General features: G+C 46.0%; 1 protein-coding gene across 1 annotated transcript; it reads right to left on the bottom strand.

The window, feature by feature from the left end:
* Positions 1-16,962: 16,962 nt before the first annotated feature.
* On the bottom strand, positions 16,963-49,831 carry ONECUT1 (one cut homeobox 1). Its single transcript, XM_032624160.1, has 2 exons — positions 48,471-49,831; positions 16,963-17,365 (listed from the first exon to the last, which is right to left on the bottom strand). The coding sequence occupies exons 1-2, from the start codon at positions 49,573-49,575 to the stop codon at positions 17,073-17,075; spliced, it is 1,398 nt and encodes a 465-aa protein (XP_032480051.1). The 5' UTR covers positions 49,576-49,831; the 3' UTR covers positions 16,963-17,072.
* Positions 49,832-71,675: the final 21,844 nt, after the last annotated feature.

Raw genomic sequence — 71,675 nt, 5'->3', positions numbered from 1 at the left:
TGTCTGATACTTTCTCATGATTAGATTGAAGAAATATATTTTGGGTGGGGTACTGATGTTGATATGCCTTGTTTATAAATAGTGATGCTAACTTTGATCTCTTGGTTAAGGAGCTGTCAGGTTTCTGTGCTGTAAAGTTACTATTTTCCCCTTTGTAATTAGTAAGCAACTCCTGGGAAGATACTTCGAGGTTTTGCATGTATCCAATTTCTCATCATACTTTTACCTATTGATTTTAGCATTCATCAATTGTTGTTGTCTGCAGCACTTATTACGGTGGGGTGGAGTTTGGCTAGTGGTGATTATCTATTTCAGTCTCTCCTAATTTTTAAAATTGGAATTCTACTGTAGAGAAAGGCTGTCCCTTCCTCTCATTAATTTATTTATTCAGTTATGTATTTATATTAGTATAAACTCATGGATATTTATTTTATTGTATGGGTTATAATCCAGTACTCTCATTATTTATTTTGTAGTTCAGATTGTTCAAGCTGAAGCCTTTGGGAGCTCTTCTGAAGCCTGCTCCTGTGCCCTTCGACATGCCTCATTATTTTAGAAATAACAGAATTATTAAGATATAATTCACATAAAATTTACTCTTTTATAGTGTACAACTCAGTGGTTTTTCGTATATTCACAATATTGTGCAACCATCACCACTGTCTAATTCTAGAACATTCTAATCACCCCCCCAAAGAAACCCCGTACCCATTAGCAGTCACTCCCCATTTCCCCTTTTTCTCAGGCCCTGGCAACCACTAATCCACTTTCTTTTTCTATGGACTTGCCTATTCTGGACATTTTATATAAATAGAATCATACAATATTTGGCCTTTTGTGTCTGACTTCTTTCACTTAGCATAACATTTTTGAAGCCCATCCATGTTGTAGCATGTATCCGTTCTTTTTATAGCTGAATAACGGTTCAATACATGGACATACCACATATTGTTTATCCATCTATCCAGTTAATGAACATAATGAACATTTTTAGCTGTTACGATTAATGCTGCTACGAGCATTTGTGTACAGGTTTTTGTGTGAACATATGTTTTCCGTTGTTCTGGTTATATACCTACTAGTAGAATTGCTGGATCAAATGGTAACTCTAAGACTTACAGTTCGAGGAACTGACAATTCATTTTCTGAAGTGGCTGTACCTTACATCCCCACTGGTAACGCAGGAGGGTTCCAATTTCTCTCATCTTTTGCCAACACTTATTATCTTTTTTAATATAGCCAGTCTAGTAGGCATGAAGTAATATTTCCTTGTGGGTTGGATTTGCATTTTCCTTATGACTAATGATGCTGAGCATCTTTTCCTGTGCTCATCTTCCCTGCCATTTATCATATTTTAATTTACTTAGATCATATTTTTCTTTCAATGATGTGTTGTAGTTTTCAGTGTACAAGTCTTGTACTTTCATCAAATTTATTGCTAAGTATTTTATTCTTTTTGTTGTTAATGTAAATAGAACTCTTTTCTTCACTTCATTTTTGGATTGTTCATTGCCAGTGTATACAAATACAGTTGATTTTTGTATAATGATCTTGTATCCTGCAAGCTTGCTGAATTTACTTATTAGTTCTATTAACTTTTTTGTAGATCCCTTAGGATTTTCTAAATACAAGACCATGTCATCTGTGAACAGAGATAGTTTTACCTCTTCCTTTCCAGTCTAGATGCCTTTTTCTTATTCTTGCCTAATTGCCCTAGCTAGAAACTCCAGTACAATTTTGAATAGAAGTGATGATCCTATACATTCTTGTTTTGTTCTTGATCTTAGGAGGAAAGCATTCAGTCTTTTGCCATTAAGTACAATGTTAGCCGTGAGTTTTTCATAGATGTGTTTTACCAGGTTGAGGAAGTTCCCTTCTACTTCTACTTTGCTGAGAGTTTCCATCATGAGAAGGTGTTGGATTTTGTCAAATGCATTTTCTGCATTCCATTAAGGTGATCATATGGATTTTGTTCCTTACTGTATTAAGAATTGATACTCAGATGTTAAATTAATCTTGCATTTTCAGGAGAAATCCCCCTCAATCATGGTGTATCATCCTTTTTATAGGTTGCTGAATTTGGCTTGCTGGTGTTGCCGTGGAGAGCAAAATCAGGCCTGGTTGAAAATCACTGCTGGAGGAAGGACTAAATTATCTTTCTATTCTTTTTATAGTGAACGTTTATGTAAGGAGGAAATCTAAGAGTATGTAGCCAATGCCTTGGCCTGATGGAAGTAGACTTTATATGAAGAAAAAGACTTCCCAGCCCCTCCTTCCCGTGGGCACAGGTGTATATGGCAGCCATAGATGCTATGGAACTGAGGACAGATGGGGCAATCATTGAGTCAGGCATAGGCTGAGGAGACAATCAAATGTGTGTATCACCCGGGGGCTGGAAATGTTAAATCTCAGATCCCACTTCAGAGGTTGAATCCGAATATTCATTTTAACAGGAACCTCAGGTGATGTGTGTGCACTTGTTGAAGATCGTAGACACAAAAAAGCCCAAAGTGGGACCCATATCTCCTGACTCCTGCCTATTGTGTATTTATGTGTGTGTATTTGTGTGTGTGTGTTGTTTGTGAGTAGCCATTGTGGATTTGATTAAATCCACAAAAGTGTATTAAAAGCCTCCCATGTACCAGTGAGTGAGCTGGTGCTGATGAAAACTCCATTTACAGGGCTTTTTTTTTTTTTTTTTAATTTCACCTGAGTCAGAGTTCACTCAATTTCAATAACCTTTTCCCTGGGGCACTTGTCAAACAGAGTCAAGTACAATTGTTTAACATTGCAGCTGCTTGAGGTAGTGACAGCAGGTGGGGCAAACAAGAAGCTGACTAAAAAACTTAAAAGGAAAAGCTGGGGAATGAGAAGTCCATAAAGGGTTCTGAAAAGCTCTGAAGGATTCCTGGGAATCTGGACATCTATGCACATCGGTGTGGGATAATCTCTTTTACTTAGAGTCAAATTATGAACTGTAATTGCATCCACAAAATACCTTCATAGCAATACCTAGATTAGTGTTTGATTGATAACTGGAGACCAGAAACATAAAACTGACCATTATAGGAGAGAATAGAGCTATAGGGAAGCAAAGTTTTACATACTATTGAACTAAAGTAGGAGGTTTCTTAGAAAATTCCCAACAGGTCAGATAATGATAATTCTCCAAGAAGGGTGTTTGAGGAGAGCTCCAACCCCTTCTGCCCTCTCCAGCGGCTGCTAGGCTGTTGGTTTTCACTGTTCTTATGGAGATTCAGCTGTCTTTCTTAAGTAAACGTTCTTCAGATTGTTGCAATCTGTGAGTTAATTCCTAGGGTTCTGAGAAAGTTAATTTTGACAGTTTTTGCCAGTGTTGTCATTGCTTTTATGAAGGAGTGGCTTTTTGGAGATCCTCACTCTAACATCCCCCTGTCCTAGGGACACAAGCACAGAGGTGTGTCCAGGTGCCCTCTTAGCAAAGAAGCCAGCCAATGCAGGCCAGTGATAACATTCAGAACTCGTAGCGTTTTCGATACCCATGTAACTTCTCCATGGTTGTTACTTTTGTCTTATCAAGTCTGTTTCTCCTCAGGGTAAAATGCTAAGGCCCTGAGGGCCTGGAGTGGGCACAGTGGATTGTGATCAGGATCAGAATGTCACATGCCCTTTTCTGAGTTCATACGTTGAGAACATCATGATATGTCATGTGAGGTTCCTGAGACAGTTAAGAGACATTTCAACGCTGAAATTGTCTTTTGGTCAGTTCACTGTAGAGGGGGCCATGAAATAAATGATTGCAAATGTAAAATCTAAGCAACAGGAAAGAATGGTGATGGTCAGATATTTTGGGAGGAATGATGGTATATGCCCAAGTGAGCAAGCCAGATGTGGTGCCCACCCACCTGGAGAGCGAGTGCGCGTGTGTGTGTGTGTGTGTGTGTGTGTGTGTGTGTGTGTGTGTGTGCTGGAAGAGGGAGTGGACAAATGCAGGCAAATAGATACATGAATAAAAATTAAGAAAAGAGTCATGGAGATAAGGGGCAAGAGGCTGTGCTAGAGAATCAGAGGGAGGGAACCAACTATTTCAGCTAGTTGGTCACGAGGAAAAAATGTTTAAGAGACTTAAAGGATGAGGATCCGGGCTGTGAAGATCAGTGAGCAATTCTGCATGATAAAGGGAGGGACAGCATTGCAGACAAAAGGAATTACCTTCAAAGTCTAAGCAGGCTGGGGCTGGGAGGGAAAGCCTGGGGAAGATGGCATGATGTTTAGTAGGTCAGTAAGGGGCCCACCACACAGGATCTTAAGTGACTGTGTGTCCTGGTTTGCCTGGCATAGGGTTTAGATGATAAATTTTATGGTTACCTTACTTATAGGCTATGGTGAACAACATGAATGTTAAGAATATGAATTTTATCCTAACTACAGTGGAGAGCCATGTGTTTTGGGGAGAACATAAACCTTGATTAGGACAATTGATTGGGCCACAAAATAACAGAAGGTTTTACATAACCAGCTGGACTGTTTCACAGAGTTTATCAAATTCTTGACGGTGAGGTATTGAAGTTCCCAGCAATTATTATATTGATTTCTAATTCTCCCTTCAGATGTGTTAGTATTGGATTAATATATTTAGGTGCTCTGATCCTGAGTGCATGTATATTTATGATTATATCCTCTTAATGAGTTGACCCTTTATCATACGATGACTTTCTTTGTCTCTTGTTACAGCTTTTGAGTTAACGACCTTCTTTGTCTCTTACAGCTTTTGAGCTAAAGTCTATTTTCTCTGATATAAGTGTAGCTCTGCTCTCTTTTGGTTCCAACTTGCGTGGAGATATTTTTTTCCATTTCTTCAATTTGAGCCTATGTGTTTCCTTAAAGCTGGAATGAATCTTTTGTAGGCAGCTTTTTTTTTTTTTTAAATCCGTTCAGCCACTCTGTGCCTTATGATTTGAGAATTTAATCCATTTATATTAGAGTAATTATTGAAAGTAAGGACTTACAAATGCCATCTAATTTTTTCTGGCTATTTTGTAGTTCCCTGTTCCTTTCCTCCTCTTTTTCTCCCTTCCTTTGTTTTTTTAAAATTTACTTAACTTTTTTTTTAATTTTAATTTTTGGTTGTGTTGGGTCTTCATTGCTGCGCACGGACTTTCTCTAGTTGTGGCGAGTAGGGGCTACTCTTCATTCCAGTGTGTGGGCTTCTCGTTGAAGTGGCTTCTCCTGTTGTGTAGCATGGGCTCTAGGCATGTGGGCTTCAGTAGTTGTGGCATGCGGGCTAGAGCACAGGTTTAGTAGTTGTGGCGCATGGGCTTAGCTGCTCCATGGCATGTGGGATCTTCCTGGACCAGGGCTCGAACCCGTGTCCCCTGCATTGGCAGGCAGATTCTTAACCACTGTGCCACTAGGGAAGTCCCTTCCTTCCTTTGTGAATTGATGATTTTCTATAGTGGTATGCTTTGATTCCATTCTCTTTATCTTTTGTGTATCTACTGTTGGTTTTTGCTTTGTGGCTACCATGAGGCTTACATAAAACATTTTATCAACATAATGGTCTATTTTAAGCTGATAACAACTTAACTTTGAGTGCATACAAAAACTCTATCTTTTTACTTCCCCTCTTTTATGTTTCTGATGTCACAATTTACCTCTTTTTATATTGTGTATTCATTAATAAATTATTATAGGTAAGTTATTTCTAATACTTTCATCCTTTAACCTTTATACTAGAGGTAATTGGTTAACCCACCACCATATTATATATTATAGTATTCTGAATTTGAATATATACTTACCTTTATTGGTGTGTTGTATATTTTCATATGTTTTCGCATTACTAAATAGCATCCTTTCATTTCAGCTTGAAGAATGCCTTTCAGCATTTCTTATAAAGCAGGTCTAGTGGTAATGAACTCCCTTAGTTTTTGTTTGTCCGGAAAAGTCTTTATTGCTGCTTCATTTATGAAGGATGACTTGGCTGGATAGTGTATTCCTGATTGATATATTTTTTTCTTTCAGCAGTTTGAATATATCATTCTATTCTCTCCTGACCTGTAAGGTTTCTGTGGAGAAATCCGCTGATAGCCTTCTGGTGGTTCCCTTGTAAGTTACAAGCTTTTCTCTTGCTATTTTAAGATGCTCTATTTGTCTTTGATTTTTGACAGTTTTATTATAATTTGTCCTAGAGAAGAGCTCTTTGAGTTTGTTTGGGGACTTATGAGCTCCATGAACTTGGGATGTCTAAATCTCTCCCCAGGTTTGTTAAGTTTTTAGCCATTTTTTCCTTAATAAGCTGGGGGTGCCCATGGCCAGTTGGAGGGGATCTATCTGTCTGCAAGACATCCCCAGTAGATCATGGGTGAGCTTCTTGATGGAGTCTGTTGATGTAGTTAGTAGGGTCTGCATCATTTTAATGCCCACTGAGAGTCCTATCTGCCACTCTTCCTGCCACTTCCTACCCCAGTTGTGAGCTCACAATTCTGTACTCTGGATGGAGTGAGAGAGAAATGGACCTCTTTGGCAGCATCCTGCACAGCTGGGGAAAATGGGTGCTCACTCACATACTCTCATTTTCCCCTGTGGAAGAAATCACAGGCCAAGAAGGTATCTCTTGGCCCTGAGCTTTGCTGCTTTGGGTGATGCACTAAAGTCAAACTGTTCCTCTTACCTTCCCCAATGCATCCAATCTCATTTATTTTTGCTCTAATGTTGTGCTGGAACTTCTCTGCTGGACTCCTGGACTTCAGCAAAAGCTCTCTTGTCCATGGGTAACTGCCTAAGACAGTGTTCTCCAGGGCCTCCTAGACCACAGCCAAGAGGGTGTGCAGCCAGCTCACAGTCCATTGAGGGTCCGCGGCTGCAACTGAAGTCTGTATGTCTATTACCCAATGCACAGGTGGGCGAGACTCCACCCAGGTTCCTTGGTGTATGGTGCTGGATCCCACAGCTCCCACAAAGGCACTTTTTTCCATGGATGGATGCCAGATTGTTATTGTTGAAGAGGGGATATGAGTGAGGAACTTCTTATTTGGGTATCTTGCTGATGTCACTCCCCAGGTGTTGGTTTCAAAATCTGTTTTCTTAGGCTGCTGGTTAAAAAAAGATGCCATATCCTATGACCAAAATTCTTGCTGTCTTGGAAAGATGGCTTTTTTTCTCTTTACAGGCTCCGAACGCGCAGGCTCAGTGGCCATGGCTCACGGGCCCAGCCACTCCGTGGCATGTGGGATCTTCCCAGACCGGGGCACGAACCCGTGTTCCCTACATCGGCAGGCGGACTCTCAACCACTGCGCCACCTGGGAATCCCCTCTTTTTTTTTTGAGAGGTGGCTTTTGAGACCTAATCCCTTCCCCCGACTCCAAATCAAAAAACCTTAAAGAAGACACCAAAGGCAAAAATACTCCCGCTTAACATTTTCTAAGGAACTGGCTGATGTAATAAACACTGTGGTCCTGACCACAGCAACTTGACTAAAATTCAAGTGGAGCAAAGTGAATGACCTGGTAGTGGAAACTTCTTGTGGTTCTGTTGCTGAACCAAGTTTGGTTTGCCTGATGGGCTGAGATGCCAAAGTTTGCAGCAAAGAGAGGGTTTTACTCACAAGACAGCCAAGCTAGGAGACCGGAAAGCAAATTTCAGACCCACTTCCCTGAATGCAGGGGGCCTGTGGTATTTATGGGATAAAGAATAAAGAAGCAGGGCGGTCTGAGGCTTGGGTAGCATGGGAAGAGGCGATTGGAAAAAGGTGTGGGAATTGTGGTTCTGCATAGGCGTTAACTAAACTACAGGGCTCGGCACCTTCATGAATGGAGGCGCTTGGCATGATCTGAAGGTGGAGTTTTCGGCTCTCTGATGTCAAAAGGTCACTGAGTGGATGTCCTTGCATACCCGGTTGGAGGGTCAGTGGCCCTATCCAGTCTTCACCAGCTCAGCTTGAGCTAGACACAGCTGGAAAACAACTCAGGCAAACATCTTACTGTTTAGGCTACCGGCCCCTAGAGGACACGAAAGTCTTTTGTAGCAACAATTGAAATGACCTTGATTAGTGAAGGCAGGTGAAACGATTTGACTAAAGATTACCCACGGTTTCAGTAACATGTCAGAGGGTTGGAGGTTGGGTAAAGTTTAAACACCTGAGAAAAGAACAAGGCACCTTCTCTCCCATCACCTCCTTCATGCCTGTGAACCCATTTACAGAGTGTATCATACTCTTCACAAGTGTAACCACTGGAAGTGAGGACCCTGCCCAGGAGGGGAGAAATAGGAAAAACTGCTTTGGAAGGAATTGAAATAAATTAAATAAATTAAAATTTATAAATATTTGTTTGCCATCTGCAAGCAGTATGTACACAGACTATTTTCAGCGCTTCAGTGAAACAGAAGAGAAATACTGACCCCATCTGGAGTGTTCCATGTTTCTTCTGGCTTCCCTCCCCTGGGCTTTATTTATAACCCTTCTTCAGGGACTTTTAATCCCCCTAGGTCCTCCCTGTGGCGCTTCCTAAATCTACCCAAATTAACTCCATTCTCTTATGGACTCTACAGCTGAAGCCTTTAGGGAATGGTGTTTGAGATGCCTACAGAAGTCTCCCCGTCCTTTGTAAGGCTCAAAGTCACCTGCCCTTCAAAAACTTCCACCCAACAGATAATTCTTTTTTCCTTTCTAGTGTCCTGGTACATAGACATTAAGATGGAGACCTCTTCAGGGTCAACCCACTGGACCACTTGAGAGGGGCCACATTCACATTTCATTCTACAGCTTTCCCCACCTACCTTTGGAGAATGTGATGGAATTACTGGGATTATGTCAATCAAGTAGCCCTGCTCTTATATTTAAAAAATGAAAAAACCTGACTTAGAAAGTAGTGTTTTTCTTAAATTGGAAAAAATCTGCATTTTAAGATATTTACCAAAAATAATACAAATAGCTAAGATTTATTGAAGATCTGTCATATGCCAGACACTGTGCTAACCTTAACTCACTTCAAATTTCTAATTCTCACAGCAACCCTGTAATATAGATATTTATCCCCATTTTACAGATGAGGAGACTGAGATTTAGGGATGTTAAATAATTAAATTATTTGCCCAAAGTCACATAGCTAGTAATCAGTATAGCAGGAATTCCAAACCCAGTTTCTCCTTTCCCTGAGCCAGGCCTCTTACTCAGTCAGTATATACTCTATTAAAATACAAGAGGGTCCTAATTTCTCAGCCCTTTCCTAGCTCCACACACATACAACACACACATGCACAACTTATTTTATTGGACAGGATTTTAAAGGCCATCCTCTCTAATAATAATTTTCATTTCTTCCGAGGGTCAATCAGGTTAATATAAATGGCTAACATCTATAAATAGAACGTCCCGCTTCCATTTAAAAACGTCCTCCAGCTCCACTAGAGAACACCTCTTTCTGTTTTTCCCCCTTAATTAATCTTTCTTTAAATCATGGCACTGGCTTGAGTTCTCAAGCCTGTTGTCCTCTTAACTTCACCCTTCCTCCAAAGAAAACCCACAAGCCACTCACTTAGGATTGCAGAGAGAATAAAAACAAAAGAAGGCAAGAATTGTCTAAATTTAAAGTGCTGGAAAATCCAACATTTTATTTACTACATTTTGGTGACTACATAAATGCTGAAACATTTTAACACTGAAAAGCATGATGGCATCATCACTTGCTTTTTTTTCTTTTTTTCTTTTTTGCTTAGCAAACACAGCTGATGATATTGCACGGCATAAAGTGAGAACAGTAGCGAAGCTTAAAACAAATGAAAGAAACCTTAATGCGGTACAGGAGATACTCATAAACCAGAATAACGCCTAATTCATTACACTTTTTGTTGCTACACACAAAAATACAGAAGAAGCATTGGACAGAGAGAAAGAGAGACAAAATATCAGCAAACAACCATAACTGGGTACAATAATCATTTAGTCTGAAATGTAGATGCAACGTAGAAACTACCACTGCTTTCTAATTGACAAAGAAAATGACAGCAACATTTGTCTGTTATCAAAAATCTTCTAAGCCCCTCATGGTTAGGTTTTAAAATTATTATTTAATTATGTATTTACCTTTTTTTTTCTTTTTTTCATTGCTAAGGAAGAACTCCCTCTGCTCTTGGAAGATTTTCTACTCTACTGATCTTTTTTTTAATTTAATTTTTTTTTTTTTTTTTTTTTTTACCTGATGATTGTCTTAGGCACCCTCCTTACATAATAAACCATCAAGCTAACTTGAACAGGGAAACTGAGTCACACTCAAACAATAGCTAAGGTCAAAGGTACTGAAAATAGAAGAGGGGGAAAGGACAGGTCTAAGTGAGTGACAGATGGGCTGACTTCAGAAGGGACAGGAAACACAGGGAGATATGAAGACAACTACCGAAGCAAGTGGAAGACAATGTTTTAAAGTTTATTTTGTTAAAAAATACTTGTCATTTGGTTTAGACGGCAAATGTAAAATGAACCCACAATGATTATGTAATAAATGCAGAACATACCACGAAAAAATCGAGACTCACACAGAAACAGAAAATACGACCTTGTGAATATAACTCTGTTCAGCGTTTCATTGCTGATGGTAAAAGTCTACTCCCTCAACCATTTTCCTGGGCTTTCTATAATTCACTGCACAGCATTTGTATTAAAAACAAGTAATTAGTCAATGCTTACCAACAGAGCACTGAATGATCCTGCAACTCAGAGCAGATTTATTGCCCTATTAAAATACATAACGAGTATAAAAATGTTTCTAAGAAAATGTAACATTTGACCCAAAGTCTAAACCCTCCCTTTCCTTCCCCACCCCAAACACCTCTGCAAAAGAAAATAAGGTAAAATTCTTTCATTGGGAGAAAAAGTATTTACATCTATGGATTTATGCCATGTAGTTGAAGCAACTTATTTTAGCAAAACAAAACGAAATAGTGGGCACCGGGTGTTCTGAGGATGCCCTAGTCAGCTGAGAATTCTTCATGTGTGCTGATCTGAAGCAGGGCCAAGTATCTGAACAGCCTCAATTAAGGGGGCCTGGGGCAGGGACCATCTTTAGTGTGGACAAGAAAACTAGTGGGAAGATGAAGAGTGAGAACTGAAATAAGTCTGAAGTTCATTCACCCCTGGGACTCTGACATTTGAGAATTCTTCTAATTCTGGTTGTGGGGAGGTGGTTTGGGGTGAGAAGGGAGTAATTGTGGGTAGTAGATTCCAAGAAAAAAACGTGGGGAGGAATACGTAGCTTTGAAACATCTTTCTTAAACTTGATTGCTAATTGGGGCTCAGCAATCGTGTTTTGCTTCTTCCGTGGGGTGGCTAGACAGGCAGGGGCCAGGTCAGCTGCCCCTTATGCTTGACTTTCTCTGTATGGTATGGAACTGTGATACTCTCTTAGCTCTGTGAAAGGAACTGTGTCTCCATGCCCTGTCCCCTGCCTTGAAGCAGTTCAGAAACTTGGTGCAACTTAAGAGGATTTCCAGATTCAAGTTAGCTTGTCTCTTTGGGTTTTTACACTTTTTACTTCTCACACCCGGGGGAATGGTTAAAAAAAAAAAAAAATAGCAAAGTTTCTCACAAATGCCGGTGCTTTGAAACATTAAACAAGTCTTAAATTCTTTGGAATTTCAGGTCTAACCTGCAAAGTAATCTTTTCTTAAAAAAAAAAAAACCTTAATAAATTAAAGGAAGAACAAGAATAATGCCTTTCTTCTCTCTAAGTGACAAAAAAAAAAGACTACCTCGAAACATCCATTTTGGCATGTACAAATTTTTGAGGGGGGAGCCTGGCAGTGTTCACAACACACATTGAAGTGCCTGCTAAGAAAAGCTAAAGATACACCCTGCAGTTAAGAGAAGCTCTTGCCTTCAGCTTATCTTAGCATCGAGAGAACAAAAAGATTGTAACGTAAAGCTTTGGCCATTTCCATTCTACTATATACATTTTAAAAACAACACAGTCATAAATTAATGCAGTGATTAAATAAGCTCATATAAAGTGTAATTTAAATTAAAAAAAATCACAGCACATTATAGAGAAAAATAGGAACCAGTTTCACAAAAAAGAGATTATACATACTTTTTTTACCCTGTGGAAACAAATTTACTACGAAACACAAAACTTCATAAGTAACCATCAAAATGAAAATCGTTTCTTATTCCATTCTTGCATTTTTACACAACCCTTAACCCACCTGGGGAACATTTCCAGAAATTAAGTCTTCCTTGAGCAACAGAGCAGTTCTTCTGAGAAAATAAACCCCAAACCGAAGTGGGGGGCGGGGGACATCCCCAACATACAAACTACAAAATAAATAAGAATTATAAAGTTTTTTAAAAAGTAACCTTAACAGTTATCAAACTAGTGAGTTCTGCCTTATCACATAGACTCTCTATACAACATAACCCTAAAACTTTCTTACTATGAGGTATTTGGAGGAATTGGTAAAAGTGATGCACGGCCTGCCTGGCGAAGGGGCTCGGTGAAGTGGGGGGAACTCTGAGAGGGAGCAAGGAGGAGGAGCTTTGGTCTATCAGCAAGAAATTGGGGGGAAAAATGTCATCCTTTGGTATCAAAGAAAGTTTCATTGCATGGTTGCACGGAAAAAGCACCACGGTGAATAATTATTCCTTTTTTTTTTTTTTTCATTAGTGGCCTTTCTAAGAGGCTGAGGTATTCAAAGAGTATAAGGTGAGAGAGGTCAACAGCGGTTTAACACTTTGGTTCAAGCAAGGCACTCGTCCTAGGAGTTTACAAAGGTTGCAACATGTTTGCCTAGAGATTTACAAGTAGAGCTACCAGTAATAAGAGTAGTATCTCCTAACGTTGTTGTTATCATTATCGTATTATTATTATTAAGAATGAAGACAAGATTACACACTGAGTGAAGAGTGAGGCGGGGAGAAGAGGCGGGGGAGGAGAAGGGGCGGAGTTCCCTCTGCAGACCAAGGCCGTGCATGAAAATATCTTTGGTATTCTTTGGTATCATCAATGTGATTAAAATCACCAATGGAAATCGAGTGAGGTAGCGTCTTTGGTTCACACTATAAATAGTAGATCTTTACACTTTTTTTTTTTTTTTTAATACACATGGAAGTAGCTATTTCTTACCTTCTGCTTCTTTGTCCTTACTATTCAGGAAATAGTTACCAAATGTACTGTAAAGCTAACCACACCACAAGAATAATCCAGAAGGCCAGTCGCATCTCAAAACGGCCTCTGGTGTTTGAACGCACCCTAAACAACTAGATAGGAAAGGGAGAAGTGCTTTCTCTTTGTTTGCTAAATGCATAGTTTTCATCCTTTATGTACAAAGAAGGGAGAACCTTTCTTAGGGACAATGCCTTTATAGCTCATGTGAAAATGTCCTAGGACTCTTTGGTATAGCAAAGTTTGCATTTAACCTGCAAAGACCGGTCGTTCACCTGGGGTAGCAATGGGAGTGGCATGAATCCAAAAACAGCACAGAGATTTTACTTTTTTTCCTGGAAAATTATGCTTTTGAGGGGCAGAGTGAGTGACATGTTCAGTTAGAACTTCTAAATTTCCCCACACATTTTCTTTGGGTTTGGGGGTCTGTTCCAGCTTCACCCAGGAACTGGAATACTCAGTGTCTGACACGCAGAATCCTTTTACCTGAACATTTACTGATGTCTGGGCTTTTGGAATGTCCAGACATCACACCTCCCACTCTTTCTCTTGGCCCCCTTTCAGGGAAGCTTCCGGTCATGAGAGCACCTGAATGATTTATGGCCCAAACCAGTCTAACTTCCATTCTACCAAAAAAAACCAAAATGTGTTATTTGGAGTGCAGTTTTGGAATAAACAGGCATACAAAGAAAAGAGTGAGATATCTTTTTAGGTGAATTTTGCTAAAGGATTGAGAAACGATGCATGAACAAATGGCACGGGATCTGCTCTGTAGAGTGTGGTAGGTGAAGAAACCTGAGTCATAAATTAACGCTAGACTAAACAAGAATAGAAGCATTTTCTATGTGCCAAGTCAGAAGCAGTAAAGAGTCACTCATACATGATGTAATACATGTATTGCTTGTGAGAAGCTGAGCTTGTCCACTAGGATTTCTAAAAAGCAGAGGTTGTGGGTATGCTTAAACAGTCAAGTAAAAAAAACTGCTTTTCAGGCTCTGATTTGTGCATCTGTTTATGAGAAAATATATCTCTAGGCCCTGAAATTGCATAATGGGTGCAAATCCAATGCTGGTGTGAAAATTATCTTTGGTGTTAGCAAATAGGATCACTGGTTATTTTTCAAAAAGAAAAAAAAACATTATGGGGACTTCCCTGGTGGTCCAGTGGTTAGGACTCCATGCTTCCACTGCAGGGGGCACGGGTTTGATCCCTGGTTGGGGAACTAAGATCCTGAATTCTGGGAGGCGCAGCCAAAAAAGAAAAACATTATGGTGGGAATATTAAAAATGTAGCAATATTCTTTGAGACTGTGTCTACACAGTACCAAAATAATTGGTTGAAAATGTAAATCACAGATTAATCTGAGGGGGTTATATAGGAAAAACAAAGCAAAAGACATGGTTGTCTGAATTCAACTTTTGTTTTTCCTGGGGTATTGAATTTGGTAAGATTGTGTGTAGACACAACTTGAATTTCCCTGCATTTAAAATGCTCATGTTTTAAATAAATAAGGCTTTCCTCCCTCCTACATGATAAATACATTATACAGCTGTACCCTGGCCCCTTCCTTTCCTGGAGAGAGAGAAAAAGTTCATCAGTTTTTTTCTTTTTCATTTATGTCATTGACAAGATTACATTTTTAGCGAATCTCGAAGGGTGGCCATTTAAATGATCTCTTTTAATAGCTGAACTATAATTGTGCCATATTTAGAAGGGAAAATTTAAAGATGGAATTTGGGGCGAGATTAAAAATAATACTAAGACAAAATGTGTCAAGGCAAATGCACTATTTCATCAAAGGAGAAGCATGTCTTGGTTTCCTTTTCTCATCCCACGGCAGACATGAAGGAGACACAGATGGCTTGTGGGTTTAGCCTCATCTCTCCAGGTGCCTGCTGCTTCTAGACCTGGACAAGATGCTGAGATTTGATCCGAAGGAGTTAGGTTTTGTGTCAAAATAGTTTAATTTTTTCTTTAGCATTTTAACAAATCTCAATAAACAGCTTACTGTTGAGATAATATTTAATTTTATATTTCTAGTTAGGTGTGGTGATTAAGAGTACCCAATTCTTTACCTATTAGTACAAAAGGCATCTACTTACGTGAGTTACAATTCAACTGAATCCAGAGAGAAGTTTCCTGGGAATCAAGCAATTCACTTGGGTACTACCAGAGCAACTGTACTACTATTATTTTTTTTTTGCCTTGATTTCTATAGCCCTGGTTAAGTGATTTGGAAAAATAGAAATTTAAACTTTTGTATTTGTAAGTTCAGGTCTAGTTTTTAATCTGTCCCTTTTAGAGAGTGGAATCTATGTTACAAAATTTCCAGCTTAATGTAGTAGCAAGAAAGAAGGTAGTATTCTTTAGAGGCTATGCTTAGTGAAATAAATAGCTTAATACCTATGGAACCCAAGGTCTTGTCTTCCACTAGAACTCTTGCTTTTTCTATGCAGTTCCACCATTTCTCTGTTGCACTTGCTATTTTTATTGGTGTCCAAGTCACAAAATGTCTGGGGTTGGCCATAAAATCAGTTGATTATATTTTCAGGATATAATGAACTGCATAGTTCATTTTAATAATAATGTTGGTCTGCTTATTTTGTGTGTTTGTAAAGTATTTTAAACAGGTATTTGGTGTCAAATGCATAAAGCAAACTTAAGTCGAATTAACCTAGTATGGGGTCCTTTATTCAGTGGCCTTTTACTAAAGAGCATTACTTTGAACGAATTTTCTAATTTAGTTACCTGTCCTGTTAAACTTAGTTTTCTAAGTTTACAAATCAGTCCTACTTCAGAAGAATCCCTAGGTTTCCTCAGCTATGAACAGACCATGGAATCATGTCTATATGTTTACTTAAGTGACATTTATGGATCCCGAAAGGGAGGGTGCCATCTGGATGTATATGTATACTGCATTGACCTCTCTGTTCTGATATTGCTTCCCTGAAGCTACATTCTTTCTTGCCAGTTCTGCAAAGTAATATTTCAAATGCTTCAAGAGTCATAAATAATAGTCATGATTCTACGTGGTATGTGTATTACAGCTAGATCAGTTCATACGTATAACTTTACATAGTATCTTGTGTAAAAATAGCTTTGGTTATTAAAATCATTGCAATAAAATACCTGCACTAAAATATTGTGTTCTTTGGTACCTAGGTGATTTTCTTTTTTAATGGATGGACTCTTGTTTCATTTCTTAAAAAATATCTGAACAGTCCTTAACAAACAAAGAGAATGCACTGGTTTAGGTGTCATTCAAATTTCTTTGCTGAGTTTGAATCTGCATTTAGGTCGCGCGCCCGCAGGTTCAAATGCTAGGCTAGACGAGCAAAACCACACTCCTAAGCCAATGAACTCAGACAACCCCACACTATGTTGGTTGCACTCCTACAGCACAACCCTTCCTGAAGACCAGCCCTGCCTAAGTCCCTAACCACTGGTGGTGGTGGAGGTGGTGGTGGTGGTGATGGTGGTGGTGGTGGAGGTGGTGGTGGTGTGTGTGTGTATGTGTGTATATTCAAGCACATACCCACACACAGTACTGAGACACCATACACCTTCGTGGCGCAGCGGAGTGGATGAGAAAGTCTGATCTTAAAGATGTCCACTCAATGGCTCAAAATCACTATGCTCCAAACCACGAAACAGCCAAGCACAGCGAGGATGATCATGGACTAAAGCTGTAAGATCCAGTGGTGTCTTCCCGCTAGTAATTTTTCTTGCCAAGTCATCACCTGGCTGAAGTGTGTGTCTCCAAACAAAGTCCGAATGCAGGTGAGCTAAGTCTTTGGTTTCTTTGGACTATAAATAACACTTTTTTTTTCTTCAAATATTTCTAAGTATAAACCTGCTATCTTGAGGTCCTGGTCTTTAAAAAATTTTTTTTTTCTTTTAAAGCTTTTCCACCGAGGTTTCAGTTCGTGGTTATTCCTTCATGCTTTGGTACAAGTGCTTGATGAAGAAGATGAGTTGCCCGAATTGGAGCTGCCCTCGTCCTGCCACTTGTCCAGACTCCTCCTCCTTGCGTTCATGAAGAAGTTGCTGACGGTGCTCAGCTCCAACCCCAGCTGCTGGGAAATGGTGATTTGCAATTCTTTGGATGGACGCTTATTTTCCTTGAATATTGCGTGTAGAGTTCGACGCTGGACATCTGTGAAGACCAGCCTGGGCTTTTTGGGTGTGTTGCCTCTATCTTTCCCGTGTTCTTGCTCTTTCCTTTTGCATGCTGCAAAGAAGCACAGAGGGTGTTAGAAGAGACTGCCTGGGAGAATCGAGAGTAGAAAGGCACAGCCCATAAAATCTGTTAGGCACTCCTCATGGCCAAGTTCTGTCTGCTGACCTCTGACTTTAGCACCATCGTGGGCTGCGAGGGAAGTGTACCAAAAGCATGGAGAGTGAGAAGAAGGTGGAGTTCTGTGAGTCCTGGGCATGGGTCCTGGCTTTGATGAGTATCTGTATTTTGTTGGTGGTAAATCAATTAACCAACACCTGGGCCTCGATTTCTCATCTGCAGAATGTTGGGTTTTAGACAAATGAACTTATTGTTCGAATTTTTATATCACTATCTGTAAAGTAGATATAAGAACATCTACCTTGCTGGGTGTGCTAAGCATATATGAAATAATATGTTAAAGATAATGTTAACTGAAGTGCTTTACAAATGCAAAGTTTTATCACCTAGACGTGGTTGTAGCCCTCAAAGGATTTACGGTCTGCTGCTAGTGAAATACTAAGAGCTTACGTGAGGGTGTAAAAACCAAATAAAAAGGAATTGCATTTGCTCCCTTTCTGATTTTTTGTGTTTCCTAAGAAACTGTATGTGAGAAAACTCTGTACAGAGTGTCCTACTATGCCCATCAAACAGTCTTCCACTGATCCTTCAGTGGAACCAGGACTTGGGGAGCTGTGGTGAAACCCACTTCCTCGACACTGGGGCCAAACCTGTGACATTAGCCTCGTTCACCTTTGGGGTCTCCGTGTGCCTCTCTTTTGTTCTTCACGGGAGTCTTACTCTTGGAGTCCCCCTCTTCCCTCACCCATTCCCTACACACGCCTTTTGGTCCTGTATCATGAAGCTGCCTCTAGGCTGCTAGAGCTATTCTGGTGCATCATTTCAATGTGGTCCTCACGTCCGCAGGGTTTGGTGCTGGATCAGGGTCTCCTCACCTCAGATGCTGTACTCCTCTTTCTCGCCTAATGTAGATCACTAGCTTCCACCTGCCAAAGGGGCACTGAATTGCTAATGACTCCCTCCCGCTCCCCGTCCCCAATCTCCACCATCAATGGATCCCTGCAAGCCATCCCCAAATAACCATGCAACTCAAGTAAGAACAGTGCTCCGGTTAGCTCCTACGCCCTAACTCCAATCAGCTTCCTGTCCTGCAGCTCCCCTGTGTAGGGGTTCTGGAGCAGCCGTGGCTACCGTCACACCTGGTTGGCTACACTCTGATGTGCGCTCCAACCACAGCGAAAGGCAAACAGGGCAGGGCGTCTTCCTGGCGGAGGTAGGGACTGTCGCTCTTTCATGTCGCCTCCAGCTGGCTGCCCTGCCTACTGCTCTCTCCTGCTCCACCTCCCCCCACCCCCACCCCGTCCTTTTGTATCCCAGGTTCTCAATTCCTCCTTAGATGGTTCACCAGCTCTGGCTAGATACAGCCTCTGTACTCTCCCCAGGTAGCCCTGCTCTTCAGCCTGCCCCTACCTTTCATTCCCAGCCGCTCCACATCGTGGAATCCCCTAAGGCCTTAGGTGCCCTTTAGCACAAATTAGCTAGGCAATCGGAGCAGCTAAAAAGCTAAGGGGTAAAGGTTGAAGAAGCCTCCAGTCTTTGGAGTTCAATCTAGGAGTCTCCAGGTTTTGTTTTTTTTTTTTGCGGTACGCGTGCCTCTCATCGCTGCGGCCTCTCCCGCCGCGGAGCACAGGCTCCAGACGCGCAGGCCCAGTGGCCATGGCCCACGGGCCCAGCCGCTTTGCGGCATGTGGGATCCTCCCGGACTGGGGCATGAACCCGCGTCCCCTGAATCGGCAGGCGGACCCTCAACAACTGCGCCACCAGGGAAGCCCTCCAGGTTTTTTTAATCATGTGCTATTTAGTAAAAAATGTTTTAAGTATTACATTCCCTTACATTATTTCTTTATAAATGATATGCATGTGTTACTATACTACTGTATTATTATACAGTAGTATAATTAAAAAGCATACACAAAATATAGAAAATTTTAAAGGGGTAAAATAACATAAATAGATATAGAAATTCTCTTCTACAGGTGCATCAGCTTGCCCAGGCCCCAGAGTGCATTTGTCTAACTCCAGGGACCACAGGTCCAATATATCAGGAAATATAAGAATAAGAATTTCAGAATGGACATGAGGGGAGACCTCAGTCATAAAAGAGAGATTTTTAGGCTAGTCAGGTCTTCTTTTATAACACATTCCATAGATCATTGGCTATGCCCTTTGCCCACCATCATGGAAAGCATCAACATAATGGGAAAGATTTATTAAACACCCAGCTCCCTCAGAGCATTGAGCTATATATACTAAACTAGGTGAGAGTCCCCAAATACAGTCCCTCCCCACCAGGAACCCATAGCCTTCACTGGGCAACTAGATTAAGTCCCTGAAAATAAAAGCTGACTAGGCTGAAGTCAAGCCTAGTTAGTTTGAGTCAGCCCATGTAGACACAGCTTTATATAATACTGATACACATGGCTGGTTGATTCATTCACTTACATTCAAAGATGAATATAACACAAGCCTTTCTGTTAAGGAGGTCAGTCTGTGGTTATGTAAGCAAATAACTGCAAAAGCATGAAAAGAGTATACGGGATATTATCTCTGCTTGAGGATATTAAGGAAGGCATCACACAAGAGGGGTGCTTACACTAGGCCCTAAAGGATGAATAGGAGTTTGCTAGTGAGAAAAGTGGGAAAAACTCATTCCCAGCAGGGGGAACAGCATTCGTGAAGGACTGATAAGTAGTAGTAGATTGGTAGTGGGGCAAGAGTACATGCAAGCACATATATACTTCACAGGTAGACAGAGATCAAATTTGAACTATCTTGTAGGTAAGGTTTTGAGTAAGAGTGTCGTGTGATTAAATTTGGGTTTAGAAAAACCCCTCTGGTGGTGGTGTGGGGGATGAATTGGAAAGCATCAAGATTCAGGACCAGTACTCTGTGTATGCCATTCTGACCCCCTTCAGGACTAAGGCACTCACTCATTCTTGTACCTGCTGGAAGAGGCTGGTGGCTCTCAGCTGAGGTCCATACTGGGAATTGCCCTTGGCCAAAGGTTATGCCACCCTGGGGTGCAGTTGGGGGACTAGCCACACCCAGTGGGGGATGGGGGGAGTAGGGGATGGGAGTATGGATGGTGGAGGCTGAAGAAAGTAGGGATGTGTTGGTTTAAGGCTCCCCCACCCCAAACCCTTGCATCAAGTAGGGACAACTCTGAAGGGTTATCTATTTCCAGAGCACCCTGTAGGATTGGTTGAGGCTATTTTTGCAGCTACATCAAAGTTCAAATCCATCTGCCTGGTCTTACTTCCTCCACTCCCCCTACAGGGGTTAATCTCCATAGCCCTCTTCAATACCCTTCCTGCATGCAAGTCTCAGAGTCTGTTTCTCAGAAAACCTGACCTAAGACAGAAGCCAATTAGAAAATCAGTGTAACGAGGACCCCAAGATAGACAATGGCAGTTGAAGATGGAAAATAGGAAGCAAATTTAAGAGCTTCTTGGAAGGTAGAATCAAGAGGAATCAGTAATAACAACCTGGCTGGGAGGCTGGAGTTCGGAACATCTCCCAGGTTTCTGATTGGATGGTAGTAATAAGGCCATTAGGGAATGCAGATGGAGAAATGAGTTTTATGAGAGCAGTAATCACTTCCATGTGGGACAAATCCATTTGAAATGCGTGTTGGACATCCTATTAAAGATCTCCAGTAGGTGGTTGTCTAGCAGACGGCAGGATATATGGGGCCTGGAGCTCAGGGAAGAGATCTGGGTTAGGAATACAGACTGGGAAGTCATTAGGGACCTAGATGGAAAATTGCACAGAACACATACCTATGGAAAAATAAATAACTGAGCATCGGGTGCAGACTCAACTTATTTATCATTCAAAAGGCAGAACAGGGACTTCCCTGGTGGTCCAGTGGTTAAGACTTGGCTTTCCAATGCAAGGGGCGAAGGTTCGATCCCTGATCGGGGGGCTACGATCCCATATGCCTCACAGCCAAAAAGCCAAAACATAAAACAGAAGCAATATTGTAACAAATTCAACAAGGACTTTAAAAATGGTCCACATCAAAATAAATCTTAAAAAAAAGGCAGAACTAAGGGAAATCACAAAGAGATATCTATTTTCTACATAACTAGGGTATCTGAATGACTTCAATGTGGTCCTTAGCATTTGGCAGGACTGAGTGGGCTGAAGCTACTCCAGAGCCACCCTTTCCCAAATGGCATCAGAGGCATGATATTGCCTCAAATAGGAGTTACTTGAAAAGATGGTTTGCAGGCCAAGTACATTTAGAAAAACCTACTATATAGCCTCTTCCTCAAAATGAGTAATACGTGGGCTTCCCTGGTGGCGCAGTGGTTGATAGTCCGCCTGCCGATGCAGGGTACGCGGGTTCGTGCCCCGGTCCGGGAAGATCCCACATGCCGCGGAGTGGCTGGGCCCGTGAGCCATGGCCGCTGAGCCTGCGCGTCCGGAGCCCGTGCTCCGCAACGGGAGAGGCCACAGCAGTGAGAGGCCCGCGTATTGCAAAAAAAAAAAAAAGAAAAAAGTGTAATATGTGTTTAACAAATATAATTTTGTTTCACAAATTTATTTAATTCCAGAACCTTGTTTGGTAGAGACTGTCTATCAGTGTCTCATATAATACTAATGTTGTGGAAATGCAGTTTGGAAGTTCCTAACCCGAGCTCTCAATGTTAGAACCTGGAAAGTGGGATTCTCCTGGAGCAAGGAGGCTGGCAGACTCATAATGTCTCTCCAGGGCAGGCTGGCATAGTGCCTGGCTATAAGGGGAGTTCAGTACCCATATGGGTGCTGGATGGGGTGTCTGTGATTAAATGTGTGTGGTTTTACCTGGAAAGAACTTTGTGCAGAAGCTGGAGTGGCTTCTGGAAGGAAGGAAGCAGAGATATCTGTAGAATGGAGAGTGGACTAAAGCTTGTTGACAGTCAGTGGGTAACCTCAACAAGGTGCCCAGGAGAAGCAACCCACAGAAATAAAATCATGCTTCTAGAAGCTTGTACAGAATTATAGTTGTGAGACCTGTTAAGAGAATATAAATGAGAGCAATGCTTTGGCATTCCCATGGAATTCATTTCAAGGTAGAGATTACCCATTATAAGGTAGGAAATCAGCAACTGGTCCACACAAGTGTGCAGTGGAGAGAGAGAGAGAGAGTGGGAGCAAAGTCTGACAACAGGAACTACTGCTTAGGGAAGAGCATTGCATGTGTTTTATGGGTAAGTTATACTTTTTTGTGTGGGTGTACAGTTTTCATTAAAGATAGAATAGTTATTATAGAACTGGATTAAAGGGAAGAGGATTCCTGTTGCACGTGTAAGGTAGTACTGAAGAGGAAGAAGACCCGTCATGAGTCACCTCCATGAAGGTGGGCAAGCAGATATGTTTGCAGGATGCAGTGGCAAAGTGTAGTGGGGCTGTCTCAGGTGACTTTGATCTTCTCTGGGAATGAGGTCACCTACAGTCAGTACTATATGGGAGACAGAAGCAGACGTGGAAGATGGTAAAAGGCAGAGAATGATTTTGTGCACCACAAGAATAAAAGATTATAAAGAAATTTTTTTTAAAAAAAGCAATGCATGAGGCTGTGGGCAAAGGACAAGCTTTCATCTCAGGCATGACTGGGGCCTATGCTTTGCCCATAGTTGGCAGGACAGAGCCAAGGGTATTTCAAGAAATATGAATTCTGCAGGATGTTGAAAGGCATTCCATGAATATTGAGTTTCGAGTTTAGGCAGTTTGGGAAATGCTGAGTTAATTAATGATTAAGCAAGCTTCTTTAATGCAGGACTTCTCAGAGCCTTTAATATGCTAATGTGCACTGATACTTTCTAGTGTATGGGGTCTCCCAAACTTATTTGATTAAGCAACTCTTTATTCAGGGAATTTCTCTCAGGAATGGTGTTGCTTAGAACAGTGTCTCTCAAAATGTGGTTGCCAGACCTATGTTGGTCTGTAAACTGTTACTGACCTGCAGCAAGATCAGAAAATTGAGAATAAGCAATTAGAAAGTTTTGTGGCAGCTTGACATTGCTCCAACATTCTGTGATTATTGTTTTACTGATACATTTTTTATTGTATTATCAAAACTATTGGTCCAGAACAGATGGAAATTGGAAACAAACAACTACTCCTTCACTGTTTAAGAAGCCCTGTCTTAGAATACACTTTATAAAACATGATATACAGTAACATCCTAGAATCGGCTGTCAGCCAAGCATTTGTATATCAACTTATATTCATTTTCCTGATTTAACGTCACAAAGGACATTACAACATCTAAACTGCTGATTGAACTATGCAAAAGTCTGCCAAGAATTTTTCTGGGAACAAGCAGGCACATTGCTCTACACCTGAAAACAACACAACGTTGTACATCAACTATAGTTCAATAACAGTTACCAAAAAAAAGATCTGTTGTACCAAATTAAAAAAAATAAGTAGGCACAGACATGTGGGCCTGGGAGACATTTATAAAGCCAGACGGACTTACAATACAACTTCTTAGATGAACCTGGGCTCACAGGACACAAGCTCAAGGCCCAGCTCTGTGGCCACTGATAGATGTGTGATCTTGGGCAAGTCCATCGCCTTCTGGAGCCTTAGTTTACCCAGCTGCAAAACAGAGGACAATGGCCTTCTTTCCTCACAGGATTATAATAAGCGTTAAATAAGATAAGCTATGCTGAAGTGATTGTTAAAACTATAAACGCTTAAGAAGTGTTCTAGATGTTTGCAAATTAATATTCAGATCCTTCCTTTTTTCTTTGGTCAAGATGCAAGTATAAACATTGAATTTACACAGCAGGCTCAGGTCTTTGCTCTGTCTCTAGCCTGTGATATAAACTTGGACACATGACTTGATCTGTTTTTCTGCATCCTTTCAATGAGCAGGCAGTATTCTAAGGCCCCGGCAGGCTTGAAAGCCCTGTGAGTCAATGAATACACCCCTGTAGTGTCTTTCCTGGTTTCCAAAGTCTAACATTATCTCAGTTAAAAAATTTCCAAGGTAACCTTACTCTGTCTTTTAGAATATATAGCCACTATGTTGACTATTCCATTTCACCTTCTCCATCCTTACGGCTTCTCAAAAAGAGCAGGTAATGGCTCTGCGGGGACACCAGCCAGTCCTGCAAATAATCCGGATCCACATTCACCTGAATGAAGGCGATCAAACACAAACTCACATTCCTCACAGTTGCTTCGACCTCATAAGCTTTAGAGATTAAAACAATAACAACAGCAACTACCACAGACCCTGCGAACAGTTATGCATTTGCCCTCCTAGGACTCTGAGCCATTAAACAATAGGTACTCTATATTTTTACTAGTTTCTACTTTTTCATTAAAAATGTAGGAAAATTTGCTTAACTTGCTTCCTGAGGTTCTTGGCATATTTGTCCCAGAGTTGGCTGCTTCACATAGGATGGAATTGTGGATTAGAAGAGGCTGTCTTCTTCGGGGCGGTAGTATATGTTTCAACGTGCCCTTATGGAAGGAACGCCAAGGGTCCAGGTAGAATGAGGGTGTACGTTATATTCCCAGTCTATGAGGGAGGAAGGTTCTGTAAAAACACTGCTCTAGTTGTCAAAAGTTTAGGGTTCTGGCTCTGTCATTAATTAGTTGAATGGCTGGGTTAAACCCCTTAACCAGGCTGGGTCCAGCTTCCTTAACTGTATAATGAAGGGACTTGACTAAATAACTTACAACCCCTTCTAGGTGCAGCTCTATGACTTGACGTATGTAAAGTCAACATGACTCCAGAGGGAAGATGTACAGTTCAGATTTCTATGTCATAAATGGGCACTCGGAGAAGTGTGAGCGTTGAACGGTTCACTCTAGCTGGCCCCTCCCGGGCCCCCTCCCCCCTTTTGTAAGGCCATCCCTGTGCCAACACCTCCTTCTCCCTCCTGGCAGGCAGTGGGGAGAGAAGACTTTTGGGGCGGAACACTTGCAGGTGAGGTAGGAAAGGGAACAAGACCTGTGTGCTTAGTAAACAATACTACCAGGTAAGACCCGAAAATTGAACTTCATAAACTGTAATCACAATTTGTAAAGGTCCTTTAGAAAATTTTCACTGATCTTAGTTATACTGAAGAGGAATATGGAGAAATGTGTGTGTGTGGTGGATGCACAGACAAGTGACCGGGGAGCCACAGTACCTGCTAGAATAAGCTGGGGATGCAGCCAGATGAATGGTAAGCCATGGGTCTGTCACTGTAGAGACATTATTTAATTTTAGCAACAGCTCTGTGAGGCATCGAATCTAATAGGAAATTTGGGAATTTAACCTGAGGAGAGGACAGTTGGGCCTCAGGGTCTGGATGGTGAACCCTAGAGAGGCAGGATGAAAGGCCTGCGCGGGCGGGGCTGAGACAGAGCCAGGCCTGGGTGATTCAAATCACATTTATTTGGTGGTCTGACTCTGAGGGACTGAGGAAGGAGACTGTATGCCTGCAGCTTCCCCAATCACATGTGGCTTCTACCCTGAGAGTCCTTGCACTATGGCCGTGTACTTCCTCCATACAACTGCTCCAGGGTCTGCTGTCCTCATGTGATTGAGGCGAGGTGGGCCAGGGAGCAGTAAGGGAAAGGGCTGGGATTCCAGGGCATGGTGAAACTGCCCTGTCATCTCAAGGGGTCTGCTAGCGACACAGTGTCTTCCCCCTGAAGGCCGGTGCCAGTGCTGAAAACTGCAACCTGCAGGGCCAAGGGCTCTTGAACAGGTAAGCCTGCGATGTCCCAAGTCACTCAGGGGAGGTCCGGCCTGGATTTGGAGGAGGCGGGTCCAGGCAGCTGCTAGGGCCCTCAGCTCCTTTGCTGCTCCAGTGCCTCCAGGGAAGGTAGGGTGCACTGGGAAGGCAAAAAGCACACTCTGAAATTCTACCCAGATTCCTGACCGACTTGGTAGTAACATTCCTGCACACCCTGCTCTGGGGAGCTTGGGGCTTCGGGGACAGAGAAAAAGGATAAAAAAGCAGCGGCGCCAGAATAGGCAAATCCATAGGGACAGAAGGAAGTTGGTGGTTGCCTGTGGCTGAGTATGTAGTGGGGGGAAATGGGTGGGACTGCTAATGGGTATGGGGTTTCTTTTGGGGGAGGTGATAAAAAGGTTCTAAAATTGATTGTGGTGACGGTTGCACAGCTCTGTGAGTATATTAAAAACCACTGACTTATACTCTTTAAATGGGTAAATTGTATGGTATGTAAATTACTTCTTAGTAAAACTATTTAAGAAAGAAGTAGCTGGGCGTGCATACAGGGTGAGCCCTCTGCTCTCACTTCCCACCGAGAGGAAACCTCTTCTGGACTGGGGCAGGGACAAGGGGGGTTGCTGTTCATGTCTACTGAGCCCCCAAACACTGTCTCTTGACAGCTGAAACTGCTTTTCAGAGTAAACTCTACAAGACAATACATGTTCGTGGAGGAACAAGCATGCAAATAAAACAGATTTCAGTAAAACAAGAATGGAGGAACCATGAAAGTGAACGTGGCAGGTTCCCAAGCCCATTTTACAGGCCAGCACCCATCCTGTGGAGATCACAGAGCCAGTGGGTGGGCTGCCACAGCTTCAGGATTAGAGCTCAGACTCCAGGAGTGCTGGGTCATAGTGTTATCTGCTTTGCCTTGAGTTACTGTGCTGTCCTGTGCATATTTTTATAAGCCAGGCCCCCAGTTGTTTTGTCAGCTCTTAAGCAGCAAATTTGGAGAACACAGTATAAAGTACAATTTGAAAAGCTACTCCAGTGAGTTCTAACTGATATGGCCACGGGCAGCCTTTACATGGGAAGGGAACTCCTGCACAGACTATCTGGAAACAGTGATGCCCAGGAGAGGGAGGTGGGGCCGATACAACCTGCTGGACACAAGCTAGCTTTTCTGGTATCTGTGACTTTGTGGGTAGCTCAAGCACCTGTGGAAACTCATCTGGGCATGAGTGTGAAAGACCTAAGAAAAACATGCAAAGAGCAGATGTTCTTAGTCAAGAACGATCACTATAACTCACCCCTGTACCTTGCTTTATGGTACTTAAATCACCTCCATTAAACCTTCCCACGTGATCCCCACAAAACTCAGGTGAGGTAGAAATGGGTATTATGTCTTTTTCTGTAGGCGAAGAAACAATGTCAAAGAGGTCAGGAGACTCGCCTATGGGCACGCAGCTGGCTCATTGGGTGACCTCCAACTCCACTGTGCCCTGGAGGCAGATGTCAGCATGGTGGACACATCGTGAAAACTTTCCCCAGGATGGTTACACGGGCAGGAGTAGCTGGTGAGGGGAGCCCGGGAACCCAGAGCCACAGTGCATGGGGTAGGAGCAGGTAGCCGGCCAGGCGGCAGGCCTGTTGTCAGCCAGAAGGCTCTGGCTGAAAGGATGGCAGTTGGCCCATCCAGGAAATCGGGCTGCATGAAGGGAACTCAGGCCGGGAAGGGCACGGAAGACCCACGCTGGCCTGGGAGGGGGACCAGAGTGAGTCTAGTTTCAGTAGCGGGACAGAGGAGCACTAGACGCTGTCTCTGTGTGGATATCGGCTCTGAGAGGAAGCAAAAGAAAACTAAAAACTTGGCTAAAGCCAAGAGAGGTCTGCTGCATCACATACAGGCTGGAAGAGTCGCCCGAACCTCTCACAACCCCACCCTGTTTGCTTCTGTAACTGAGCTGTCCAGGACAGAGACCTGCCTTCCCTCCCATCTGCTGCCTGGAGTCCTTCTGGAGACAGCATATAACATATCTCCATCAATCTCTCTTCTCTAGGGACAGCTCCACAGCTGTAGCCCAAGAGGCAGGGCTACTGGACTTTATGATCAAAGGAGGGCAGAGGCTGCCTGGGCCTGGGGGGCATGGAAGAGGATCAGCTGAAATGTACAGCTGCTTCCCCTGTGCTAAGCCACACACATGTATCACCTTATGATGTCACTCAACAATTGTGGGAAGCAGGTGCTATTACAGCTGTAGGCTGCTTCCCTGGGCAGCCCCACTGCTCACAGGTGCCCACGATCTGCACTTCTTCTGATCTCCACCCACCTGTCTGCCTAACCTGGCTTTAGACTGAGCATTTATTTAAGAATAAAATCGTGGTGGTGGTTAAAAAAAAAAGTTTACGTTTGTTTACAAATGCACAGCCTGAGGCTCAGAGGTTAAGGGATTGGCCCAAGGTCACCCTAATAGTAAATGGTGGATCTGAGAAAAGTGCCAGGGCAGGGTCCAGTGACAGTGTGGAGGTGATGGCGTGGAGAAGGCGATGGTGTGGAGGAGGCGATGGTGTGGTGGTGGTGATGGTGTGGAGGAGGCGACGGTGTGGAGGTGGTGATGGTGTGGAAGTGATGGTGTGGAGGAGGTGATGGTGTGGTGGTGGTGATGGTGTGGAGGTGATGGTGTGGAGGAGGTGATGATGTGGTGGTGGTGATGGTGTGGAGGTGATGGTGTTGAGGAGGCGATGGTGTGGTGGTGGTGATGGTGTGGAGGTGATGGTGTGGAGGAGGTGATGGTGTGGTGGTGGTGATGGTGTGGAGGTGATGGTGTGGAGGTGGTGATGGTGTAGAGGTGATGGTGTGGAGGAGGCAATGGTGTGGTGGTGGTGATGGTGTGGAGGTGATGGTGTGGAGGTGGTGATGGTGTAGAGGTGATGGTGTGGAGGAGGTGATGGTATGGTGGTGGTGATGGTGTGGAGGTGATGGTGTGGAGGTGATGGTGTTGAGGAGGCGATGGTGTGGTGGTGGTGATGATGTGGAGGTGATGGTGTGGAGGTGGTGATGGTGTAGAGGTGATGGTGTGGAGGAGGCGATGGTGTGGTGGTGGTGATGGTGTGGAGGTGATGGTGTGGAGGAGACGATGGTGTGGTGGTGGTGATGGTGTGGAGGTGATGGTGTGGAGGAGGCGATGGTGTGGTGGTGGTGATGGTGTGGAGGTGATGGTGTGGAGGAGGTGATGGTGTGGAGGTGGTGATGGTGTGGAGGAGCTGGGGCTCAGGTATACCTCAGGCACAGACTGGGAGGACATCAGAGAATCACAACAGCTTTCACTTTCCATGGCTCCTGAAACAGCTCTTTTTGTGTGATTCTAGACTATCTTAGTTCTGCTTTGTCTTCTCTCATTTTTTCAGTGTTCCCTGTGGTACAGGCTGAACATGAAACAGAAAGGTGAACTGAGAATCCTGTTAAATGAATGCATTTTCATACCCCTGTGATACTTGCATCCATCCTCTTGCTGGCCATTCACTGTCACATGCACACATTTTCCTGGGCACAGGCCCAAGCTTTTTGAGACTCACCAGAAGAGACATGACCACCAGACCCTTCCCTCCTCGAAGCTCCTTCCCTGCATTGCAGCTTCAGAAGAACCGGTGGGAAGAAAAGCTGCTGTCTCGCACCTGCTCCTTCAGTCAGTAACAAGAGGTAATGTGGCTCTTTAATGAAAGGTTGGCTCAGGAATTCTGATTTTTAAATTCCTAAACTTCTGTTAATGCCTGATCCATTGGGGTTTATCACATCAGTCTCCTTCATCTTAAAGAGCCCCTCAATAGTTTGGGCTATAATAATAATAATTGGAAATATGTGATATCGATGCCCTAGTTATGATGTTGATTCTGCAAAACAGTCAAAACAAATGGCAGACCTGATGAATTACATGCTTATTATGCATTATTGTCTCATGCAGGCCTATTGTGAATTGTAAGTCTTAGCTTATTGATCCCATTTCTTTAATTAATAGCCATATATAACACTTTATAATATTCACAGCAATTGGAAGTTATAAAATGGAACTCCTTAAAAAATAACCTACAATTTTGACTTTTCGCCAAGTCATCAGACGTTTTTCATAGTTAATTTCAAATTAGTGGTTTTCCTTGTTTGCATTTCTGGAAAGTCATCTGTAGAGTCAATTGTAAATGCTGTTCTCCCAATGACACATGTAGTATACAATTGGCTTCACAAGGGTCTCTAGTAAGCTTGACAGGAAAGCCCTTCTTGGCCGCTCCATTAAGATAGTCAAGGACCTCGACCCTCTGACCCCAATCACCTTTTCCACTTCACTTCCCACAACTGCTCACCCACCATCCACACTGAGCCACACTGTTCAGAAGTCAGTCCTAAATACATTATGAATGTTCACACCTCTACTCCTTTGCTCAAGCTGTTCCCTCACCCAGAATGTCCTTCCTTCTCTTTCTTGTCCCTATGTAATCAAGGCCCAGCTCAAGCATTTCATTTTCTATTAAGGCTTCTCCATCCCCTCTCTCATCTGGGGTGAATTGTGGTCTCCTGTGCCCATAGTGCTCCCCAGATAACTAGCTATTACCTACCCATCTCTCTCACTAGGAATCCGTGAGTTCTGTAAGAGTAGACCATGGATTATTTCTTTGGCATACTCAGCATCCTTGTTGGATAAATAAGTCAGATGTGGCCCCAGAGAACATGGGGAGACATCTGAGACACAGTCCTTTTAAAGTCCCCAGGTGATTCTAACACATAGGCTAGGCTGAGAACCACTATTCTAAATCAGTGCTTCTCAAACTTGAGTGTACAAACTTGAGTCATTTGGACATTTTGTTAAGATGAAGATTCTGATCCAGCAGGTTTGGGCAGAGCCTGAGATTCTGCACATTTAACAAGCTCCCAGTTGCTCACTGCTCAGTTGCTGGTCCAGGATGGCACTCTGAGTAAACAGGGTCTAGAGTCCAGACCAGAAATTGTAAGGCGTGGGTCAAATACATCAACATCACCTGGGAGCATGACGGGGAGGCTTGTTCAAAATGTATATTGCAGAACCCTATCTTATCCCTACTGAATTAGATTCTCTGAGAGAATGGGATTCAGAAACACACATTTTAAACAAGTTTCCCAGGTAATTTAGAATAAAGTTGGAGGAGATTCTGTCATTAACTGATAGAACTTCCTAATGCCAAGGGGCAGAGGGGCGGCTGCTGTGGAGCTGGAGAGCACCCCCTCTGGCAAATGAGGGTACTTCACACCCATGCCTCCCTCTTCCTCCTGATTATCCACCAGGCTGGCAACGGAACAGAAACAAATAACTGGGGGCTTATCTTCTTTTACGTCACACCTCCACACGCATGCTGACAAAAGGACTGTGATTAGTCTGCACTGCACCTGTTTTATGGTTGCTACATTTAGGATCTTTTAAAGTATTATTTTACATAATAACATGTCGGCACAAAGGCACACACACACACACACACACACACACACATATCACAAACCTGTTCTGCATATTTCAGGCTGTGCTTCTCAAACTTTAGTATGCTTTAGAATCATTTAGAGAGCCTGTGAGAAGACAGATTACTGGGCTCTTCCCCTGAGTTTCTGAATCAGCAGGATTTCTAGCAAGTTCCCAAGTGATGTTGGGGCATATGAATGGGGGAAGAATTGAAAATGAATGTTACAGAAAAATTTTCTAGCAGGTTTGTTTATTTTACAGGTATGGCTGAAGCAATTTTGAAATTATTTTAGATGTATTTTAGGATTGAGCAAATGAGTAAGTGTGTGTGTGTGCTGGGGGGTGGATATGTTATTGAGTGCCAGGGTTCTCACTGTAGAGGAAGGGACACACAATTATGGAATGAGGGTAGGCAAGAAGAAATCCTACGGGGATATATTGCAATTAGATGTGGAGGTACTTGTGCGAACTCATGATTTTAAAAATATGTATGTAAGCATGTTTATGTGCACATGTATATTATATATGTATGAGTGCATATGTATATTTGTGGTGTGTGTGTGTGTGTGTGTGTGTGTAAATATACATGCATATTTTTCCTGGATTTTTCTGAGGAGGCCAAAAAACAAAGTCATGCTACTAGCCATGAGCACACCTAGTGACCAGGCCTTCTTAGTCTCTCATACCATTCCCCACCAGAAAAAACCAGGGCTCATCAAGGAAAGGGCAGATTCTAGGGCTGGGACAGGGTAGGTAACAGATAAGCTTGGAACATCTTATTATGATGCCAGAAAGTAAAAGAAAAAAAAAAAATGGAGGAGAAGGAGGAGGAAAAGAACGATGGAAACAAGTCACAAGAACAGAGGAGCCAGATTAAAGGGGCTCCCACTGTCCAATGTGAGACAGCTTGAGCACCAAAATAGGTAAGTACAGAATTGAATTAGAAACCATTGGGAAAAAAGGAATGTGTGAATCTTATCCAATAACAAATGGATAAGTAAATGAGAGAGAAGGGGCTCTTGCTCACAGAAGAAAGCTGAGAGCTGACTGTCAAACAAGGCAGGAATGCCGGAGATGGAAAATCATTTTAAAGCCGTCGTGATAAACAGGTCAGGCAAGAATCAATAGATGCTAAATCTGTGGGGAATTCTGATGAAGAGTAGGATATCTGCATAATCTTAAAGTATCTCCCCACAGACTGCTTATTAGCTGTAAGAGAGAAAGAGAAAAAAATATGTGATTATACAGTGGAGAAATTAGGCAACACTTCGACCAAGTGATCAGAATTAACTCTCCAGTTAAGTGGGAGACAGACAGACTTCATGGGCCTCCAGATGTGATCCCCAGAGAAGGACACACCTCACCCATGCAGCTTTCTGGGCAAGAAAGCACCGCCTCAATCTAATCACGAGGAAACATCAGATAAACATAAAATGAGAAATATCTTTTTTTTTTAAAGTGGGGACTATATTCTTCAAACATTTCGATGTTATAAAAGGTTAAAAAAGGCTGTGGAAATGTTTAAGGTTAAAGAAAAGAAGAGATATGAAACTTAATCCCAGACTGGATCCTCTCCTGGAGAACAATGCTGTGAAGGACATTACTGGGTCAACGGACAAAAGTGAACTGTGGCTACAGAAGGGAAGGTTCATACTCGTGGAAATACATTCTAAAGTATGTAGGGGTGAGGGGCCATGATGTATGTAACGTACTCTGAAACAGTTCATGAAAAAAAACTCTGTGCATTTGAGAGTGAGAGAGAAAGAGAGATTGAGAGAGAGAGAGAGAGAGAGAGAGAGCATGCATGTGTGCACAGATGATAAAGCAAATGGGTCAAAATGTTAACAACTGGTCAACTGGTGGGTAAATGGTTTATGTTCTTATTTTATTTTTGCACCTTTTGAAAAATTTGAAAAAAACTTCCAAATAAAATGTTCTTAAATCATGCTTTTGAATAATATTTAATGACACTGAGATAAGTTTGACTGTAAATTCTTTATGAGCTCAATTTTGTGAAAAATTAAAATTGTATCTTATTTAGGTAATTTAAAAAAGCTAGAAGGAAACAAACCAACACATAAACAGGTATCAACTCTGGGTTATGGGATTATGGATGATTTGATCCTGTCGTATGTTTATAGTGTTTCATATTTTCCAAAGTTATGAGAGAAAAATTATTTTTGAAAGAGGAAAACAAATATTCAGAAAAGTTCTGCGTATGTTGCTGACTGCTGTGCCATTGACTGATAATAGCAAAAACAAAACAAAACCAAAAAGTTGAAATCATTGAAATGTCCAATGAAAGGTTGTTGGAGAGGTTATGTAAATTATGATGCTTCTGAAATATTATATAGTCATAAAATTTATGTTTGCCCAATCAATTTATGGACCAACCTAAGCATCCAAAAATAGGGGATTGGTTAAATTATAGCATAGTTGTAAAACATAAAATGTGCAGAAAGCTTTTTGATCCAGAGCGCTCCAGGAGCAGAGGGAGGGCTTTGACCTCTTTGCTGTCTTGCAAACTGTAAATACCCTATCTATACATATCTGCTAAATGAATAAGTGCTACTGGTGAGGTATTTGGGGGGGGTCAGGAATGGTGGAATTACCAGGGGGTTTTATTGTCTCCAGTTTTCTTTTATGTATTTTCAAATATTCTATCATAAATTTAATAACATGGGATTTTTAATTTAAAAAGTTATAATATAGTATGTATGGATCATCTCATTGAGAAGAGATTGGAAAGATATTCACAAAAAGGGGGTTATCTCTGTTTGGGGGTGTTATGGGTGATCCTTGTCACCTTTTTTCTTGATTAGTAGTAATAATTTTACAAAGAAGTTATTTTTAAAAGACACTGGACCATCATTAAAAAGTCTACAAATAATAAACGCTGGAGAGGGTGTGGAGAAAAGGAAATTTCTTGCACTGTCGGTGGGAATGTAAATTGGTGCAGCCACTATGGAGAACAGATGGAGGTTCCTTAAAAAACTAAAAAAAAAGTTATCATATAATCCTGCAATCCACTCCTAGGCATATATCTGGGGAAAACTCTAATTTGAAAAGATATATGCACCCCTATGTTAATTGCAGCACTATTTACAATAGCCAAGACATGGAAGCAACCTAAATGTCCATTGACAGATGAATGGATAAAGAAAATGTGGTGCAGGGGCTTCCCTGGTGGCGCAGTGGTTGGGAGTCCGCCTGCCAATGCAGGGGACGCGGGTTCGTGCCCCAGTCCGGGAGGATCCCACATGCAGCGCAGCGGCAGGACCCGTGAGCCATGGCCACCGAGCCTGCATGTCCAGAGCCTGTGCTCCGCAACGGGAGAGGCCGCAACAGCGAGAGTCCCGCGTACCACAAAAAAAAAAAAAAAAAAAAAAAATGTGGTGTAGATATACAATGGAATATTACTCAGCCATAAAGAAGAATGAAATAATGCTATTTGCAGTGACATGGATGGACCTAGAGATTATCATATTAAGTGAAGTAAGTTAGACAGAGAAAGACAATATCATGTGATATCGCTTATATGTGGAATCTAAAACATGATACAAATAAACTTATTTACAAAACAGAAATAAACTCACAGACATGGCAAACAAATTCGTGACTACCAAAGGGGATAATGGGGTGGGAGGGGGAGATAAATTAGGAGTTTGGGATTAACAGATACACACTACAAAATATAAGATAGATGAACAGCAAGGAACTGTTGTATGGCATGGGGATCTATATTCAGTGTCTTGTAGTAACCTATAATGGAAAAGAATCTGAAAAAGAATATATATTCTCTCCATCTCTGCTGACAATGGCAGGCAATCCGACCCTCATCATCTATTGCCACCCTCCTAGCTAGTCCCCTGCTGCTGCTACTTCTCCTATCGGCTCACACAATGCTACCTTTCAAAAGCACAAGCCTGACAACTTCACTCTACTAGAGGTCACAACTTTCTTCAGCTCCTGCTGTCACAGACCCAAGTCCCTTGGCTGGCACAGGCATACAAGATCCTATGTACTCTCTTTTCAGTCTTCTTTCCAGGTTCCTCCCTGCTCCCACATAACTGTTTTCCTGCCTATCCCAGCACTCATCAAGGACATTGTAAGTATTTGTTTCCCCACACACATCCTCCCGTGAGCTCCTCCAGGATACCGCACGTTGTGCCTCTTTTGAGCCCCAGTACTTAGCCCAGCGCCCTTCAAATAGGAGGTACTCCATCAGCCTGAGGGCAAATGAAGGAAAATGGACCTTCTGAATGATGTAATATGACCCTCAGTGACTTGAATGGGCACATGAATTTCCTACGGATCTTGTCAAGGTGCAGGTTCAGATTCAGTAGGTCTGGGGTGGAACCTGAGAGTCTGCATTTCCTTATGTTCTGCTGCTGGTCTGGGGACCACACTGAGTAGTAAGGACCCAGAGAACAATAAGAGTTTTTCAGATGGAAGAGAGTATGGATACAATCATTCTTATAGGAATATTGAATTTTTTTAACATCTTCATTGGAGTATAATTGCTTTACAATGGTGTGTTAGTTTCTGCTGTATAACTAGGTGAATCAGCTACACGTATACATATATCCCCATATCTCCTCCCTCTTGCGTCTCCCTCTCACCCTCCCTATCCCACCCCTCTGGGTGGTCACAAAGCACTGAGCTGATCTCCCTGTGCTATGCGGCTGCTTCCCACTAGCTATCTATTTTACATTTGGTAGTGTATATATGTCCATGCCACTGTCTCACTTTGTCACAGCTTACCCTTCCCCCTCCCCGTGTCCTCAAGTCCATTCTCTACATCTGCATCTTTATTCCTGTCCTGCCCCTAGGTTCTTCAGAACCATTTTTTTTTTTTTTTAGATTCTATATATATGTGTTAACATACAGTATTTGTTTTGCTCTTTCTGACTTACTTCACTCTGTATGACAGACTCTAGGTCCGTCCACCTCACTACAAATAACTCAATTTCGTTTCTTTTTATGGCTAAGTAATTAGGAATATTGAATTTTTGAGTGAACTTTTAACATCAAAAGAGATAAAAGAAGTAAAATATTATATAATGATATAATATATATATTATATATCATTAAAAAATAAACGTAAAGCTATGGAACTATAGGTTATTCCAGAAAAAGGGTAAAATAAATAACAAAGGGGCAAAAATATAAGTCATTTGCTCTTAAATTCTCAATATCAATATTCTTTTTTTAATAGAAATATAGTTGATTTACAATGTTGTGTTAGTTCCTGGTGTACAGCAAAGTGATTCAGTTATACATATATATATATATATATATATATTGTTTTTCAGATTCTTTTCTATTATAGGTTATTACAATATATTGAATATAGTTCTCTGTGCTATACAGTAGGTCCTTGTTGTTTATTTTATACATAGTAGTGTTCAATATCAATATTCTAATTATCAACTTGGAGTTATAGTAGAATCACCTGGGAGGCTTTTTAATCAGCATATATTTTCTTGCCACCTCTCTGCCACCAACCTGATTTGAGGTATATGAAACTCTCCGTCCACCCCTCCCCACTACAAAAAACTACAGCCTTGGAGAAAGCTTTTGTTACTGATGGGAAGGCATCGTTTCACTCAGCTGTGCTGGGGAAGAAACAAGCTTCCAGCTATACAATAATTCGGATCCAAGAAATCTTCTGCAAAGGGGTTTTACCCACGGCATCCACACATGCTATTGTTCCCTCTGCCTGAAAACCTCTTTCCCCATTTCTGACCAAGTCCTGTTTTTTTTTTTTTTCCAGAGCTTCAAAACTATTCCTTCATCACACCCTAAACCGTTCCTTCTTGGCACAAAAAAGCAACCAAGCTATTTGTCTCTCTTCCCCACTAGACTATGAGCTCCAAAAGATTTGTTTGTGCTCAGTACATCCCCAGTACTGAGCACAGCACTGTCATAGCTGTACTCAAATGAATAAAGAAAAAACCACTCTTTCCATATCTAATGAAATTTCCTCTTTCTCATCTTATGCCCTGTCCACAGTTGGCCAGATGCAATTCCTAAGAGAGCTGACATTTAGTACAGGGCTAAGAACTGTGTAAATGACAACTGAAATGTCCTGGGGTTTATTTGGTCCAAGTTGTTCAGGTTGGGGAATCAGACAGAAACAATCTTTTTCCTCCCCAAAGTTAAAATTAAATAATATTTACCTGTTACAAAACATGTATATTTAAGATAGGAAGCACAGGAACTAAATGAACACTGATGAAGGCAGCACCTGACAAAAGAACTAGAACATCTGCTGTCTGTGAAGCTATAAGGGTGTTCTCTCCTTTTATCTCTAGCCTTTCCCTACTGGAGGTACCACTCTTAGCAACTTGAGTTTATTATTAACTTGTTTTTTCCACATACCTACGTATCTCTAAACAATAAGTTGTTTAGCATTTCTTGCTTTTAAGCCTTGAAAAAATGGTATTGTTCTGGTGTGATTTTCTATAGCTTGTTCTTCTTTTTTTAAAAAAGAAATTCAACACTGTTCCTAAGACTCAACTATGCTGTTGTGTATAGCTGTGGCTCATTCATTTTCATCACCCCAATATACTCCTGCATTATATGAAGACATCACAGTTTATTCCTGCATTCCTCGTCAGTGGGCATTTGGGATGTTTCTGGTTATTTGTTCTTAGAAGCAACGCGGTTACAGACCATCCTTGTACTCATCTTCAGGAGCACCTGTGAGCTTATCTAGGGTATATACCAAGGGGTAGACTTCGTTCAGCTGTGGGTGCAGGTTTATAAGCCAAATTATCTTTTGAAGCAACGGTGGCAATTTACATCCCCACCAGCAGTGCATGAATTCCCGATGATCCACATCCTTACCAACGCAGGTATTGTAACCTCAAGCTGAAATATTTTTGTGCCAGAAGGCAGTGCTCCTGACTGGAAAGGCTCTTTCCTACTGGCCATCTGATAGGAGAGCCTGATCTGAGACTCTGCCCAAGAGATGGGTGCCAGGGACTTACACCTTGTTGAATCCTGACTTTGGGACAGAGCATTAAATTGAGAAAAGAGACGGTCATGGATACACAGTCATCATAGAAGGCAATCATTCATAGAATGTGCGATCTGGAAGGACCCTAAGGCCAAATCCTTCATTCTACATTTAAGGAGACTGAGACCCAGAAAGGTTAAATGACAAGTTCTCAGAGCTAATTAGTACAAAAACTTGTCTCTGGGGCTCTCATTTCTTAGTCTAGAGTTTTTTTTTTTTAATATGTTTATTTGGTTTAGTAATTTAAGGTAACACAATCTAGTAAATTAAAAATGACTCCGTAAATATTCAAATACCTGCTAATTTATCTTTAAAAGGTAGCTGTTTGACTTCCGTGACTGATGAATTTGATAACTTCAGCTTCTTGTGAAGTAAACAGTAATACTGAATTTCAATGGGATAAATAGGGGAAAGATGCAATCTCCATAGTAATGGTTTTCAATAGGCAAATTTAACAGTATTAAAAGACACTGATCCCCTGGGGAAATTAATTCCCAATTTTTTGACGGATCATCCTCATCCTTGGATCATCCCCCCAGGCAAATGATAGGCATGGGCTTAAGAAGCCATTTTATGAGGAAGGCCAACTTCAAATGCAGTGAAATTTCAATTCATCCTCCTCTTCTGAGTACTCAAAATTAACCTATCGTAGGAGGCTGGGAACTGTTTGCGGTATTATGGCAAAAGAGCCTCAGTAATCCGATGGTATATAATCTCAGATGCCTTTACTTGTGAATGTCGGAAAACTCTGAAAAGAGACCAGTTTGCAGCTGAGGTACTTAGTGCTCTTCAGAGTGTGCATAAGAAGCATGATGTGTACAAAGGAATCTGTCCCCACATACGAAGCAGTAAAAATGCAACTGGGGAGGGGAGGAAGACTGCCTAATAGGAAGGGTGTCTGTGTGAAGGAGAGCGGCTTCGAAAGCCTGCAGTGGGAATCTTCATCCTGGAGCTGTTTCCTACAGGGACCCCTCCCTCCACCTCCCCTGTCCAAATGCCTTGCTCCTCTCTACCCCAAGAATCCATTTACCATTTGAAAATATCTTTGGTTTAACAATGTCGGCAGGCTGGCAATAAAAGCTTTCCAAGAGGCATCCCTCTTTTTTTTTTTTTTTTTGCGGTACACGGGCCTCTCACTGTTGTGGCTTCTCCCGTTGTGGAGCACAGGCTCCGGACGCGCAGGCTCAGCAGCCATGGCTCACGGGCCCAGCCGCTCCGCGGCATAGTGGGATCTTCCCGGACCGGGGCACGAACCCGTGTCCCCTGCATCGGCAGGCGGACTCTCAACCACTGCACCACCAGGGAAGCCCAGCATCCCTCTTTTAATGTCAGGATACGACTCAGGAGCTGCTTATTGCTTTGGGGCGGGGGGCGGGCTTGGAGGGAAAGGACACCAAGTAATTTTGCTAGGAATGCTGACCAAACGGTACCGAGGTACTCCTGGTTCAGGTTTTCCTCCCAGCAGTCATTTTAATCAGCACTTCCCCTATTTAATGAGCTTGTAGTGCCATTACATAATCACCCAGCTCACTGGATTAATGACGAAAAGAGGAACTGATTTTTCCAGTTGCATCATTTGAAGCAAATGTTAACTTTCTTTCTGAGTCCTTAGTTAACCGCATTAGTGTGACAAATATGTCTTTGTCTAGCATAAGTAATTAGAATTTAATCACTTTAACTGCATCTTAATTACCCTAAATGAATTGAAAGGACATTTAATAGTAAAGATTAAATTGCCTTAATGAACGATTTTTGTGACTCCATCAATACTTGAATCGCGTTAGCCACTCCTCTCACGCACTTCACCTGCAGTGAGCAGACGGGTCACTAGGTGGCGCGCTTCGCTCGTTTATTTATTTAATTTCCCCCATTGATCTGTTTTAGAAGACGTCAGGAAAGAAAGCGAAAAGCATAGAGTTTATTATGTTCCTTTGATAACCTCTCTTTGGGACTACGAGGTCATCACCAGATGCAAAATGAAAGCAGCGATTTCAGAAACTGTCGATTCTGCGTACCCTATGGCATATGCAAAGGGAGATGAGAAACGCATGGGTAACTGGAAACTTGCGGTGCTTGAGGGAAATTGTAAGTTGCCCTCTGGATGATTGCCAACATATATACAGAGTTTAAGTCAATTTATTATTTTTTAGTGCAGAGTCCTAAAACATGAGTAACAGGCAAGCTTGGAATAGCAAGACAGGCACTGATGTGAAGCCAAGAAATATAACTGCTGTGCAAGTGCAGATCAGAACACCAATGCCTGAAAGAATGGGAGGTTTGGGCCTTTGGGCCCTCCTCCAGGCTGGCTCCCAATAGACCAGTCCTACCCACAGAAAACATCTAATGAGATGGGTCTTGCCTGTGAATAACTGTTTACGTGAACAAATGGATGGAGAGACTTGGGTTCCGCGTCTAGCTCTGTGACTGCCTCACATTCCCTCTGGCTGCTTCCTCAAAAGAGAGCAATAAAAAGTCTCTCTTATAAGTCTTGAGTAAAAAAGAAATAAGTTTCCACAAGTAACTCTCTTTGAGAGTCCCAGAGGGAAGACACACATTCTCTAATTTCGAGACCTTATTATGCAGAGACTTTCCAGATTGGTGTTTATGACAGTGGATCAGACATTTCCACATTCTGGGTCCACTGACCTAGTGGACTTGCACCCATAATCGAGGCACAGGGTGGAGGGTAAGGGTGTTCTGAGCTTTGAGCTGGGAAAGCTGAGTTCAGGGTCTCAGTGATTTCCAGCTCTGCTACCACAGGTAAGTTATTCAACCTCATTGAACAGAGAAACAGGAAAAATAATGGTAATTTCCCTGTAAACTAGCAGCTCCCAAACTTTGCTGCACATTAAAATCACCTCAGAGCTCTTAAATATCCTAGTGCCCAGGTCATGCCCTATACTACTAATGCCAGGATATTTGAGGTTTTAGCCAGAAATCATTTTTTTTAAAAGATCCCTAAATGATTCCCATGCATAGCAAGATTTGGGAGCCACTGGCACAGACAGTGAGTATTAAATGAGAACATCTATGTGCCTAGCACAGTACCTGACTAATAAAATGTACACAATGGACACAAACTCCTTCCTTATCAGTTGACTTCCTTATCACTTGCCAAGACAAATGTGAGGGTTGTACTTCAAGGTCTGGTTCTGTTCAGCTGTTATCTTATCAAATTGTCTCACCTAAAGGAGAAGAAAATTTCTAGAAGCTAATTTGTTCCAACTTTATGATCATGTAACATGTTTTGGGAGGAACATAATGGGGATGATTCTATAGCAAGACCCTGTGATAAGACATAAATTTATATGTTTTTATCAAAATAATAAGATTGCCCTGTGTGATTGGTCTGGTCATCTAAGCCAATCCTACAATTTCAGAAGAAAATTAAGCTTCATTAGTATTAACATACTTGTATTACAATAAAAGTCTGTGCAAATCTGTTGATAGAAAACAGTAATTTATGATTATGCACTAAATACATTCACATTAGAAATCAGTTTTTTCCTTTTTGCTAAACTCTGTGAGGCTGATACTATTCATGTAAAAATAATGTGGCTTTCTTCTCCCAAAGGTGCTTACCCATCTTATTTAAATACACACAAAATGAAAATAGTATTTAATGAATACTTGTTGAATCCTTTATCCAAGATTATAGGAAATCTATCCTCTAACTACTATGACTTCAATAGGACCCTCCTTCTGTTGCTACTTTAGGTTGGGGACCATTCAATTTTGCCAAGAGTGTGGAAACTGCTGTTTTCAAGGGGACTGAAATGAGACTAGTCACTTCTCATCCAATCCGTCAAGGCTCCTTGGTTGACTTAAAATAGTAAATTGGTGTTTAACTATTCCGATATATGGAATTTACAAAGAACACTGAGCACTCTTACTTGAAGGGCGAGGCTTTTAACTATGGATTTTGAGGAGCAAGACACCTGAGAACCTCCCTTTTAATTACCCACCTTCATTAGACTTGAGGATTTTTTCTTGCAAGGAAATCAAGAATAAATGTTACCGATATACACTGTAAGAACTATTTCTTCTGAGAACTTTGGGTAGCAGCGTCTGTTTGATTAGCTGAATTTGCCATGAATGTGGAAATGATGACATCAAAACAGCTCATGTAACAACCTCCTCAAAGACCTTGTAGATTAGAGATGACTATAGATTTTCCCCAGCACGGATCAAAGGGACTGAATTGAACGTTTTAGCTTAATGATCCAACCCCTGTCACACCCATAGGGACTCGAATTCCGATTGTATAAGCAGGTGTGCCCATGGACTCAGACGCACACAGAAAGCTGCTGGAGAGGGAGGAAAAAGATCAACCACCTGATCGACGAGGATAGGTTTGATCTTTTCCATTACTTGACTGTGCCCGTGTGTACTACTGGTGGGGCCTCACGATTTCTCATAAACTTTGAAATATTAGCTGTTAGTTTTTGTTTCCTCATCACAACTGTTCAAAGCCATCCTAGCCACCCACCAGGGGCAAGAGAAACCCTGGCAACAGGCCTGGCTAGGCCCTGTCCAGGGTCCTGACTCTGCACCAGGGCTCCAGGCCGCTAGGCCTCCCAGAGCCCTTCACCCAGCCCACCAGACAGCAAACAAAGACCTTCAAGCTCAAAGCCTCAGGGCAGCCTTCTAACTCCCATCAGTTAGCTGGAAGGGGAAACAACAAAGGGAACGCTAATCCACCAACCTCCCATTTCAGACTGCCAGGGTCACCTTCTCTACTGTGACCCTGATAGTCTCAAACAAAAACATGCCAGCAAAAGTATAATTTGGATATAATTTCCAAACGTGCATCTTGAGAGGTTAGAGTTGGGGTATAATTTGGGGGGATGGCAATTTTGTCTCATCAGTGGGGTAATACCCAGGAATTGTTTAGGAGCAAGACAGATCCACTAGGTATCCTTTTCTCCCTCCACTACACTCTCTACCTGTCAAAATAGTTTTCATTTTGAAAATCACTAAGACATCAATGTTCTAAAAACAAAGCCTCTCCTCTCCGCAGCGGGTTGAACCACAGAGGCTTTCTGGGTGCCTGGCCTCGCGGCCCGCAGGGGGCATGCGCAGCTACTGGGGAAGATGAGTCCACAAGGAGGGCATCAGTGAGGGCACGAGCTTAGCTTCTTGTGGTGCGCTGAGCGCTTGAAGATAAAGAAAGATGCAGCCTGGGCTTTGAGCTGCTTTGCTGCTACAACACAACGGTGCTATTGTTGGCACAGACCGTCGTCCCAAGTGCCAGCTGCAAAACAGCGACGGCAGGACTGGGTCTCTACTGACCCCGATCGCCCACTGGGTGCTTGCAAAGGGCCTGGGGCTGCACCCGCTGGCGGGAGAGCCAGCCACCCTCGGGACAGGCCGCAGGGTTTATTGTCTCAGGCAGCCGTGCTCGATGCTCTGACACCAGGTCACCACAAAATAACCATCAGCCCTCCTCAAGCCACAGCAGCAGGTCTCCTCCACTCTAGTCAAACTCTCCGCTCCAACCTTCACCACGTGCACACTTCTTAACTCTATGCGCCCCTTCCTCTCCTCCCTGGGGTTTGTGCTCCCCAGTGGGGGCCGCAAGAGAGAACTATTGTTCCACACCCTCCAGGGGTCAGACATGGGCTGTGAGAAAGGCCCACGCAGAGCCTTCTGGGGATTGTCCCCAACAGCCAGACCTGTTCGGCTGGCGTGTGTGTGTATGTGTGGGCGGGGGTCCCTAGCCAACTCTCTGGGAGCACGGGCGACCCTTAGGCCTGAGTTGGTGAGGGGACTCTGGAACTCCTCGGCCTCCGCCTGACGACTGGCTGGCCCCCAGGCCACGCTGGGAGGAGTCTAGCATAAAGCTTCGGAGGTGGCTCTCGTTCGGGGCAGCCAGCCCCCATCGCCCCCAGGCTGCTAGGCGGACGCTGTCGGCAGCGCCCCGCGGGCCCTTTGTTCGGGCCGCAGCCGGCTGAGAGCAGCTGCACTGCCCGAGAACCGCCCCGCAGAGACGCCGGGCGTGGCGGGGAACCAGTCCACTTGGCACCTTCTCCTCCGACTCTTGGGCCCAGGAACCCTTCCAGTTCCTGCATTCCACATGCCCAGTTGTGGCTTTTCTCCCGGCCCAGAGTCTTCGAGGACTGGAGAAGTGGAGTTCCCAGGGCCCAGCATCGAACTCCTTCTGCTTGGCTCCCATGGCCCAGAGAAGTGAGGGGACAGTTGAAACGTCGCCCGTTGGTATAAATATTAACAAAAAGCAAATGGACTTGCGCGGGAGCCAGTTAGTTATCAATCAACCAGGCAGCAAGGCCACTTATGGCAAACATGGCCCATGTTGGTCCGGGCGAGACTTTCTCATGGCCACCTCCTGGTCAGACTGCCCCCCCCACGCCCCCCGGTCCCCGGGTGGTCCTGGGGCAAATCCCGTCCAGGAAACAGGAGCAGTCCCGGGTGCTGGAGACCCGTCTGGCTCCCTGGCGCCGCTGTTGGGAGGTTTCTTCGCCTCCAGGTACCGCAGGGTCGAAGCGGTGCAGCACCCACCCCTGCCCGACCCCGGGCCTCGCCTGCTGAGTCTCTGCAGCACCCGTTGGTGGGTGTGCAGTGGCAGCCTCTTCCTGCGCCGGCAGCTCCCCTACTGAGGCCGGAGCTTTCTGGAATCTTTAATTGGAAGCTAATCTCCCCGCGTCTTAATAGGCGCCCACGTCAGAGGCGGGGCACCCACCCACCGGCACAGCCCAGCCCCCCCCCCCACCTGGAATGAGACGCAGCGTGAGCCTGGTTGCGCTGCACTTTAATGGGGAAGCAGCAAGTGTTACATTGAGGGAACATATATTGATTTTTTAAAGGTAGTTAATTTGGTGAGAATTTCCTCCTGTCTCCCGTCGTCCGCCAGCCGATGTAATTTCGTGAAGAGAAAGCGCCTCTCCAAACACGCTGCCGCGGGCGGGCGGAGGGTTTTGACCCTCCACACCAGGCTGTACGGAACCTGGGGTACCAGGAGGGCATGAAGAAGCCTCTCTCCCTCTACCCAGCGAAGGAGCCGACCTCGATGGGCCTTGCCTCGCATGGGGTAGAAACGAGTTTAAGGGGTCTTTGAGTGCAACGGCGAGCAAGAGCTGCAAGTGGCACCTCCCTCCGTGCACGGGAGCTGGCAGTGGGGAGGAGGGGGCAATGTCTTACAGCTGCGTCCAACACGCCCTGCAATCCGTTTTTAGTCACCTGCAGTCAGGGCCTACCAGAGATCATTTGAACAGTTCAGGAAACGGCCTCGTTCCGCCCGCCCCCGCCCCCACCACCAAATTAAAATGTTAACGGGAGGTCTTGTCGTTCTTCGGCGACTTAAAAACAAGTCTTGGCTCTTGCTGCGTAATGGGATTGATCCCGGCTGGCTCCGCACGCGCGCTCATCCCAGCCCGCCCCACCCCTTTAATGAAGTTAAAGAAAGGAAAATGGGAGGGACAACCCCGCATCCGGGTCTTAGGATAAAGAGTTCGCTGGGGGTTTGGCGCCAAACTCACGTCCCGCCAGAGTCTCCGATTTTCCTTTTTTTTTTTCCTCGAGGAAAAGGCCACGCGCCTCCGTCCAAAGGCTGGGCAGGACTTTCTACGCGCTGCTGGGTGCCAGGCAGCGGCCCCTTCGATAAATTCCTGGGTCCCGTGAGCCCGGGCGGGTACGCCCACCGCACTTCCCGTGTGCAGGTAGCAGTACTAGGGCTGCCCATGCGAGGAGGTGAGAGGGCGCTCGTACAGGGCAGGGCGCTAAGGCGGGTATCCAGGGCTCCGGGGTCGTCCCTGAACCTCATTTATCAGTCTGTCTTTCCAGGGGACAATAGGAGGCAGTGGGGAAGGAGAGTCATTTAAGTCCTGAGCAAGCGCCTTCAGGAGGTGGGGGGTTTGGAACGAGCTTCCCTGGGGGTGGGGGGGGGGGAACGGCTCTCCATTTGCATCCTCTCCCTCCATTCCCCCAGCCCCATTAACCTGCCTGTGTGTGCACTGCCTCGGTAAAAAGTCCTGAAGCCGGGCTCGAGGCTGGCGTATGCGTGTGAAAAGGCACTACCTTGGACGCCGGCATAGGCATATCAGTCTGGGAGAGGAATAGCGTTTTCGGCCGTCCCTTCCGGAACTTCAGCTGCCCTCGGGTCTCGGTCTACCCATAGGATGGGGGCGATCTGGTGGCTGCACACAAAGCTAGAGAGTGGAATTGCGGGACCCCAGAGGGTACCCTGTCAACCTCTTTCTTCCCCCTCCCATCCCCTTAACCCCAGCCTCTCCTGGCTTCTGGGCTCAGGCTGCAAGAGTCCTCGTGGGGACTTTGGAGCCAACGAGCGCGGGGTTGGACTGGAAAACCTGGCGGGGCAGAGGCTCAGACGGTGCGGAGCTCCAGCAGGGAGGCCACAAGAACCCAGACCCCAGGACTGCTTTGGGTCGCATCCGGCTGGAGTCGCAGGCTGGCGGGGACGCCGGCACCCGCTTCCCTCTAGCTTCTCATTGGCCCGCACGATGTGGAGGAGGGGGCCCTGGCCTCTTGCTTTGATTTTAGACTGTGAAACGGCTCAGTGCCCACGGCTCTGCGCGGATTGACGGTCTCTCGTTCTCCAGGGACGAATTAATGGAGAACGATCAGTTAATTAACAAACCCTCATTCCGGCTTTTACCTTTTTCTTCGCCAAGACTCAGGCTAGGTCGCCGGGCTGAGATTGGGTGGGGGTGTGGCAGCATGTACCCCAGGAGTCAATCAACTCAGCCCGGGTCTCATCAAACCGAGTCCACCCTCAGCTGCCCTTGGCTGTACCTCTCCGCTTGTCCTCCGCCCTAGGGGGTCGCTGAATCTGCTTGAAATCCCCCGTGTGATTCAGGCTGGGGTCAGTTGTCCCCTCCGCCGGTGGGCCGGCCAGAGCCTTCCCCTTACCTTGGCTTAGAGAGGCTGGGGGAACTGGGCGCAGTGTCTACGCAGCGCCGCCAAGACATTCCCGCTCAAATCGGAAACACCAGGCCCTCGGGGTGTTTGGGCCCGGAGACCTCTGCTCGAAGACTTGTTTTTTTTCCCTCACACTCCCACCCCCTGCGTGGGATTCAGACGAAAATTCATGCAGAGGAATAAAACAAAATGCGAAGCCCTAAGCGAGTCGGCAGCGAAATCGGTCTCTGGGCTAAGCTAGAAGCTCCCTTGTTGCTCGGCCGCCCTCACCTGGACCTTGGCACGATCTGCTTCCCTCTCTACAGCCGGTCACAAGCGCAGAGTGCGTCCTAAACCTTAACGGAGCGTCTGCGCCACACACCCACCGCCGCGCGGCTTCGGAACCTTTGCTGGAACTCCTAGAGTGCGCTCCCCACCCTCCAGCCCCCCACCCCGCCCCGCGCCACTAAAGTGAGCGCGGGAGCGGGGTCACCGCAGCGAGTTCAGCTAAACATTGGCGGGCAGCTCCCGCACGCTCCAGCACAGCGCCCGGGTATGTGCCAGGGATACTGGCTGGCAGCACCTGCGCGCAGTTCCACGCACGCGTCGCCTCTCTCGCCCCACAAACCTGGAGTGCCAAACCCAGAAGCGATGCACAGACCGTATCCAGCCAGGTGCTGGGATTTCTTTCCTCCTACGGTCGTGCGAGCTTCCTGCGCTGTCTCCCAGCACAAATGCTCCTCTGCAATCACCCAGGCCGCGCTGCTCAGTTCCCGGAGCCTTCCACAGCCCAATGCACTGAGTCCTGGAAGAGGCTGTCTGCTCCCGGGAGCCACGCTCTGGCTCTTCCAGGCCTAGGGACCCCCCTCTCGGTTAAAGGAAGACGGGATGAAGCGTGCACAGAGCTCTCTCCTTCCCTGCCTCCTTGGGTCCCTTCAGCTTCCCCAATACCTTATCTCCCCGCGCGCCCAGCTCCTTGGCCCGCTCACCTGCTAAGCGGAGCGCAGACATGCGCTGGAACTCCGGCTCCTGCAGCCACTTCCACATCCTCCGGAAGGTCTCCCGGCCGGATTTGAGTTTGCTCCAGGGTTTGGGGTTGCGCAGCAGGTCCGAGAGGGTCCCTTGGGAGCGACAGAGCACCCTCTGCGCGAAGATGGCCTGTGGTATGCTGTAGCGCTTAAGCTCGGTGGTGATACGCTGCGCCACCTCTTTGGTATTGATCTCTTCCATCTGCCCTGAATTACTTCCATTGCTGACCTGCGCACCGGTTACCGAAGGGTTGGGCTCCCGGGCCGTGCCCAGGAGTTGCCCGTGGCCCTGGGCGTTCAGGTGGGCATGTGGGTGGTGTGGAGGAAGGCCGTTGATGGGAACCATGCCGGCCGAGGTGGGCGTGAGGTGCTGCTCCCCGTGACGGCCGAGCATGGCCGGGTGGTGGGCTTCGAAGCCATTGGGGGTGAGCATCTTGTCGGTGGGCATGGCGGCGCCCGGGTGGGCATAGTGGGGGAGCCCTTGCTGGGTGTTGTGGATGCCGCCCAGACCGGAGCCGGAGAGGGGAGAGAGGCTCTGGCCCATGCCGGCCACGTCCTTGTGATAGGGGGTATAGAGGTTATTCATGGAGGCCAGCCCGCGCTCGTCCCGCATGAGCGTGAAGCTACCGCTCACGTTGCCTGCCAGGCGCTGGTGGTGGTGCGGGTGGTGGTGGTGGTGGTGGTGGTGGTGATGGTGGGGGAACTTGTCCGAGACGGTGGAGATGGGCGGCAGCGGCTGCAGAGGGGTTAAGGTGGTGTAGGTGGTGGGCATGCTCATACCTGGGGGAGTCTCGCAGGCCATGGTCATGGTGGGGTGCAGGGGGCCGGCCAGGCTGTGCTCGGGGGCCCGGTGGTGGTGGTGGTAATCGCCGCTGCCGCTGCCGCCGTCCAGCAAGGACGCCATGCCCATCGAGCGCGGGTGCGCGGGGGGCAGGTGGCTGCCGCGGTGCGCCACGGAGCTTCGCGCGTGGGGGCTACCGCCCAGCAAGTCAGCAGGGGCAGGCACCGGCTCATGGCTCACCCCGTGCAGCTCCCCGATCGCCTCCATGGTCAGCTGCGCGTTCATCGTGATCTGGGCGAGCGGGCGGCGGACACAACATCGATGAGGCCGGGCAGAGGCGGCGAAGGGCGCACGCAGTCCGGTCTTCACATCGGCTGCTGGCGACTGCTGCCTTCCTTCCTTCCTCTCACCGTGGGGCTCTGTCTCCCTCTCAGTGTGTCTCGTCTTCCCTCTTGCCCCCACCTTCCCCTCTCCGTCCTCGGCTTTTTTTTTTTTTTTAAATATTAATTTCCAGAAAGGATCCGCGCCGTTGGGCGAGCGCGGTGCCCCCAGCCCGCCCGCCCCCGGCCCCCTCACGTCCCTCTCCTTCCTAGAATTGTGAGGCCCCCGGCTCCCCTGACGCACCCCTTGCGCCTTCCGCGGCTGCTGCCTGCCCGCGCCGCTGGCCAGCTCCAGCCATGGCTCGGTTACTGTTGCAGACTCTGCGGCCGCTGTTCCGCCGCCGCCGCCGCGGCCCGCCCTCACGCCCGCCGGGCGCAGCGCGCAGGCGCGCGGATCAGCCCCGCCCCCTCAGTCCCCGCGCGCGCGGCCGGTGACGTCCCCGTACAAATGAAGGTGGGGGTCCCAGCGCCGCTCGTAAGGCGCTGGGCTGCGGGGGAGCGGTGCGCACGTGCGAGTGTCTAACGTAGAGCGCGATCTGGGGCTGCTACCGCAACCCTGGGAAACTTGGGCCCCTCTCGGCTCCCTGGCTCGGGTGGGCTCCCTTCCCAGCCCTCGGCCACACTTGCTGGGCTCGCCTCCCGGGTGGCGCAGTATGCCTAGAGAGCCATCGCCCCTCTCTCCAGTTGCTGCCTCCCGGTGCAGGTTTCCCGGGGAGCCTCAGCTGGTGTCATCACTCCTTCCACCCTGGCTTGTTTCCCGGAAGGGCCTCTGGGAGTCCACGCTCTCCCCATCTTCAGGTGCTTGGCGTTTTGAGGGGGAGGGGAACAAATATTTTAAAGGCCTTGGTCAACCGGGTGGCTGTTGACCCGACAACCTCTGTCCTCCCTGATAATTCTATGCCCACCCTGACTCTTCCATGCTCTGCGAAGAGGTGAGCTTAGTGCCAAGAGTCCCAGCCCCGGCCATACCTCGCTGTCCTCCTCCGCCTGGGTCCTTCCCCGGCTCAGCTGATAATTAAGGCGGCACGCCGCTTCGTGAATGACTCGGCGTGTGTGTGTGTGTGTGTGTGTGTGTGTGTGTGTGTGTGTGTTGAGTGCCCTGGTGGGTTCCTATGTTAACTCGTGGGTTCTGGTGGGGCCGCCGAGGCTCGGGCTGTTCCTGCGGTTTCTTCATGGCCCTCCTGGTAAAACACCAAGAGGCCGCTGCTTGCTGGAAGGACTGACGCCGGCAGGGTGGACCAGGCGCGCCGGTCTCTTCTTGGCCCCGTAGGGACGCCCTCTTCCCGGCGTCCCTGCGAGAAGCCTCCAGATTTGAAAATCAATTCAGCTTCGGGCGTAACTGTTCGCTTCCCACAATCACGGTCCAATCCGGAACCGAACCTGGTCCTTGGGCCTGGTGGGGACGCGTGGGGAGGCCCCCAGTGTGGGACGTATACCCGGCCGCCACATGCCGCGGCTTTCTTTCATTTACAAAAGAAAGGGGAAAAAAAAACGTAACAAAAGGCAGAGCGTGTCTGCTTAGGTGCTTTCATCCCTCAGAGAAAGGACAGATGTGCCCATTGTCCAGCCCTTGGCAGTTATGACCCGGTCAGCACCGAGCCTCAGCCCCGGGCGAGTGGTGGTCACAATGGGGGACAGCTTCTCAGAACCTGGGTATATGGGTTCGGATATGGAACAAAGTGAGTGTGGCCAAACTCAGATTGTATGTTCCTTTCCTGGGGAAACGGGTCGGAGCCCACCACCGGTGTCTCTGCTGGGAATGTTCCCGACTCTAGGAGAGGTCAGGGTGGTGGAATGGTAGTAGTAGTGGTGGCTGAGTCCCTTAGGCAAAAGCTTGAGCCAGTCTATCCTTGGGGGAAACGTCTCACCAGCTAAGGCATGAGCAGGCCAATCTCTGCCCAGGTCCCTACCACCACCTGGGCAACATCAAGATCAAGGTAGGTCAAGGCCAGTGGGTTACTCTACCTGCCTTCCTTGAAAGTGGTCATGTCCTGAGATCGGTTAACCTGGTTGGTTTCATCACCACGGACATTCCTGTTTTGTCCAAACAATGCCTATGGAGGTCCTGGAGATGGGGGTCCATCTCAGTGGACTTAGCATCAGCTTGCACAATGAATATTTAGGAATTTAAAACCTCCAGAGAGTAGAAGGTCTTTGGGAAAAATTCAGTGACAAAAAGGAACTCAGAAAACAAAATTACTCTATTTAAAGTTACTCTTGTATCTACATCTCTCTAGTCATACATACATATACGCAAACTTAAAACATATTTTCTGCCTAGTGGATCACAATATGTTGGTGGGAAGCTGAATTCTTGGCTCCTTATTGTTTCTGTTCTCATTTCTTACAACATAGAGCATGTAGCTCTTATATGAGACCAAACAATGGGTTAACATAGAAGGCAGACTTTGAGCTAAACCGTTTGCCCCCCCCATATTTTAATCCCCCTGAAGTGATCGATTTGCCCTTATGACAACTCTCTTTCCCAAAGGCAGTTTGTTAAAAGAAAGAAGTAAATACCACCAAATGCACAAATTGTTCATGGTTTTCTATTTATGTAACTAATTAGGGACTTGATCCTGGAAACGCTCCTTCATGTGAGGCTCTCGACTGAGCCCCTGGAGTCTACCTGAAGAGGGCTGGGATCAGGTGAGCTTAACTCCCTCTGCCCCCCCGGCCCCCCCCCCCATGAAAAGGGGGCCTGGTTCAGTGCTGGTCCCTAAAGGAGTAGCCAAAGTAAAAATCTGGATAAGTATTGTATATGGTGGACTAATGTGAGTGCAGGACTTGCTTGGGGAGTTTGCAAATCTCCCTAATCTTTCTTGGCTGTTCATTCCTTTCATTTAACCTTTGTTTTCTTGTAGTTGACTGAATTGCAGTAATTTCTCAGAAACATTTTATTCTTATTCAATGTCTTGGAAAACTTTCCTATACTAAGAATATATGATGGGTGGGATGGATGCTCTTAGGCCTAGTTAGGGTGAATGCACATGTATGCGTGTGTGTGTGTGTGTGTGTGTGTGTGTGTGGTGGGGTGGGGGGGAAGGACAGGAGGGCTAGGATAGCTTTTTGTCATTTTGTCCCTCTCTTCCCTTCCCTCTTCCACTGCCCAGCATAACATCAGGTGCACTATGGAGGATTAAAGAGGCCAGGGAGGGGTCTCTTGAAATTACTCAGTGGGTCTAGTGTATGTGATTACAGGATACTGTACAGTTCTTTATCACAGCCAAGAAACCTGAAGGGAGGGCTCATTGTCAGCTGGTTAGATTTTGAGTAGCTGCAGGGAACTTAAAGAAAAAAATAATGTCAGTCACCACCCCATTTCATACATGTATATATTTAAGAAAAAGGGAAATAAGACTATGCGCTGGATGCTTGTGGCTGGCAATGTTTTCAGTGTGGAAACAAATATTTTAGACTACTTATTTTGTAGATGTTGGGGTGCTGCTGGTGGTGGTGAGACAGGTGCAATCCTTCCTATGCTGGGTGGGCTAGAGCTTGCCAGGTGACCCCACTAGGCTTAGAAAAGAGAATGAGAATAAGGTCTTTCCTCCAAATGCTGGCCACACAACGTTCTTTGAGAACCTTCCGTGAGTTTCAGAGTTACTGCTTTAGTGCTTTTTGTGAGTAACAGAGATGTAACATATGGCCCAGTCCCAGTTTTCAGTACCATTCCAAAAAACTGTTTCTAGCCCCTCTGAGCCATCAAATGCTAACTTCCCGTTTGTTGACCGCACAAACAGCAAACCTGGGTGTCAGGGAAGATTCCCTCACCCAGGGCTCCACGGAGAGTCTGACACCTTGGCCAGGGCCTCAGAATGTAACTCACCAGCATTTCTTTCTTTTTTTTTTTTAAGGCTCTCTCTTTTTTAAAAAATTAATTAATTAATTAATTTTTGGCTGCATTGGGTCTTTGTTGCTGCACGTGGACATTCTCTTGTTGCAGTGAGCGGGGGCTACTCTTCGCTGCTGTGCGCAGGCTTCTCATTGCAGTAGCTTCTCTTCTTGTGGAGCAGGGGCTCTAGGCGCATGGGCTTCAGTAGTTGTGGTACGTGGGCTCAGTAGTTGTGGCTCGCAGGCTTCAGAGTACAGGCTCAGTAGCTGTGTTGCACGGGCTTAGTTGCTCCGCGGCATGTGGGATCTTCCTGGGCCGGGGCTCAAACCCGTGTCCCCTGCATTGGTAGGCAGATTCTTAACCACTGCGCCACCAGGGAAGTCCGCTCACCAGCATTTCTGATGCCTGTAGCAAGTCTAGAATTAAACTCTCGGTGAGGAACCATTTTTTTGGTGTCTGGCACAGTAGGGCACTTGATAACTGTGGGTGAAGGATTTGGTCCCGGGTACTTCTGGCCAGGTTCTCCTCTTCTTCTTCCCACCTCTGCAGATTTTTGTTTTTCCCCCAGAAAATTGCTATTGGCTTACAATGGAACGCCAAAAAATTCAGAAGAGGGTGGCCTGATGATTCATTATTGACAACAGTTAAAAAAAGTTAGTCAATGTCTTCTCTCCACTTTATGGGGGCCGAAGGAAGCGGTAATCAATTATTCTAGCCCTCTTCATCAACCTTTGACCTTCATATATTTTTTATTCATCTGTTCGGTTTCCTTTGTTCCTTTTTAATGTAAATTACGGTTTTTGCTCATAACAATATATTTTTTTATTCTGTGTTTTGCACTCTCCTTTGTTCCATCTCCTAAGCACACCCTCCACATCCCAGAGAAGACGCTCTGGTGAAGAGCTCTTTGACAGCTGGTGCCAACCCCAGAGGACTCCAGGTTATAGGAGGTGCACAGGATGGTCGGGGCAGCGCTTCTAGGACCTCAGACCCCTCTGGAAGCATCTCCGGTTACTTCCATTCTTGGGGCATCCGATAAGCTGGAGGCGGCTTCTCTTGGACTTAGATTCGTTCCAACGGTTGCCCACTTCGGCGAGGGCTTTTCAAGGTCTCCAGCTGAGAGCGCTGAAGGGATAAGGGCTGTCCTGATGCCGTGGGGCTTCGGGTGGGGTCCAAGGCTCCCAGGTGGGACATGCTGGCTTCAGGACCCCGCTGCGGACGCAGCCAGCTAGATGCCAGGGCAGGTGACCTTTTCTGGCCAACCCTTCAGTGGATTTTCTTTCTTGGTCTTATCTTTGTACTGTTGAAGTATATTACAAAGGAGACTTATCCGGGCTGCGGGGTGGGGTAGGGGCAAAGAATTTACCAGATTTGGGGAGGTGGTTAATGCTCTTCCAGTGCCTCCCTTCTGGGGCTCTACTCTGGGTTAGCCGTGCGCCGCCGAGGTAGAGAATGCCAGGGCTGGAGGCTGGGGAGGCCAGAGGCAAGGGAGAGGGGGGCCCTTCCTCTGGAGCAGATCAAAGCGACCCGAAGTGTGGACAACTCAGAGCAAAGGGGGCGGCAGAAGGCACAGTGGGCTCAAGAAGGTCCCCAGGTGGAGCAAGCTCCGGACCTGGAGGACAGGAAGGGCGGAGGTAGCGGGGTTCGGGCCAGCCGGGAGCCTGAGGCTGAAGGGGCGTGGACCCGCGCCGACAGCCCCGGGCCGACTGCGGCCTCTGCGGCCTGGCGCGCGGCGCGTTGGCCGATCTCTTCCGCAGCCTCGCAGGATAACGCCGACCCGGGCCCGAGAGCAGCTGCCCTTGGGAAGGAAAACTCTTTAAACAAATCATTTTGGTGTCTAATCAATTAGTGTTTGCGAAGTCAAGTACCATAGATTTAACAGAATAATCGTTACGGCCCTTGTCTTTATTTGACCCGCAGACACCTAGAAGATTTAAAAATGAAACGCCGGTGTTCTGGGCTCCCCATCCCTTGTTTGTGCCTCCCTCCCGGGCTGCGCCGGGCCTTGTGTTTTCTCCAGGCCGAGCCTCCTTTTTCCCTCTCAACCTTCATCTCTCCTTTCCCCTTCACACTTTCCACACGTTTCCTTCTTTTCTTGCCCATCCGGCCCTGTCCGCCTTGCATGTCTCGGCCTCCTCATCCCTTCACCCTCGTGGCTGGCACGAGATGCAGCCTCTGGCTGTGGGACCCTCCGGCTCTGGGCGAGCGCCTGCCCGAGCGCCATTCCGGCGAAGGATTATGGAGTCGTCAGGCGCCCAGAAGTCTCTCCCCCACCCCCATCCCCGCCCTTTAACCCTGAAGCTCACCCTCTTAACCCCCTTCTGAACCGTCCAAGGCCCAAGGGATTCTGTGCAAGCCCTTCAGGGTCGGTGGAGCTCGGAAAAGACCTTCACCTTGATGCGGCAGGACCTTCGTGCGTGAAGGTATCTTGCCCCATAAATGCGGTGACCCAGGGCGCGGGAGGGGGGTTGGGTAGAAAAGCAGAGTGTGTGACCTTAGAACCCCTCTCCCCCAATGGCAGGGTGAGGCGGCAAGGCCTGCGGGGGTGGAGGGCGGGGGCTGGGATTGGGTGAGGGGAAGACGACCCTGGGGACCGATATGGGGGGAGGGGCGTTGTTTCTGAGCACGCTTCTCAGGGCCGGCCCAGCACCCAAGGTCCTGAGTCGGGCCGGGAGGGTCTCCAGGCGTCTCCCTCCCCACCTCTTATCTTTTTTTCAGGCCTAACGGTGTAGATGCATGTTATGCATGTACTTGATGTACTTGTGTAGGCGCAGGGCCTGTGCTCCCCTCCAAGCCTCAGGCCACTGACTGGCATGTGCGAGTCTCCAGCCTTGGGGACTCTTGGTTGAGACCCAAGGGGGTTGATGGGATGGTCACCAGGGCCAATAGACCTGGAGGCGGGGCTAGGAGGCTGGGGGGGAAGATGCGTGGGGGAGCAGTGAGGAACTTTGGGTGTCAAGAATGCCTCCACCTCTCAATTTCTCTAATCATCATTTAACCCAGCAACAGATTGAGCCCGACATACCAGGGTAGTGGGTTGGTTAAATAAGCCTGTAATTCTAAAAGGAGGCGGGAGGGAGAGCGAGCTGGAGTTGAGGTTGTCTTCTCCCTACACTGGCAGACCCTGGGGGATCTCGGATGCCCTTACCTGGGCCTGGACGGTCTTCAGCCCCTGGAAGTGCCTCATAGTCCTGAGCCTCCAGCACTCACCTGAGAAAGGTCGGTCTCAACAATAGATGATTACAATGTACTTGACTAATGCCTGCATTTCCCTGTTTAACATACATTAATCCAAGTAACAAAAAAAATCAATATTGCTAACAATATGGCAAACAAATCCTAGTCTCTCTCACACAAAACCTCGTCCGATCGTCAGATCTTCAGTCACTCTGACCCACTTGAATTTTGTTATCTCTTCTAGCCCACTGGCAGCTCCTGGATAGCCTGGAATCCAGACCTGGCTTTGAATAGCTTTTCTCTAAAAATTCTATTTTTTTCCTCCATGGGGTGTAGGGGGAAGGACTTAGGACCCTCCCAATCATAGCCTCCTCCCACTTGGAGTCCCCTTGAGGACTTTGAGTTTACCTAAAACTTTGTTTCTTCTGCAACCATCGAATGCCCAAAGTCACTGCCCAATGATTTTGGATTTTGTTGTTTTCTCTTCCTAACAACCCCCCGCCCCCGCCCACCACCACGAGGCAGCTCTCAGCCCCTCGGAGGGCTGAAGACCCCATACTCCTCTTTTCCAGCCAATCAGCCCCCACCCTTGCCACCCTTCGCTAATTGCAGACAGTGGTTCCTGGGAGTTTATGATGATTCTTATTATGATTATTTTTTTAAATTAGTATTTTCCACCTGGAAGGAACAAACCGGAGGGGCTGGCTAATGAAGGAACTTAGGTTTGCAAAAACACTGTAAATAATTTAGTATTGTATTTCAAGGGAAAAAAATAGCTTTCTTAAATCATCCCTGCAATATAAATTGCAGACTTACAGTATGGTCCTGGTAAGTCTAAATTTTTAAAGGAGCAATATTCAAAGAGACATAGATGTCTGTATTAATTATTTATTCACCGGTGCCTTCCTTCGTTTCTAACTTATTATTAATTAGGCGCCTCTAGTCTTTCGCAGAGCGCTCCACCGAGCCGGTTGCAGCTTTAAATATGAATTAAAAGCAAATCCAAGCTACTGTAATGCGAAAATTATTCCGTGTCTTGCATGGCAGAGATGAATAGCCGCGTGGATCAATACCGTGAAACTCGGCTCCGAACGACAGGGTTATTGATAGCTTATATTAAAGATGTTAATGATGGAAAAAGGAAAACAACGGCCCACCCGACTTAGAAACTTTTTAGCCGCTGAAACCCCGCAATAAAAACGGGAAGGGGGCAGGAATCGGGCTTAAGTGTAATAAGAAAATTATTTATGAAACCGGATGAATGACTTCAGAGCCTTGATGCATTTGAACCTAACGCTCTCGGCTCCTGGCGGCCCCGGCTCCAGCTGGGGAGACCGCGAAAACCCCAAGCCGCGGGGAGCTGGGGGCGGGGGGTGCTCCGCCAGCCTCTGCAGCCTCCGGTTTGCCGCCCACCTTCCCCCGGTCCCCGCCGGGAGAGCCCTCTGGGGCGCCGGTCGCAGGCGCTTTCGGAAGTTAGTGGAACGGGGCAGGCGCTAGGCTGGTTCCTGCTGTCCCGGCAGGGATGGTGAGGCAATCAGCTGGGCCCGGCAGCACGGACTTTGGCTCGATTTCTTCACTGGTTCTCTTGGCACCTATTCCCACAGAGGAGTTAAATGCTTCGGGCTTGAGGGGGGCACAAGTCTGACTCTGCACTGCCTCCCACCTGACCAAAGCTCTTCGTATCCCCAAAATGCAAACGGGTGGCTGGTGTCTGAGGGGTGCGTGACACTTTGAAAGAAGAGAAACTTCTCTAAACAGGGCAGGAAAAATGGGAAAGAAGTCCACTCTCTTCCTATGTGCCTCAGCGGGTTCTTTACCAGGTACGGGGTTTAACCGGGCCTTGGCATCCAGCGCCGGGCAAGCGAGGGATCCATGAAGCTGGGTTTTCTGGGCGTGGGGAGCAGAATGAGCATGCTGGTTTGGGCCCCATCCTCTTGCAATTCGGCCTGGGCGCCGCCCGCTCCTATGCTGGTCCCAAATATTGACCCACTCTCCCTAGCCGAGGGCCACTGAGTGGCGGGGGCGGGGAGCGAAAGGTTAACTACTGACCCTGGAGGACGGTGGAAAAGGTCAGAGCCCTAGGGTCACTCGAAGGCCCTAGGTTCCATCCCCCTCTGCCAGGCATAGAACCGCCAGGTCCCCTCCCCCGAGCCAGGGTCCTAGGCCCTTGGAAGCAGCGGCGGGGGTCGGGGGATAGGGGGGAGAGGGTGACCTTTGCCATTCACCGCTGGGGGTGTGGGGGGCATCGGCGGACGCTGGGTTAGTAGGTGGGTCCCAGCGGTCCGTGTGCCCTGAGTCCAGCCTTTTGGATTGGAGTAGGAGTTGAGGGTCTTTGAATTTATGCTCGGGACTGTCATTTGTTCTGTGTTCCTGTGGGGAGGAGAAACCACCCGGAGCTGCGGGAAAAGTCCCAGGTAGTCCACAGAGCAAACAGTTTCCCTCTTAAGGATGGGGTACTTTTATTTTTTATTAGGTCTTTTAAAATCTATTTTTCCTTTTTCTTTTCCTTTCTTCCTCTCCTTCACCGTCCTTTTCACTTCTCCTTTTCCCTTTTATTTCTATCTTCCCCCTCTTCCTTCCGTTTTTCTTTCCTCTCCACCTCTTTTCTTGATTTCTTCTTTCCTTCCTCTCTCCACCTCACTCTTTTCTTCTCTGCAGCTTTCTCCCCTCATTCCCTCCCTCCTTCTCTTCCTTCTAGAGCTAGGTGGAGGCCTGGCCGATCTCTCTGCACCTCGAGACTTTCACAAGAGAGGTGCCAACTCCATTTGGCATCAACATCAAATATAATATTGTTTTTGAAAAAAGAAAGAGAGCACCAGAATTCGGAGGAATCATCCATGCCTCTGAGCCCTTTGGAAGTAACTGGCATCCCCTGACACTTCTCCGCTGGGCCTTTGCAGCAGTCCAAGATTGGCCAGCTCAGGGTCATGCCCATTTCCTGAACTTGGGGCTGCTGGGAGAGTGCACTCCCCTTGCTAACGCTCCTCATGGTGTTGTCTGGGCCCTTGACATCATCAAGATTTTTGGGGTTGTTGTTTTTATTTTTGTTTATTTGATTTTGATTTTGAAAAAAATTAAAGTGAATTTCTGAGGCCATAACTCCGAAAAGCACCAGTTGAGCCTTAAATCTGTCCTAGGGCACCAGGCGAGGCCAAGTTGAAACCATTATCTAGATAATTAGACAAAAACCAAACTTCCCCCTCTCAGCTACCTGGCTTCAAAGTCCACAATCAACTATATGTAGTGAAGTCTTAGAGCCACACAATCTACCAGCAAATGGCCCTTCCTCGGAAAGGAAATACAACAGACACTGCACAAAATCACTTGATTCTGGAAAAAATCAATATCGAAATTAGGTTTATTGTCTGCTTATATGATTAAAAATGACAAAGTGTTGCCTTTTATTTTCATAAAAAGACAGAAGTCTGAATAAAATAATTTACTATTGAGTTCTTTTTGTTTCATTTGCCTGGTAAAACCTGAAGGAGGCTGAAAAAGCAGTTGGGAGGTGCAGTGGCCGAGCCAGAGGCTCCCTGGGCAGGGGTGAGCTTGCCATCGGAGATGTGTGCTGCTGTGTGTGCGAGGAGAATATATTTCCTAATGTCCAGATTGCGGCAACTCCGGGCCAGCTGGGTAGTTCTCAGTTCCCCCTCGTTCCAAAGAAATGCTCGGTCATTTGTCACTTGCCCCTACCCTCTTTAGCTCAAACCTAGGTCCCAGGTCTTTCTTCCCAAAATAATTATCAGGATTGCGCTGCTTTAGTGGTTGCACAACTCCGGCAGCGCCAGGGCCTCCCTCAGTCGTAGCCTCCCAGACCCCCATCTAGCCACCCTGGATCTTTGATCCTACGAAGCACTGCCTCCGTGTGTGTGTGTGTGTGTGTGTGTGTGTGTGTGTGTGTGTGTGTGTGTCTAATCCATTACTTGGCCCGGATGGGGCTCCCTCCCCCGGAAGGCTCGCGGGGTTCCAGAGCCTGGGATGCAATCAGGAAAATGGGGTTTCCGAAACCACTGTGGGCTGGATTCTCCAAGTGTGGCCGGCGGGGCGTGCATTCGAGGAACACGACTGCATTGGGCGCGCGCGCGCTGATTATACCAACGCCAGGGTTATCTATCTACGTTAAAAACAAAAAGAAAAAAACAACAACAGCAACTAAAAATCCACTGTGTGAATCTCAGCGTAAATACTCCTCCCCTATCCCCCCATCCCCACAAGCTGAGTTAGAATCTACTCTCATCTCTAGGCCGCTGCTCTTGGGTGAGAGTCCAGCGTGCGCAGAGCATGCTGCCACCCCGTTACTACCTCGTTCTAGAACAAAGTAGCTCCCAAACGCGTGAGGTTTCACGGAGCGCGGCCCTCGAGAGAGTGCGAACAGTTTCACGCACACTTAGCACCGTTAGGAAAATAACTGCCAAGACGGATCCCTTAGAACCCCAATTGTGCCTTCACCTTTGGAGTTGGAGCTGTTTGGTGGGCTGCACACGCCGACTCATTTGTTAAAGTCGGTAATTTGTTCTCCTTTTGTTCTGGAACCGAGGGGACTTATCTCCTGGTGGTTGTGGAAATGAAACTCAACCGAACCATCTCCTCCACCGAGTCCCCATGGGCATGGCTTCTCCAAGGTCGTCCTTGCCTTCTCTTGGGGTCGAGGGCTTATGGGGTAGCAGGCGTGGATTATGTATTACTGAGAAATGTGACAGGCCTGGCTGGGCGCCGACGGCGGGCTAGCGATGGTTGAGCCCCACCTGCTGCCGGGCTCGACGTCTCCCTCTTCCCCCCGGTAGTGTCAGGTCAGCGCACCCTCAAGTCGTTTTTCATGGAGACGCCCAAAGGGAGGCCGCGAAGGCACATGGGTCCAGACACGCAGGTCCGAGGAAGCCACCCTGGGGAGGTGGAAGGCAGCCCGAGGGTTGAGACGTCGGGTGGCCCCTGCTGTAGGGCAGCTTCGGGTTCCTTTCGGCGTGAAGGCAGATTCAGCCACTAACTTCTTGGGGAACAAACCTGGCCTCTCGTTTCCTCTCCCGGACCATGTCTCCAGCCTCTTTTTCCTACCTTCGTCCCTCTTCAGCCTTGAGTGCCCTGGAGCTCTAGCCCTAGGGTCAAAGGTCAGGCCTTCACCAGGCCAGGGTGGGAGAGGGCACATCCTCATTCAGGCACTGGCCAAGTACGTGAGTTGCCCGGGCTATCATTCGGGGCTGGACGCCCATTGCCAAGTAAAGAGAGAACAGACGCTGAACTCAGAGCTCCCTCCTCCCGTACTTAGCTCTCTTTGATGACATGGGGTCTTGAAGGGGATGGCAGCTTAATTTAGAAAATTATATCGAGACTATAAAGTCACTCATCTGGATATTTTAGGAGTTTTTTGGTGGGGGGGCGGGGGTAATGATTTCCACAGGTGTCCACATTGGGGTGGTTTTGAGCACAGGATTGATCGCAAGAGCAGGCTTTCATTGTGTCATTTCCCTTGCCTTAACCCTGGCCAGAGCTAAAAAGAAGTTGCCAGAAGGGGTCCAGGAGAGGGAAACGAATGCCCAGCCTCCTAAGAAGGCAGATCTGTTCCAAAGGGGCTGACCTTTTGCATGAGTGGGGGGCAAGGCAGGCAGAGTAAAAAGCAGATCTCTATGCATGTTCATGTGGCTCAATGTAATGAACACATCTCCATCAATTCCTGGAGACCGAGGGCTCAATTTACTTGGGTTTTAGCCGAGGAATGTCCTCAGCCTCAGCTCTGACTACAGAGAAGCCAGAGTAGTTAGAATTCTCTCTCCAACGAAAGCGATGGTCAATAGAATTCTCGGTATCAAATGAGCAATAATTTGCTGTGGCTACATGCTGGATAATGAAAGATGTTAGTGGGATCAATAAAAAATGAAAACACTTTTACTTACATCTTGAGTTACTGTTTTAAGAGAGTGAGAGGGATGCAACAAACCCAAAGCTAGGCTCAGAGCCTCTCCAGACCCCCTCAGACGCACAAAGCTCTGTCACCACCAGACAGAGTCTTTTTGCCACCAGCGCCTCTAACTTCCAGATTCTGTGCTCACAGGCAAGTAGGTTATTTACATCAAATTAACCCCTTAGAATCTGGTAATAGTTTAACTGTCAGGATTAAAAATTTTTTCTACAACCAGAAGTAAATCTTAAATTGTTTTCCGTCAGAATTAAACTGGTTGTAGTTTATGGAAAAAGTAGGAAAGCACCCCAAAGCTGACTTGTCCTTTGAAATGCCTCAGAATGTGCACTTGACCAAGAAACCCAGGAGTGCCTGTGTTCTTTGGTTGTGAATAAAAAATACACAGGTAAAAGAATAGATTTAATTCCTTTCAATTTGTTATGTGTGGCCATTAAATCTGAAAAATTCAGACCTTAAAATTGCTCTTTCCAGACCAGTTAATTCCCTCATCTTCTCTCGTAATCATTTCCTCTGTTCAATTTGTTTTCAATTTGCATTGGGTTTATTCGTACCTTCCAGTCTGCTTTTCTCACCATCCAATCCCCAAAGCTTCCCTACATGTCTGGTTCTTAAGAAACCTATTGCAAGACGATCGGGAAAGCATTCTTTCTCTCTCTATATATTTCAAGATACAAGACTAAAAAACATCCCGAGTGCTCTGCATGAAACAGGCGCAACGAAAAAGCTCATGGTCAGACAGCTTGCAGCACCCGAACCGATATAAACAAAGAACATTAGGAAATCTGTGCTTCTTTTCGTCATTAAAGGAAAAAAAAAAAAAGACACGAATTTAGCTGCTGCTTTAAGCTGTCTGACCAGAGGAGCTGTTTCTGCCATCGAGATAACGGTCAGTGCTGCAAGGACAGTGGCCTGTGATCATCCTTAGCAGGTTTGGGCTGGATTTGGAGAGACAGCCAAGCAACCTGGGAGATTTAGAAAGCGGCAACCGGCCTAGGGAAGTGTGGACAAGTTCTAATTTGGGGATTTCCTCGGGTCAGTGAATCTGGCTAGCTGCACTTCTACGACGCGCACGACAGCAGGTGCGGTTCTGCCGCTTCACGCGGCTTCGCGGGAGAACCGCGCACAAACCGCAGACGCGCGCTCGCATACCCGCCACCAGGCTGGGCGCGCCCGGATTATTTACACCCTGTTTGGGAGGCCTCCTCCCCGCCCTCATTTGCTGCCTTAAATTTGCCAGGAGGACTTGTTAGCAGCCGAGGCCGTGAGGGCAGGCTGGGAGGGGGGCGCCCTCGTTCGGCTCGCTGGCCGTGACGCGGCTTCTGCCCTCCTCCCTCGGCTCCCACCCTGTTTGCGTGGCTACAGGCTCAGCAGGACCAGCGACGCCGGGACCCTGGAGCCCCTGCCCCGTCCTACCCCCCCCCCCCCGCACGCGCCTGTGAGACTGGCTTACCCTGGTGGGCGAGTCGGTGCGCATTAGCGGATTTCATGGCAAGTTGCTTCTGTGACAAGTGATCAGGTTCGCGTTTAAGGATTTGACCCCTAGGAGGGAGGGAAGCGAGAGTCAATCTGCGTAATTTCAAATGAGAAAGAAACCGGGAAACGAAGCGGGGGAGCCCAATTTCTAGTCCCCTAATTTCCCCCTCCTACGTATCCTATAAGCCACCCCCCTCCCCGCCCCCCTCAGCCAACGCACAGTAAGAAAAAGTGATCCGCACACGTCGCCGGTGATACCTTTTATTGCTCTCATTTTAAAGACAGGGACGGGATGGCTCCCTCCATGAAGCCTTTCTCGGCAGCTCGGCCCCGGGCAGGTGGGTCAACCAGGCAGCTCCAGGGCCCGCAGATTGCTGCAAGGTCGCGAGGTGAGGGGTGCGGAAAAGAGAGACCTCGGGCTCCGTGCCAAACGGCCCCCTTCGGCGCCCGGGGTCTGAGCTAGGCGCACAAACCCAAATTCCCTCCAGCGTCTTCGGCTCCATCTTTAAGTCCAGGCAAAGATCAATTCTCCCTTTCTCTCGCACGCACACATTTGCAGCCATAAATAAACAGCTCCCAGCTAAATCAGGAACCCGAGAAGAGAAAGAGAGAAGAAAGAAGAAGAGAGAAGGATGAGATCCAGAGCAACGGTCTCGCTTCTCCCGGGCGCCGTATGGCTCTTTTTGGTCGGGCCAATCTTGCATTTGGGGTTGCATCTTGCATTTGAATAGCTGCCTGGGCTTGTTACGGACCCGGGAAAGCACTGAAAGGGAATCACTATGCAAATTGTCCCAGTTACAATCGAAAGGTTCGATCTCCAGGAGCTTCCTGACGGAAGTTGATGTCAGCTATCTATGCATTAGGATTGCATTACCGCCTTCGCCGGCCTCCTCAACACCCGCGCTCGCGCCTGCCGGGGAGGCTTTTTTTTTTTTTGTCTTATGTGTATATTTCCCTCAGTAATTTAAAAAAAGAGAGAAAGAAGAGAGAAAGAGAGAGGAAAGAAAGGAAGAAAGGAAGAAAAAAAGAAAGAGAAAGGAAGGGAGGAAGGAAGAAGAAAGACAGAAAGAAAGAAAAAGTAAAAGAAAGAAAGAAGGAAGGAAGGAAAGAAAGAAAAAAGAAGGGAAAAAAGGGCTTAAGGTGGCTGTGTAGTTGGTTCGGGCCTGGGAAGCCCACGGGCGGAGAGGAGGAGGTGGGGGGCAAAGAGGAGGAGGGGGGTGGTCGTTCTTTTGCAGCAGGTGTTGATGGTGCGTTTGAAATCAAACATTTGGAAACGGTTTTCTAGCGCTTTGCAGGACTAGGCGGCGGCGAGGGGTGGGGGCGGCGACGTCTGCCTCCGCCCGCCTGCTTGATCCTACAATGCCGGCTGGGGATCAATACCCGCTCACTGTAATCCCAGTAATTGTAGGGCTCGCAGCTTTTATTTTAAAGAAATAGGACACTAGAGCGCGGGCGGGCGGCTGAGATAGCGCTGCTGGACCTTGGTGCCTCCGGGCGCCTTTTGGGGCGCCCATGTTTTACCCTAGAGCCCTGAAAGCTCCTCGCAATGGGGTGGTTTCGGGACCCCAGCGTGCGAACATCAGCGTGGCTCGCGTGGCCTCCGGCAGGGAATGGCGCTCGCCCGAAGGCGCTCGTGGTGGCTCAGGGCAGGACGCGTACGGCAGGGCATACGGCGTGGAATCCGGCCTTTTCCGGGCCTGATCGCCGGCCCAGGCGGATGGGCAAGCCTGTAGGTGGGCATCTTGGGCTTGGACGCTGCCCTGTCGGTCTCAGGCCGCACGGATCCCAGACCTCGACGCTCTGGACCCCCGTTTGCTGGAATATGGGCCTTCCGGCACAGACGGCGAGAAGTTTTGTCCCTTTTCGGCCGCCTTCCAGGGCCCAAGGCCTAACTTGGGCCTACACTGTGTCGGGCGGTTTGCCTGGGAGGCCGGGAAGGGCGCTATAGGATCCAGAGGTTTTTCGCCTGCGTGGCCACTTAGACCCTTGGTTACCCAGGGGGTGCGGGGCCGTGCGTTTGGCCTAAGCCCGCCGTCCCCGCCGCGCCAGCGGGCCGCCTGCTGCCTCTGCCGGCCCGCCCCTTGCTGGCAGGGCCCGGGCAGGACCGCCGGGGCCTGGGGCCGCAGCCCCCGCGCGGCTGGCAGCCCGCAGCTTCTGGCGCCCCAGAAGATGACCATCTGTCATTCAATTAAGGTTTCAGGGCAGCTGATGGGGGAGCCAGGGTCAGCGACCTCAGGACAAAACGGCCTGCTGCCTCGGATAGGAGAAGTTCAAATGTTAAATGCAGAACATTGTGCCCTCTCCCAGTCCCGGCCCCCACCCGGCCTCAGGTTCGGCCGGTGGACAGCAGCAGGGTGAAGGGCAGCGGTCGTTAGCACTTAGATTTCAGCTCTGGGCCGGGCTCCTTCTGTTGGGTCATTTTGACCAGAGAACCTTTAACTCTTTCACGCCAGCCCGCCCTCTAGGGAAGGCCAGCTTGTCTGATGGAGGAAAGAAAGAGGGCGCTTAGATGCACCCATATAAAGAGGGGTCAGATTGTATTTCGGGTCACTTCTTCATTGGAGAAGAAAACCTACAAGGTAGAAGGAAAACAGTTCATTATAGCCAAAACAAACTATAAGATCTTAATAGTTTTATTTTTTAATTTTTAGCTTTGGGGGAGAAGTACATTCATTAAATATGATCAGGGAACTACTGGGCCAGTGTGGGGAGAATGGATTTGTAAAAAATTCCAAACTCCACCTATAATTAAGTGTATTTACCCAAACATGTGTGATGAGCCACTACAGACAACCTGTAGTCTTAAGCCAGCTACAGACAACTTCCTTTAAAGTATTGGTGACGAAGTCTCCACTGCAGCCAGCCTCATCTACAGTTGAAAATACATTGGACGGTTGGGACTTTCTGATAATAAAATGAGGTTAAAATAATTTTAAAAGGAATTCGTAAAATACGTTCATTAAGCATTCACAGGCTGTGGGCATTTAGATGTTAATATTCCTGGCTTCCCTACACTAGACAGAAGGAGAAGCAGCCACATACTTAGCAGTTTTCAGCAGAAGTTCCAACTATTCCTCTCAATTATTAACCATGAAGCCTGAAAACAACTCTATTAGCAAAATATCATTTCAAGGCTTGGAAAACTAGGTCCTTCAGCAGGCTAGTTAGTAATAGAGGAAGGAACTGGGGCTTCTGGCTTCCAGCCCCACTTCTCAATATTGAACCTAGTCTTTACTTTTTGGAAGTAACTATCAAGAAATCAATTAATCAATCAGACATTCAGCATTGAAGCACCTTAGCAAATTTTTCATTGGATAACAATGAATAATACATGGCCCTCCAGTATATTGACTGTGGTAAATGGTCTTTAAGGTAAGGTGCTGCAACAAGTACCTTTAAATAAAATCAAAATAAAAAGTTTACCACAATCATAATAAATTGTTCAGTCATCTTCCTATTGACTCACATAGCATCTTTCTTCAGGGGCATTTGGAGTTATATTTTTCCCCCTTACAGACCAGAACAAATTGATGAATTGAGCTTTCACTATGCTAATTTAGACATTATAAATATTTAATTAACATCCCTAATAGCCAGTCATAGAGGGCCCCGCTCTACTTTACACTGTTCTTAATCTAAAGTAAATGCTTTTCCCATTAATAGCCTGATGCCATATTAGCAGCTTCCTCAGTAAAAGAGCCCCACTTAGTCTAAAAGGAGGCAGCATTGAGTAGTCTGCATTAGATAGGGGTTTATTCTTGTTTGTAAAGGATCCAGGGAATGGTATCAACTCTCTACAAATTCCACCTTTCCCAGTTCTTGCTTAAGACTATTCTAAGAATAGGGACAACCTCTCAGTTTCACTTTTCTAGACAAGGTAACCTTTGAGGTTGTACTAGAATAAAAATGAATTTATTTTAGTAAAGCTTACATTAAAAAGTGAATCACAGGTAAAGGATGACAAATTGCCAACTGTGGAATGTACTAGTCTTTTCAACAGAGTGGTGCAGTGAAAATAATTCTGTACCAGGAGTCAAAGGACCTAAGTTCAAATCCTGTGACACTCACTAGCAGTGGGACCCTTGGGCAAGGCATTTAACCCCTCTGAGCTTCAGTTTTCTCTTTTAATGAGACAACTAATGCCTATGCCACAGGGTTACTTTAATGATTAAATGGGAGAATATATGTGAAATTACTTGGCATATAGTAGATACTCAATATTGGGTTAATTTCTAAATGACTGCCAAATATTCACTAACCTTTCTCTCCTCTTATGTCTATTCTTGTCTTCTCTAAACTATGCCCTTATCATAATCTAACATTATCTTTGCAAGTGTGGTTTGTCTCATCAATTCTTGGATCTAGTTTCTATAATGTGAAGTGGGGAAAAACTGGGAGGCCTAAACCCTGACCAGGAGACAGTGTAAGAACAGATACTAGAATTTAGACTTTCAAAAGCTCTGAGTCATAAACTCTGATCACTGATATGTTGTTATACAACAGTCCTTGTGTGATTCAGAAAGATTCCAGAAGCAGCATTATATTTCCCAGGGGGCAGAAATCAGGCCAGAACTGAGAGATCAAGAAATTAGAAACTCTCCAGGCTGATCTAACTCTGGGACTAAAATCCACAGATGCCAAACATTAGAGTAAACAACTGAAGAAAGGAAAAGCAGCTTCAGACAATCTACATTTAAAACATTAGAAAGATAAGCCATCTTATTGTGAGAATATTTCTCAAAGAATCTGAGGAAAAACCAAATTGACTTGTTGGATGTTGCTGGTTACAGAGACAAGAGAAGCCCTGCATTATTCTTATTTGCCAGAACAAAATAAATACTACTTAATGTAATATAGGCACTTATATTGATAAGATAGACATTTATCTAGATAGAGTAAATATCCCAGTAAAATCACACAATTTGGATTTTTGGTACAACCCAAATTTTCCTTTTTATTTTTGGTCAGCAGTGGAAAATCCCAGATAGAAGGATCAATGGGAAAGGGGCAAGGCATTGGCTGGGATGATTTCTCAAGGAAAAGGCAGTAGTAGGAAGTATAGGCAGACAGACAGCAGAGTCTGACATTGAATAGCTCATTCTCTCTTCCTTGCACTGCTCTTCCTCCCTCCTGCTCTCTCTGTTTTTCTCTCACTTTCTCTTTATGCTCTGTGATGATGCATTAAATCAGCGGTCCCCAACCTTTTTGGCACCAGGGACCAGGTTCGTGGAAGACAATTTTTCCATGGAAGGGGGGTGGGGATAGTTCAGGCGGTAATTTAAGCAGCAATGGGAGAGATGGGAGCGGTAGATGAAGCTTCACTTGCTCACCCACCACTCAGCGCCTGCTCTGTGGCCCGGTTCCTAACAGGCCACGGATCACTGCATAAAATAGAAAGGGAAATATTTTTTATTGTCCCCTCCCCCCAACATTTTGTTTTGAGATACCCATGAGGAATGTTTTTGACAAGTGGCTCCCAGGAGTGTCCCTGGGAAGTATACTTTCTGAGGACACCATTCATTCTATAGAAATTCCTATAGGAATTCTATAGGAATGGGCTTACAGAACTCTCATTACCTATTTCTTGGGCCTCCTGAGTGAGGGCGATGGGCCTCTTGTAGTTAAAATATGGGAAGTTGCCCTGATGCTCTTAGGAACAGAGTGGAAAGTGATTTGCAGTATGGAAAGTTTCATGTTTGCTTAGCCATCCAATGCCTGTTGCACAGGGGTTAAGAGGAAGCCAGAAGTGGTCCTTGTTCCTGATCCGAGGGAACTGACAGATATTTAGGTGCTATTTCAGAGATCTGAAGAAAGCTGTAAGAATAGAGAGGATGGGCAGCTATCTGGGTAGGGAGTTTGTCACTGATGGCTTTCTCAAGGAAGCAACCCCTCAAACTCAGGAGGAGAGATGGAGTTGGGCAAGTGAAGATGAGGATGGGGGAAGGACATAGAAATAAAGACAATGAATAATATGTGCAAGGGCACTAAGGTCTGAGAGTTCAACCTAGCCAGTATGAGAGTGTACAACTCAAGAAGAAAGTCAGCTAGGACATGTGAAGGGCCCTGTTGCCAAGTTCGGTTTGGGTTTTATCATTTAACCAACAGGGAACCAACAGAAGTTTTTTATTTTATTAAAAAAATTTTTTTTAATTTTATTTTTTTTATACAGAAGGTTCTTATTAGTTATCTATTTTATACATATTAGTGTATACATGTCAATCCCGATCTCCCAGTTCATCCCCCCCACCCACGCTTTCCCCCCTTGGTGTTCATACATTTGCTCTCTACATCTGTGTCTCTATTTCTGCCTTGCAAACTGGTTCAATTGTACCATTTTTCTAGATTCCACATATATGCGTTAATATGTGATATTTGCTTTTCCCTTTCTGACTTACTTCACTCTGTATGACAGTCTCTAGGTCCACCCATGTCTCTACAAATGACCCAACTGCGTTCCTTTTTATGACTAATATTCCATTGTATATATGTACCACATCTTCTTTATCCATTCATCTGTCGATGGATATTTAGGTTGCTTCTACAAGCTGGCTATTGTAAATAGTGCTGCAAGGAACACTGGGGTGCATGTGTCATTTTGAATTACGATTTTCTCTGGGTATATGCCCAGTAGTGGGATTGCTGGGCCATATGGTAATTCTATGTTTAGCTTTTTAAGGAACCTCCATACTGTTCTCCATAGTGGCTGTATTAATTTACATTCCCAGCAACAGTGCAAGAGGGTTCCCTTTTCTCCACACCCTCTCCAGCATTTGTTGTTTGCAGATTTTCTGATGATGCCCATTCTAACTGGGGTGAGATGATACCTCATTGTAGCTTTGATTTGCATTTCTCTAGTAATTAGTGATGTTGAGCAGCTTTTCATGTGCCTCTTGGCCATCTGCATGTCTTCTTCTGAGAAATGTCTATTTAGGTCTTCTGCCCATTTTTTAAAAAATTGGGATAGAGTTGTTTTACAATGTTGTGTTAGTTTCTACTGTACAGCAAAGTGGATTTCCCTGTGCTATACAGCAGGTTCTTATTAGTTATCTATTTTATGCAAATTAGTGTATACATGTCAATCCCAACCTCCCAATTCATCCTACCCACCCCTTCCCCCCTTGGTGTCCATACATTTGTTCTCTACATCTGTGTCTCTATTTCTGCCTTGCAAACTGGTTCATCTGTACCTTCTGCCCATTTTTTGACTGGGTTGTTTGTTTTTAAATATTGAGCTGCATGAGCTGTTTATATATTTGGAGATGAATCTTTTGTTTGTTGATTCATTTTCAAATATTTTCTCCCATTCTGAGGGTTGTCTTTTCATCTTGTTTACAGTTTCCTTTGCTGTGCAAAAGCTTTTAAGTTTCATTAGGTCCCATTTGTTTATTATTGTTTTTATTTCCATTATTCTAGGAGGTGGGTCAAAAAAGATCTTACTGTGATTTATATCAAAGAGTGTTCTTCCTATGTTTTCCTTTAAGAGTTTTATAGTGTCCGGTCTTACATTTAGGTCTTTGATCCATTTTGAGTTTATTTTTGTTTATGGTGTCAGGGAGTGTTCTAATTTCATCCTTTTACATGTAGCTGTCCAGTTTTCCCAGCACCA

This window comes from Phocoena sinus, chromosome 2 (genome assembly GCF_008692025.1).
Source record: "Phocoena sinus isolate mPhoSin1 chromosome 2, mPhoSin1.pri, whole genome shotgun sequence".
Lineage (NCBI taxonomy): Eukaryota > Metazoa > Chordata > Mammalia > Artiodactyla > Phocoenidae > Phocoena > Phocoena sinus.
Note: the sequence above shows the minus strand (reverse complement) of the source record. Positions and strands in the feature narration are given on the sequence as shown.

Coding starts and splice junctions, on each gene's coding strand:
- ONECUT1 (XM_032624160.1), bottom strand. CDS start 49,575: ATGAACGCGCAGCTGACCATGGAGGCGATCGGGGAGCTGCACGGGGTG. Junction 17,366..48,470: donor GTCTGCGCTCCGCTTAGCAG/GTGAGCGGGCCA, acceptor GCTTCTTTGCAG/CATGCAAAAGGAAAGAGCAA.